This window comes from Marmota marmota, unplaced genomic scaffold (assembly GCF_001458135.2).
Source record: "Marmota marmota marmota unplaced genomic scaffold, marMar, whole genome shotgun sequence".
NCBI classification, from domain to species: domain Eukaryota; kingdom Metazoa; phylum Chordata; class Mammalia; order Rodentia; family Sciuridae; genus Marmota; species Marmota marmota.
The window spans coordinates 15,009,360-15,079,474 of NW_025999880.1; the positions used below are offsets into that span (position 1 = coordinate 15,009,360).

At 47.1% G+C, this 70,115-nt stretch overlaps 2 protein-coding genes across 13 annotated transcripts; one reads left to right on the top strand and one right to left on the bottom strand.

The window, feature by feature from the left end:
• The first annotated feature begins 3,740 nt into the window (after nucleotides 1-3,740).
• Mpp2 (MAGUK p55 scaffold protein 2) lies at nucleotides 3,741-30,604 on the top strand. Of its 5 annotated transcripts, XM_015495620.2 has the most exons (14): nucleotides 3,753-3,851; nucleotides 4,078-4,128; nucleotides 6,564-6,627; nucleotides 11,278-11,396; nucleotides 23,158-23,310; nucleotides 23,462-23,611; nucleotides 23,939-24,166; nucleotides 24,897-25,028; nucleotides 25,141-25,246; nucleotides 25,320-25,388; nucleotides 25,616-25,777; nucleotides 26,343-26,545; nucleotides 26,702-26,830; nucleotides 28,084-30,604. In XM_015495620.2, the coding sequence occupies exons 3-14, from the start codon at nucleotides 6,597-6,599 to the stop codon at nucleotides 28,258-28,260; spliced, it is 1,659 nt and encodes a 552-aa protein (XP_015351106.1). In that variant the 5' UTR covers nucleotides 3,753-3,851; nucleotides 4,078-4,128; nucleotides 6,564-6,596; the 3' UTR covers nucleotides 28,261-30,604. The 5 variants fall into 5 exon arrangements, with proteins under 5 accessions (XP_015351105.1, XP_015351106.1, XP_048646505.1 ...); XM_015495619.2 differs by lacking the exon at nucleotides 4,078-4,128 and having other exon boundaries at nucleotides 3,741-3,851; XM_048790548.1 differs by lacking the exon at nucleotides 3,753-3,851 and having other exon boundaries at nucleotides 4,108-4,189.
• A 13,435-nt stretch (nucleotides 30,605-44,039) lies between these two features.
• Cd300lg (CD300 molecule like family member g) lies at nucleotides 44,040-59,543 on the bottom strand. Of its 8 annotated transcripts, none has more exons than XM_015495621.2 (8): nucleotides 59,404-59,543; nucleotides 57,596-57,931; nucleotides 54,591-54,692; nucleotides 53,659-53,914; nucleotides 52,379-52,491; nucleotides 50,079-50,131; nucleotides 46,309-46,428; nucleotides 44,040-45,803 (listed from the first exon to the last, which is right to left on the bottom strand). In XM_015495621.2, exons 1-8 carry the CDS (start codon nucleotides 59,444-59,446, stop codon nucleotides 45,690-45,692), a joined length of 1,137 nt encoding a protein of 378 aa, XP_015351107.1. In that variant the 5' UTR covers nucleotides 59,447-59,543; the 3' UTR covers nucleotides 44,040-45,689. The 8 variants fall into 8 exon arrangements, 7 of the variants coding, with proteins under 7 accessions (XP_015351107.1, XP_048646534.1, XP_015351109.1 ...); XR_007342993.1 differs by having other exon boundaries at nucleotides 45,668-45,803; nucleotides 46,309-46,414; XM_048790577.1 differs by lacking the exon at nucleotides 52,379-52,491 and having other exon boundaries at nucleotides 46,309-46,414; nucleotides 50,079-50,126.
• Between the last annotated feature and the right edge of the window lie 10,572 nt (nucleotides 59,544-70,115).

Here is a 70,115-nt window from a genome sequence, read left to right on the forward strand (position 1 = left end):
TATGTGTGTGTGTGTGTGTGTGTGTGTGTGTGAAGCCTTTCTCTAGTCACCAGTTCAAGTGGTAACATNTGGCGGGTACACTGCATCTGTCTTTCCCCAAGGTGGAAGCTGTTATCCTCATTGTGCAGATGAGGAAACTGAGGCTCAGCAAAGTTATGTAACTAGTCTAAGATACACACAGTTTGAGCCTGGATTTCAACTTCCTGCCCTGAAAGGGTGGCAGGGAGGGTAAACCTAGGAGGCAGGGTGAAGTGCAGCAAGTCCTGGGCCAGGGGGTAGGGCAGGGCAAGGAGGGCAGGAGGCTGCTGTAGAGTGAAGTTTGGGGTCTTTGCCCTCTGATAGGCAATCTGATGTGAGTGCAGGGTACCAGATGTGGGTGGTGATGGAGGAGGCTTTAGGCTCTGTCTTGCATACTTGGTCTTCCACGGAGGCCTCTGGTTGGTTCTCCTGGAGAGGAGGCAAAACTACCTGCATGGATGCTGTGTGGAGACTAGGATTGGGGAGGGGGACACAGTGTTTCCTTTAGGACAGTCATTTCCAAAGTGGGGTGCACCTGGGAATATGCAAGATAATTCTTCAGGGTATGGGAAGAAAATATTGCAATTTCTACTTACAGTATAAAAGTAATCTTTTAAAGTTTTTGTGTGTCTGGAAATAGTTTCTACATACATAATAGTTCAATAGCTTGGATACAATGATTTTAAGCAAATATTTATATTTATATAGTGTGTATATAGTATCTTATCTATCTTGGCACTGAGGGATTCAAAAAAATTCTTGTAAGTTTTTCTGTAGTTGTATATGGACCGCATGCCTTAATTTATTTATTTATTTTTATGCACTCTGCCACTGAGCTATAGCCCCAACACCTCCCTTCCATTTTTTTTTTAAAAAACTGAGTTGTATAACCAATAGAAAAGGTTTCCAGAACAAGACTCCAGCAAGTTGTAGGGGTAGGTGCAAGGAAACCCTGAGGTGGGTGTAGACAAACTAGGGTAGCCATTGGCGGCCCCTTCTGGTCCTTGATGGAAGTGCAACATCACTCCACGCAAGGCCAGCTTTGTTAGAAATTCACAATCCCCCTTGAATTTTATTTCTCTCTGTGCCTGGATTCCCAAAGCTCTGGGCTGAACACTCACCAGAGGAAAAAATCTTTTTTTTTTTAAAGAGAGAGAGAGAATTTTAATATTTATTTTTTAGTTTTCGGTGGACACAACATCTTTGTTTGTATGTGGTGCTGAGGATGGAACCCGGGCCGCAGGCATGCCAGGCGAGCGCGCTACCGCTTGAGCCACATCCCCAGCCCGGAAAAAATCTTAATTTCAGGGGAATCAGAGACACTGCCTGCACGCTATGACCTCTGAAGTTGGGGAAGAGAAGAAGACAGAGCTAATAGAGGGGAAGGATAAACTCTTCCCTAGGGTGGGAAACCCCTAATACCCTGGGTTATATTGTAGACCCCTCAAACCTGCTTCCCTTCCCAGCTATTCCATTTCTCATCAGTAGCACCCCCACTGCTTAGAACTGAACCTTTGGACACCTCTGTTAGAACATTTAACTATACCTCCAGAGGTTTCTTTTGCATCCAGATGAGACCCTTCTCTCCTACCTCCACCCCGAGGAGGTCAGGCCCCTATCTATCTCAATACCACAGAAACTGGCATCTTGTTTGTGACAAACAGGAACATCCTATTCTGCATCAAGAAATGTTTCTGCCCACTCTGCAACCTCACCAGGCTGTTATGAGAATCAAACAATTGATCAATTTTAAGGTTTGAACAGACAGGAGAGGTTGGTGTTTTGCGGGGCCTTTATTATAATAAGAGATACTTGTGCACGAAGCGGGGAAGGCAACCTGTATAGATAATGAGTAGGGTTCCACCTCCCCAGGTAGACTAGAATCTGGAATCTAGCCCTTCCTGGGGATCCTGAATGGACAGGAGATTTGCAGTGGATTGCTGTGGGGGTAATAGTTGCCTAATTGAGAAGTAATTATTTTGGAGGGATTCAAGATTTTTCCCTCCCAACCAAATGTAAATAGCTAAGTGATTCCCAACTATGGATGGACAGGCAAGAGTGTAATGTTGTATTTGTAATGGGAAAAGACCTCTTTTCCTGAATCCAATCAGGAGGATTTTCTGGCTCAAGAGTAGCAATATTGTCCAGAAAGCCTCTTTGGGCTGACAGAAGCTGGCAATTCCAGTTACTGCCATCTGGGGTTGCTTTCTTCTCCTTCCCCAGTAAATGAGGAAGTGGCTTTCTGTGGTCTTTCCCTGTATACCCACACCTAAACCTTTATCCTGGGGGCTGAAGGGTCATCTGAGTTTCCTGGATCCACATGATCAGTTCCCTGTTTTCAGGATGGATTTTCAAATTTAATCCACCTCTGAGATTTCCAGAATGTAATCCATTTCTGATTTTAGACATCCACTTAGCAAGTGTGGAGGGATAACCCACCACATATTGCAAAGGGCCGTTGGAGGGAGTGAAAAAGAGACAAAGGCTGGAGAAGTACTGCGTCTGGCCCCAAATGCAGGGACACTGAAGAAGGTTGGTCCTAGGACTGGACTTCACCTCTGGTATTCTGAGGCTGTACGTTATCTTTTACTAACAGATCTGAGTAGAGCCAGAGGCTGAGCTATGGTAATGGTGAAGGCCAGCTAATGGGTTTAACTTTTTCTTTTCTGTTTGATGCTGAAAAGTTGAAATCCCCATCTCACCCATGCTAAGCAATGTGTGCTCTATCACAGAGCTACACTCTGTTTTTGATGCTGGGAATCAAACCCAGGGCCTCATGTATACCAGGCAAGCAGTCTATCATTAAGCAACATTCCCAGTGGCTCCACCCTCTTTTTTTTTTTTTTTTTTTTAAATTTTGAGACAAGGTCTCACTAAGTTGGCTAGGCTGAGGTTGTTCTTGAACTTGCAATTCTCCTGCCTCAGCCTTACAGTCGCTGGGACTACAGGAGTGTGCCACTTGCAGTCTCTCTTTAGTCTTTGAGATGGGACTCAGGAAAGACAGCGAGTTACCTCTTCCTTTATTCCGTGGACAGAAGCTTGGACCAACTGGCCCATCCAGGACTAAAATGGGGTCTTGAACCCCTTCACGAAGACATTTCCTATGCTCACCACCGGTACTGGGGATTGAACCCAGTGACACTCTACCACTGAATACTACATCTCAAGCCTATTTATTTATTTATTTATTTATTTTAGACAGGGTCTCGCTAGCCTCAACTTGCGAGCCTCCTGTCTCGGAGCACCTGGAAATGTTTACTGGCGAATGCCACCGCGGCCGGACTCTTAAGGCGTGTGTGTTCTCTCTCTCTCTCTCTCTCTCTCTCTCTCTCTCCCCGAACTTTCTTTAAAGTCTGAGATCCAGTATCCTTAAAAACTGCTCCTGAGCCCGAAGCAGCTTTTAACTTCCTCCCATTCCTTTTCCAAATTGTGAAGCAGGATAACAAGCAAAGGTGAGTCGTACCTGGAACTGGAATGGATCTAAGCGGTCCCACTGGGTTGTTTTCACCATCGCCCCTTTAAGGGGTTCCCGGGAGCCAAGGGACACTAGTGGGTATAGGCACAATGGGAGTGGGTCCAAAGTCGTAGGTCTGAGCGGTAGCTCCTAACCATCACGTCCCCTCCCACCCACCAGCTGCTGGGAGACTACTTTCCTTGGAGTCATCCCGCCGCATCCTAATCTCCCTCCCTTCTCCTTCCCTTTTTTGTCTCCGCCCCCTCGCGCAGAGGAGGACTTGCCGCTTTAAGAGCTCGGCTAGCGATTGACAAGCAATAAACGCTGAGCGCCCGGCTGCGCTGGAGTCGCCCGGAGCTAGGGGCTCCCCGGGGCGCAGGTAGGTGTCCCCAGGCCCCTGGGCCTGCACCCACCCTTGGACCCCTGTCTCCTTTTAGTTCTGGCTCGGCACTTGAGGCCCTATTTTCTGGGTCCAAACTCCCCGGCCCCTTCCCACAGGCCAGTGCCCTCCCTCTGCAGCCCCTGCCCCCAGGCCCTTTCTGGGACGCCGGCAGGGAGAACCAAACCCCGCTGTCCAATGACGCTGGCCCTTGTCCCTACTGTAGGGGCTCCGCAGAGACATCTGGCACAGAGGTGGCGAGCTGCGTGGAGCTCAGGTATCCGCGATTCTTCTCCCGGGGCGGTGCGGATTGGGGGGACTTTGAATCCCCGCATTACGTAAGAACCGCGCTGGAAACGCTTCCGGCAGTGGGGGAGCTAGACTGAGGTTGTGCAGAGTCCCCTTGCTACCCCGCCCCCCAGGAGACCAACATCTCAACCCTCTCTGGGAGGGGGTCCCGGGAAGGGGGCGCACTGCTTTCCCCGCCTCCCAGGCTGTAAAGGGGAGGGAGGTTCGGTGTGTGGGGGGCGGCTAGGGTTAAGGCCTGGGGACTTGCAAGAGAATTAGTGCCAGAAGAGAGGATCCAGGGTCAGAAAGTTAGGTCTATCTAGGGGGGTGGCGGGGAATGAAGACGGGGGTGGGGGGGCAGTCATTCAGTGACCTCATCCCCTGGTCTCCAGCCGGCGCGCAAGCAAAGAGCCTTCTTTGATGGCTCGCAACACGCCCCCCTTTCCCCAGGTCCTAGCGCCCAGCGGGTTAGGACTGGGTTCATGGGGCAGGGGCGCTCTGATTGTAAATGTGGGCACGTCGGCCCGATCTCTCGACCCCATCAACTGGCCCTCAGTTTTGTCCAGCCCTGCCCACGACCTTTCGGTCTCCAAAACGCCTTTGTTAGTCCTTTCTCCTCCACACCTCTTTGTACGCGCATGGATGGAGGGTGAGCGGGGGGTTGAAAGAAACCTCCCCCTTTCACTGCCCGCCTGCCTCGCCTACGGACACTCTGGGGGAATGTGAATCGCTCAGAGGCAGGGGTGAGAGGGCATCCGGGCCCAGGTTTTTGGAAGCCGAGGTGCGGGTTCCCCGATGTCTGGGCCGCGGATCTTGGCACGGACCCAGGCTGTCTTGCCTGGCACTGCCGTTCTCCTGTGGGCACAGCCGGGCCCCGCCCTCTCCGGGGCTTGGGTGGGGGTGGGGCAGAGAGAGCTGACGCCGTGGGAACCGACTCCCCAGGGAGAAAACCCAGGCAGTCTGGGCCAGACTCCTGGGCTAGAGATTCCATACAGGATCCTTCCTGCCTCTTCCCACCTCCTCATTCTCCCCTCTGATCCTGCATGTACCTCTATCAGGGAGAGAAGTACCAACCAGGAGAGACCTCCCCTTGCTCTCTAGGAATAGGGACAGTGGGCATTGGTACCAGAGGCACTGCTGGCACAGTGGATCCTGAGCTTTTCTCCTAGCCTGAGAAACGGTTTCCTTCCTTTCCCTGAAAGCTTCTCCTACGTCCTCAAGAGCAGGTTCAGGAGGAGGGGGAGCCATCCATTCTCTGTACCTGTGCGATTTCTGCCACCTGAGCGCAGGTAACTGTCTCAGGCCTGGGAGAGGAATGGAGCACAGAGGGGTTTTTGAAATCAGGTAGTAGTTCCTCTTAGAAGAATCTTTTTTTTGGGGGGGGGAGGGAGGAGGTAAAGTTGTGGCTCCCCAACCCCCAGGCCCCAGTAGGCACTCAGTCCTAAAGTGGGCACTGCCAGCTGCTTCCCCCCACTCCCCCACCCCTGCTGTGAGCCACTGCCTTCTGTTGTCATGGCAACTGGGGAATTAGGGTTTTATCCAGCAGCACATACCCAGGAAAGCAAAGGGAGGAAGGGGAGCTGACCTAGCTTGGGGAGGCCCTGGGATGGGCACTGGGGCTGCAGAGTCCATGCCTAATTCTGCCCTGAGCCCCTGTTCTCCGTGTCTCAGCTCTGGGCTAAGAAAGCGAGAGGAGAGAGAAAGGAAGCCAAACAGGCCTTGGGGAGTAGGATATTCTTCCTGTCAGCCAGATACAAATGTTTATGGAACATCTACATCATGTTAGGCCTGGGTACTAGAGGCAAATAAAATGGATGTGGTTCTTACTCTCATGGAGCATACAGTCTGGGAACACTTGCTGCCCTGCTTTTGACTCAAATTCTGGACTATACCTACATATCTCCCACTTAAAAAAAAAAAGACAGATGGTAGGCAGAAACACTATTTTTTGCTCTGTGTGTGTGTGTGTGTGTGTGTGTGTGAGTGTGTTATTGAACCCAAGGGTGCTAGCTACATCCCTAGCCTTTAAAAATAATTTTTTTTTGAGAGGGGGTCTAGCCAAGTTATATGGGCTGGTCTTACATTTGGTCCTCCTATCTCAGTCTCCTGAATTGCTGGGATTACACAATGTGCACCACCAGAAACACTATTTTTTAAGAGTCATAAAACCCGGATTTTCATTGTTGCTTTCTATTAGCTTTGTGACCCTGAGCAAATCATTAACTTCTCTGATCCTCCCCAGTCTCCTCTTCCTCATAAATGGGCATGTAATCCACTCTTCTTGCCTCCCAGGATGCTTGGGATATCTGTTGTTAACCAATTCCCAGTCTCTGAGCAGTGTCCTCTCCCTACTTTGGGGCTGTTCCTGAAGGGGGTCCCTTTCCTACTCCCTGTACCTTCTCATCCTCCTCTCTCCCCCTCCAGGAGAAACATTTCAGAGCCCTTGCTGATCTCACCATGCCAGTTGCTGCCACCAACTCTGAGTCTGGTAAGAAGTGGGTGAGGCTGTCAGCTAATTTCAGTGGTTCAGAGGTTGCCAGGCAAAGATTTGGGGGTGGTAACAGCAGTCAGACACTTCCACAGCTACTCCCCCAAACACTCACCCATTCATTCTGGTCATCTCCTCTCTGTGATAGGATAGAAGAAAGGAGGAATAAAACCTTCCCCTGCCCAAGGGAGGGCTGGAGACCGTACAACTCATCTGTGGGGAGGCCAGGAGCGCATGTTCCAGATACAATCTACATATTATTGCTAGAGGGCAATGGCAGGAGGCAAAGCTGGTTAGAGAAGTGCCCCCAAGAAGTGGCCTAGGAACTAAGGCTTAGAAATGGCTTGGGGATAAAGGGACTGTAGTGGCACAGTGGTGCCATGACCTCTAGACCAGCATGTGCTGAAGGTGGAGAAGATAGGGGTATAGGAAACTGTAAATGAAGGGGCAAGAATACCAGGTCAGGATGTCTGGACATGGTTCTGTAGGAGGTTTCAGGGCAAGGGAGTGGGGTGCTCAAACTGGGAGAGGCCAGGAGCCAGCTGCTGAACCTCAAGGAGCCTGATTTTCCTCTTTTGCAAAGAGTTGATGTGAAACAGAGGAGAGCATGTTCCTGTGAGCAACATTCACAATTATGCTGCTGCTGCTGAATTGTTTGTTATGACATTGATCTTGTGCCTTGAGTCAGTCACCTTTCTTTGGGGACCTGTTTTTCCTATGATGAGGTGATAGGACAAGATCTTAACTTTTATTGGTCCTAGATCTCTCAGAATCTGATGACAGCAATGGGCCCTCTCCATAGACATGTTCTTTCATGTCCCAAATTTGCATTTTACTCCAGGGGCTTGTGGATCCCCTTGAGTGCATTCAGGGACCCACCAGATTGTGTTCCCTGTGCTAGAGGCTGTCTAAGGGGCCTAGCAACTGCCTGCAAGCTCTGGTTTTGCTCTGAGTTATCTGAATCTCCCCCTGCTTGGATGCCTCCAGTGTAGCTCCTTCCTTGCCCTGTGTCCTTCTGTTCACTCTGCAAGATGTTTTGGGGTTCCCACTTTGCTTAGAATAACTTCCAGTGTGAAGGTAGTTTTGGTAGCAAGCCAGAACCTACCCTGTGATACCCTTGTCGCCTAGGAAAGGCTTCTTCTCCATGCAGTGGAGGGACTGTAGGAATGTCTCAGTTTCTACAGCCTTGGAGGGCTCAGCGCCTCTATCTCCTGTCCAGCCTGCTGGCTCCCTGAGCTCTCTCCCTGCTTCAGTCTGCCTGAGCCCTACTTGTAAGCAGCTTAGGGGTTAATTAAACTTATCCCTGAGCCTGTGATTAAAGGCCTTTCAATCTGGGGCTGCCCAGTAAACCCATTAATAGTGCCCAGCAGGGAAATAGAGGGAGGAGCAGTCCCAACAACTCAGCTTCCCTGATTCTGGTCACTTGATGGAGGCATGGTGGGGACAAAGTGTAGGACTCAGGGGTATGGGTATGGGACCTGCTTTCTCAAAGGACTCCTGAGGTCTCTGATCTCCTGGATGTGGTGCCATGGGCTGCTTCTGGCTTCTTATATCCAAGGCAAGAAGTACAAACTGCTTCTCTTCCCAGAACCAGCCCTCTGCCACCACTCCAGTCTCTGTTAGCCCCTGACCTCAAAAATCTAATGTTGGATTTTGCACCTTATCATCTGGTGGTCATTATATTTCCCATGGAACTGACAGAGAGACAGCTGTGCCCCACCTCAGAGGTCAAGCTTCCTTCCCCTTCTGCCTTCCTTCCCTGGGACATCCCTGCTTGTGTTCTGCAGAGGGTGAAACTAACAAGGTCCTTCTCCCACCCTTTCCTGCAGCCCCTTATGGTCCTTGGCATTTTGGAGGGAACAGAATGGTGTTGAGTGTATTCTTCTTGCAGAGAGACCCCACCTCTATTTTGAGTTAAGGCGAGGAGCCCTTTTCCTGAGGGTTGGGGTGAGTTGGGAAATGTGTGGGCAATGACACAGGCTGAGAGTTTAGAGATCTTGCCCCTGACCTGCAGCCTTGCTTTCTTTCCCCTTCACCAGACTCCCTCCTTTCTTTGAATCAAGGCAAGGATCCAGGACTGCTTTCAGGTTGAGCTGTCCCTTTAAATCTCTCTCAACCTGGGTTACTGTCCTGTGTGTAATCCTGCCTGCTGCCATGGCAACCAGGGGTGCAAGGCGACCTGGTGCCACTCCTCAGGGAATGGCTGACTGGTGGCTGCAGCACCTCCCTGGTGGTGGTCTCAGGGGTACAGAACCTTAGAGGAATGGGGCAGTGGACTGCAGTAACTTCCAAGTCCCTCCCTCCTGTCCACCCTTATTTCTGCTGCATGAACATGCATTCACCTTTTCCTTCCCTTCCTTCCAAGATGCCTGACTGGCCTCCTGGGCAGCACCCCTCATCCCGAGGCCCAGCTAATGGGAGATGGGGAGGGAGGGAAGCTACATGTGAGGCAGGCTCAGGAGGGCTTGAGGCTTCCTTGCCCTGGCGGTGACCCCTCTCCAGAGCGGACAGCAGGAATGGTCGACTGCAAATGAGGGACTTTTGGGTTGAGGTATCTGCCTCATGTCACTATCTCCAGGAAGAGGACCCGTTCTTCCCGGGGGCTTCCTTTGACTAAAGGGGTCATAGGGTCTGGAGAAACGGCATAGGAAATAGGGCCTGGAGAAGAGACAGAGCAGCGGTCAGAAGGCTCAGGGAGGAGGAGGCACAGGGCGTGTTCGAAGGACTTCCAGAAAAGAAGGATGTAGGAACAGCATGGGGCCAAGACCCCTCTGCCCACAGGCTGTGAGGCGAGGGTCTCTGGGCACTGCACCAGTCCCAATGGGCATCATACTGATCCCGTCGTCCCCCAAACCTTCTCTTAGCTGCCGCCTCCCCACTTCCAGTGGTACTTAATGTTAGGGATCAGGCCAGCCAAAGGGTGACTCTCTCTTGCCATCTCCCTCCTCCCACCAGTCACCGCCCCTTCCCACTCGGCAGCGCCCGGGGTTTTGGCCAATGTGCTAGCCGGTCGGGGCGGCAAAGCCTTGCTATTGGCTGATTCTTCAGCGCTCCTCGAGTCCCGCCTTCACCAGCGCAGCCCGGGTCTGGCCTGGAAGGCTGCTGGGGAGGCAGCGGCGTGAGAGGCTACTCTGGGATCCTGGAGCGGGGTCGCCATGGCTGGCAGCCCAGGCAGCGGGGCCTCTTTGGAGGGGATATCCCTGAGCTCCTCTGAGGAAGCGGAACTCCAAAGGGAAGGTAGGGAGAGATGGAGCAGGGAGACCTGGGGAGAAGCTGGCCCCTTAACTCATCCTCCCCGTCGCGGGTTTTGGGGCATCTAAAGGGGGGTGCCCTAGGAACCTGGGAGCCTGAAAGGTCTGGGGGCTCGGCCCTCAGGAGAACTGGCCTAGGCAAGGGACACCATCTCCCCTGACTCAGTCCCCAGCCTTAGCTGGCATGACTAGTGTTGGTGGATCGCTGGCTTCTGAGCCCGTGGAGAACCTTACTGGTCGCTCATGGATGCCAAGCCCAGGCCTGGACAGGATCTGGAGAGCAGGCTCCCAAGTTGTTTCTGGAGAAGATGGAAAAGAGGAGCAAGAAGGGGATGCTAGCCCAGGAGTCCCTGAGCCATCTTGCTCGGTTCAGCGCACCCTCCTGCCACCCCCAGTACTTCCTGAAGGAGGAGAGGACTGACAAGAGTGTTGAGGGATCTACCCCTCTCCTCCAGGGCTTGGGTGCTGCTATGCAGATGTAGGCGTGGGTGGCAGGGTGGCAGAGTAATGATACCCTGTGCCCATCTCTGCTCCCAGCTGGGCACACTCCAAGTCTTTTTTCCTTCTCCTGGAACTTGCTACAGCCTGTAGCTACTACCTCTAGAAGTGGGTGAAGGCAGCCCTCACTTCAGATATTGGTGGCCATTGCTGTGGTCCAGCTTCAGGTGTTCTCCTGCCCATCCCATGCTGAGTGCTCATTCTTAGGATGACTTGGTCTGACCTCTTCCCTTGGGTATATATTGCCATCCCAGGTCTTGGAGTGCCTGTTTCCCCAGCTCCTGACAATATTCTAGGCCTTTGCTTTGACTTATCCATGTTAATTTCTCTGTGATTACAAATCATTGTCTATCAGACCCAAAGGGAAAGACTGAGGCCAATGAGGGTCAGTGATTTGTGCAATGCCATACTGAATTAGTGGTGCCCCCAGGACTGGATGCCACATTGGCCTGGCCTCCTGAATGGTTGCCTGCTTGATTTTAGGCCTGTACTCAGGGACAGGCTGTCTCTCTTGTTCCTGAGCCTGCCCGTGGCAGGTGACTGAGTCCTGAGGTTTCAACCCATCCAGAGGTTGAATGAGGAGCCTGTGGTTCTCTGTTGCAGGGCAGAATCTGGAACCTTATTCCTTTTCTCTCCCCCACCTCAGAGTCCACTTTCTGCTGCCTGGAACCTTCTGCCTGCCAGGATGGTCTTACCTAGGGTGGAAAGAATAGGCCAAGAGAACTGCCTCCTGCCCCTAGTTCCTCTTTTTTCAGGCATTCAAGGCTTAGGGTGCCAATGCAGCAGGAAGGGAAGGGCTGGCTTCTGTAGGAGTGGAGGTGGGAGGAGGTATCATGGTATGTTGGGATCTTTTGTGCCCAGTCTGTACCTGAGTGTCTCACTGCCTGCCTCCTCCCCACAGCCATGCAGCAAGTCTTGGACAACCTAGGATCTCTCCCCAATGCCACGGGGGCTGCGGAGCTGGACTTGATCTTCCTTCGAGGCATTATGGAAAGTCCCATAGTCAGATCCCTGGCCAAGGTACAGTGCTCCAGGGAGGTGGGCATAAGGGCACTGGGAATGGGACATGTGGCACAAGAGGCCCCAAAGGGGTGTGTGGAAAACATCACACCCCAGTGATGACCCTGAGGCTGCAGGTAAATAAGATGCCCCCACACCTGGCCAGTGAATGTGTAGATAAATGTTGGTAACTGTCATCTTGTGGGGGGCCCGATTTGAGGGGGAGGTGAGCATGCCGGTGGCTTGTAATCTCCACAGTTCTCCTTGCCCATTTCTCTGCCTTTGGGTGTTTGTGTAGGTGTATCAGATGGGAGAGTCATTAGAAGGGAAAGTTATAATACAGTTTGTTAATGGCCATGCTAGAGACAGATGCACAGCATTCTGGGTGGGAGGGAGTATAGAAAATAGGTGCCTAACGGAGTCTGGGAGGCAAGGGCTGCAGACGATTCTTGGAAGAAGGGCCCCCTTGGCCAAGTGTGGAATGAGAGGAGGGGTGGGCATCCTGGGCCCCCCGGGAAGAGCTTAAGCAGAAACACAGGGGTGAGAGGGAGTTGGAAGTGTATGGGGGACTGAGTGCTGGTGTGCTGCTGGAGCCCCAGGCAGAGACAAAGGAAGTGAGCTGTGGAGATGGTGGCAGGTTGTGCAGGGCACTGGAGACCATGCCAGGGACACAGCATCAAGGAGGCTTTGTGTGCTTTAAGCAGGGGGGTGATGGCGGCATAGGGGTGTGTAGGAGCATCCCTTTGACAGCCATGTGGAGGACGGTTGGAGGGTCACATCTGGAGTGGCAGAGACCAGCTAGGGTCCTTGTGGTAGTTCAAGTTGGAGATATTGAGAGACATGTGGAGTTGAGGTGACAGAGCTCCATGGAAACCAGTGGAACTTGGTGTTTGTAGGTGGGGTGGGGTGGCAGAGCACTGGCTGTGCCCCAGGGAGGAGGACCAGCGTGCCTTCAGCTGAGGGAGCAGGCATGGGCAGGAGGAGAGATACTTCCTGTCCCAGGCAGAGGTGAGGTACAGAGGATGCCTGTGGTCAGCTTAGAGGCGAAGGTAGGTGTTGTAGGAAATCAGGCTCCCTACCTAGATTTCTCCATGATTTCTTCCCATAGTGTGGGAAGACTGAGGCAGTCCCCTTCAGTGAATGGTGGCACGGGTGACAGGAAGTCAGTGAAGACAGTGATGAGGGGAGAAGGCAGTATAGCTAGGTGGGCAGAGGTAGGGCTTCTGTCACAGGCTGGCTGTGGCTGGCCTCAGTGTGGGGTGTGGAAGAAGACCACGTCCTGCTGGAGGGAGCGAGCTGTTGCATGGGACGCTGTGTCCCTGGGACACAGCCTGGACATATTATTGTCTGTGAAGGTCCCTGGAGGTTGTTAAGAGCAGGTGAAGAGAAGCCAGAAAACTGGTCTAATTGGAGGAAACAGGAGAAAGACAGGTTGCTTTTCATTCAGTGACCCAGGAATTATATGCACTTCTCAAAAATAAAAGCAAAGAATTACGCACATTTCAAACATTGAGAATGTAAGCTCCACAAGGGCAGGGGTATTTGTTTGGTTCACTGCTGTGTCCTCAGAGCCTGAAACGGTGCTTGGTGCACAGTGGGTGCTCACTGAATGTGTTCAGTGAGCCCTGAAAAGAATATAGCAACCTTCTAGGCACCCATCTCCAAGAGGGTAATGTCAGCCATAGAGGTTTGAGTTCTCTCTCTCTGTTTGTCTCTCTCCCTTTCTCTCTCTTTCTTTCTTCTGGGGATTGAACCCAGAGGCACTCTATCCTGAGCTATATTCCCAGCCCCCCCTCCTTTTTTTGTTTTGTAATAGAGTGTCTCTAAATTGCCAAGGCTGGACTCAAACTTTCGATCCTCTTGCCTCAACCTCGCAGATCACTGGGATTACAGGTGTGTGCCACCACACCTGGCTGCTCTTTTTTTTTTTTTTTAAGAAATAAAAAGTATGATACTGTCAACACCTCCTTTTCTTTTGTTTCCATTGCTTCCCTTTCCTAAGGGTAAACACTAGCTAGAGATTGATGATGTAATTTCTGACTGTTTGCTATTCTTGTCTACATTTGTGTTTAGCCACAAACAATATATACCCTTGTTATTTGCATATTTAAACTTTATATCAATGGGATAACAATATAAACTGCCTGTTTTTGAGATTTCTCATTCATACAGTTGTATAATTATTGCCATAATTATAGATAGATTAATTTTCACTGTCAGGTGTTATTCTAATTTATTAATAGAGCCCAATTTATTTATTGGTTCCCCTTCCAAGAAGTAGCTACATCATTACTGATTTTCCTCTAATAAGGACAGCGCAGCAGTGAACAACCTCCTGTCCATCTGTTTCTGCACCTGTGTGAGTTTCTCTAGGGTGGACCCCTGGCATTTGACTTGCTGAATATGTGGATATTTGAACCTTAACGTCTATAACCCAGGGGACAGACCCAGAAAGTTGAGGGTTCTGAAAGAAAGTCAAGTCTGGCAGGAAGATCATAAATCCAGTGGGTTGGCTGTAGACAGCAGGTGGAATCCCTGGCAGGTGGCTGGCATCTGGGAGGACTGACATGGATCTAGCAGCAGGTTTCCCAATAGCAGGCAAGGCCAAGGTGAGGAATCCAAAGCAGGTGACATTCAGAAATCTAGAAAAAATTATTATCTGTGGAGACTCCTGTCAGTGGAGAGTCATGGGAAGGCAATATATGAACTAATCCACGTGAGATAATGAGGAAAGAGCATGGAGTCTGGAATCCAAAGACTCACTGATTGGCTGTGTAACTTTAGTATGTCTGTCAACCTCTCTGAACCTTGGTTATTTCCTTTGAGAAGCAGAGAGAATTATGCTTAGCTCTCAGAGTCATGGTGGAGCTGGTGGAGGTCATAGATTTGATAGTGCTTTTTAAACCATCAAGAGTTGTTGTCCTGTATCCTGGTGCAGTGGCACATTCTTGTAATCCCAGGACTTGGGAGGCTGTGTTATGCTTGAATTCGGGACCCCCAAAGACCACCAGAGACCCAAGATCGATGCAAGCAGCAAAGAGGTGTTTATTGCGAGCTAGCTCGGTCCTCCGCACGCACACACAGCAACTGGTGACGCTGAGAGGCCCCGAGCCCAGGGTTTGCAGCATTTTTATACATTTTTTGGAGAGGGCAGGGACTTCACATACATCATTGCAAATCATCACACACCGCGGGAAAATCAAATAACAACTCTAAAACATGATTAGCACATTCACTGGTGGGAACAAGTTGGGTAGGGGTGATTGGTCAGTGCAAAAGGGGTATTCGTTTGAACTGATTGGTTTAAGCCAAGAGGGGTGTATGTGCTGAACTACATGGTTTCCCAATATGTTATCAACCACCATAAACTACTGGGAGGGTTATCTGGCATCCCAGGTATTTCTCTGTCTCATGCTGATTGGTGGCTGCTAGGGGGCTGCTATGGATCCCCACCTAGCCTGACTGAGTCAGGGACACCTGGCAGCAGATCTCTCCTGTTATTTGTAGATAAACAACTTAGCAGGGTGGGAATGTGCCTAGGAGTGCTCTGTGGGATTTTCCAAGGACAAAGGTCATGTCCCTTTCTTGGACAGGCTTTGCTCTGAGATAGAGGCTGGTTTTTCAGCTGAGGCAGGAGGATTGCAAATTTGTGGCCAGGCTCAGCTAGGCCCTAAGCAACTTAAAGAGATCCTGTCTCAAAATAAAAAATAAAAAAAGGGCTGAGGATGTAGCTCAGTGGTAAAGTTTCTGGGGTTAATCCCCAGTACCAAAAAAAAAAAAAAAAAAAGTTATGCTATGTTCTTAACCATGGACCTGAATTCCTCATGAGGGCTCCAGGGCTGAGGTCAGGCTGGGGTAGAAGAACTGGCAGAGCAAGCCAAGGCCCTTGGAGAGTGCATCTTGGAAGGTAGAGACTAACAGAGGGATATGACCATGATTTAGTTCTCATGTTTTGGGGGGCTGGTCATGTGGCTTTTCTACTCTGGGTCTGCTCAGCAAGTGCTGGGTGGCCGAGGGTGGCCTCACCCACATGTCCCGTGTCTCAGCAGAGAAGACTGCAGCATCTGGACAGGCCTTGCTCCTTAGGAGGGTAGCCTCTGCTTCTTCATGTGGTGGTCTCCCTAGCAAGGGAAGATAATTCCTGCCTCACAAGCACCTGCCCAACCTCTGCTTGCATCACATTTGCTAAGGTCTCTTGGGTCACCTTTGTTAAACCCAGACGGGAGAGTTCCTTCACTTTCTGGCACACCTTCTGTCTCCTCAGCTTGCATCATATGGAACTTCATTCAGTTTTTGAATCATTTAATTAGGAGCCACTGTTTCAAATAAGAATTCCCTGTCTTCTGCCAAGATCAGAGGGGTTGGAGCAGGAGGGTGGAGGGGAAAGCTTTGCACCTTCCTCCATTGCAGCCTGCTGAGGGCTCTGGATCGGGAGGCAGCAGAGCTGGGTGCAGGTGCTGCCTCTACCCCTAACTACCTGCTCTGCTGCAGGGGATTTTCAGAGAATGAACTGCCGCAGTCTGGCTGGGCACAAAATCACGAGCCACTCACAGCCTTGTAGATTCAAACAGCAATTCTTTATTCCCGAACTCACACCGGCACTCTACACGCACGTTCTGGGGGAAATCCACACTCTCCACCGGGCTCTGAATCCCAAATACTCTCTGAATCCCGCGAGAACTCAACGGGAACTCAAGGCGCTTGAGGCAGCAGGATATGCCCTATTCCCAGCAGGAATCACCTTAAACCTGGAACCGCCCTAAACCCTGATCCACCCTAAACCCGGATCTGCCCTGGTCCTTGAGCAAGGTCACCTTTCATGCAAAGTCACTGCAAATGACCTGGGTCCACAATGGAAAGTCCTTCCTCTAAGCAACATGGGATAGGCTGACAAGGAAATTGCCATGTGTCGTACCTACTTAGCTATGGCTCTCAGCAATGAACCACTTGGTGACCACAGGAATTCAAACCACCCTCCTGTTCTGGTGCTTCTAATAATTGCAGTGTGTGCATAGATCACTTAAGTGAATATTAAGGACATCTTAGCAAAATACTACTGAGTAAAAAAAGTAGTAGGTGAAATAATTGCTCACTTAATAATAAGTGAAAAAAATCAGGCCTTCCAGGATTTTATGTATATAGCACGATTTCCTTTTTTTTAAAGGTTAAAAATAACTAAAAACTGGGCAGGGGTTATGGCTCAGTGGTAGAGCACTTGCCTAGCATGCGTGAGGCACTAGGTTTGATTCCCGGAACCACATAAAAATAAACAAATAAAAGAAAGTTATTGTGTCCATCTACAACTAAAAAATATATTTAAAAAAATAGCTAAAAACTATATTCATTTCAGGAATACATAGAATACATACAGATACAATAAAATTTACACAGGAAGCCTGAGAACAATGAACACAGGGAATGGAGATGGTGGTTTTTGTGAGCTGGGAATGGTGGTGGTGGTTAGGTATAGGATATTGCCAAGAGCCTTGTTTTTGATTTTGGGAAGTGGGTTCTTAGATCCTTGTTATGTTTTTAAAAATAATCTAATTCAATTCCAACTACCTACCAAGGAATCATATACAAGCCAATGATGAGAACATATCATGAACCCAGTATTGTAATTAATCCAATTCTGAGTTTTCAAATTCCCTGAAATTGTGATACCTGCTGGGTGTTTTCAGTTCTGGTCAGCCAGCTGTTTAGATCAGCCTGCTGAAGGGTTTGCTTTGTGTTTGAATGATTCAATGTTTTTGCTTTTTGGCACTGGGGATTGATCCCAGGGATGCTTTACCACTAAGCAACATTCCCAGTCCCTTTCCCCCTTTTTAAATTTTGAGACAGGTCTCATTAAGTTGCTTAGGGCCTCTCTAAATTGCTGAGGCCGGCCTTGAACCTGTGATCCTCCTGCCTCAGCATCCCAAGTCTCTGGGATTACAGGCATGTGCCACGACTCCCACTACTCCCAGTATGATCCAATGTTAAAATTTCCTCTGGGCTGTGAAGGTTGATCTTGGAGAGCTGTATTTTTGTGTCTGTGGGTAAGACGTTCAGGAGTAGCCAAAGGAGGAGTAATGAATGGAGCAGCCTTTGTTGGGCTGGGGGAAGGTCGGGGGGGGGCAGTCATTAAGTCAAAGATTGAGGATATATAATTTAGGAGGCACCTGGCTTCCCTTTTGGTCAAGTGAGTCTTCTCTGGAAACTTGTCCTCCCTCCATCCATGGAACAGAAGGTGCTAAAGCCAAAATAGGCAACCTCTCTAATGTTTACCTCAGGATCCCTGGGCCTGAGCTGTCTTCCGTTAACCCCATAGAGCCCTGCTAGGGTTGCCATGGTGAGATCATTAGTACCCAAGTGCTGTCTTTGTTCATTCTCTAAACTTGGTTCTTGGGGCCTCCTATTTCCAGCACTGGCCTGGGCACAGTGGTGATGAAGAACCCTGGAAGCCTCCATCTTTCACTCAGGGGCTCCTTGGGCCATGCTGTGCTCAATGACTGTAGATTATATAAGGGCTCTGGGGAAGAGCAATGCTTTGATGCTTGTTCTTGTCCCAGGCACTAGTCCTTCGTCCCTTCATTTATTTGTTTCTCCCCAGCAGGAACACTCTGCTCAGCTAGGCAGAAGATGGTTTAGGTTGCTGCTGAGCCACCAAGGCTGTGTTCTCCTGGCTCATTTTGGGGAAGAGAAGGTAGAAAGGATCTAGCCTTTGTTGAGCACCTGTTGTGTGCCGACCACTGTGTCTATCTCACTGAATCCTCCTGGATTACTATGAGGCGTTATTAAACTGTCCCTATCTTGAGATGAGCCTGATGATGCACTCCTGTAGTCCAGCTACTGGGGAAGCTGAGGCAAGAAGATCTCTGGAGCCCAGGAGTTCTAGGCCAGACTGGGCAACATGGCAAGACCCCATCTCCAAAAAACAAAACAAAAAACAACAAACAAACCCCAGAAAACTCTCTATCTCGTGGGCTTAAAAAACATTATGATAAATTTCAAAAATGTATCCTGAACCCCCATCATTCATTACCCCACTTTAGCATTTAACAACTCACAGACAATCTCATTTCATTCAAGCCCTCCCTCTCAAATATACTATGATTTTATCTATAAATATTTTAGTATCTGAATCAAAAATAAGAATTCTTTTTAAAAAGTCACACTACCATTATTACATCTAAAACACTCAACAGTAATTTTCTTCTGGATTTTTAACAAATGGTTTTGGCACATGTGGATAGTCATTTTGAAAGATACCAAAGTGGATCCATACCTCACACCATTCATCAGAATAAACTCCAAGTGGATCAGGGATCTAAATGGGAAAATATGTGTCCTAGAAGAAAATATAATTCTGTATATAAGGAAAACACCCCCCACCTTTAAAAACTATGTGTAGAAATTCAGAAGCTTTAAAGGTTAATAAATTCAACCACGTAAAGCAATTTTTTAAAGAAAAAAATTTTTTTTTTTAGCATGGCAAAAACACCATAAGCAGAGTCAAAAGACAAACGAGAAGCTGGGGGAAATGATGTGCACAAATAAAGGGCTAATCTTCTCAATATAGAGAGAACATTTTAAAATGAGAAGAAGAAAAAACCAAATAGAAAAATTGGCAAAAGACACAAACAGACAGTTCACAGAAAAAGATGTACAGATGGTCCTTAAACATATGAAGAGATGCTCGGCTTCCCTCGTAACAAGCAAAATGCAAATTGAACCCTACTGAGAGATCATTTCTCATCCATGTGACTGGCAGGCATTCAAAGGTTTGATCAGCACTGATGGTGAGCTGCAGGAAAATCTCCCAAACAATGCTGGTTTTGGGGAAAATCAGAGGGGAATTTGTCAGTATCTAAGAAAACTGCACATATATTTACTGCTTGACCCAGGGAGACTTCTAGTAATTTACGTGGAAGATCTTCTCCACAGGTACAGAGCACCATGTCACTGTTACACACCACAGCATGATTTGCAATAGAAAAATATTAGGAGCAGGCTGGGGTTGTGGCTCAGTGGTAGAGCACTTGCCTAGCATGTGTGAGTCCCTGGGTTCAATTCTCAGCACCACATGTCTACTACAACTAAAAATATTTTTTAAAAGATTGGGAGCAACCTAAATACTCATAGAGACTGGTTGAATATATTGTAGGACTCCAGTCATACAACAGAGTCATATGCAGTAATTAATAAAAATAAGCTGGGCGTGGTAGCACACGCCTGTAATCCCAACAACTTGGGAGGTTGAGGCAGGAGCATTGCAAGTTCAAGACTAGCCTCAGCAACTTATAGAGGCCCTAAGCAACTCAGTGAGACTTTGTCTCAAAAAGTAAAAAATGGGACATGGCTCAGTGGCAAGTCCCCAGGATCAAAATAATAGTAATAATAGAGGAATCTGCCCCCACCCCACCCCATGTAGTGCTGTGGCATGATTTCTAGCTCACATTATTAAATAAAAAACCAGACAACAATCTAAATAAATTAAACAACCAACCAACCAAAGCTGCATGATATTAACGAGTGTATACAGTGTTCTACCTTTTATGTAAAAAAAAAGAAAAAAGAAACAGAATAAATAAATAATAAAGAAATGAAAATGATTACCTTGCTGGGCATGGTGACCCACTTCTGTAATCCCAGCAGCTCAGGAGGCTGGAGGAGGATTGAGAGTTCAAAGCCAGCCTCGGCAAAAGTGGGGTGCTAACTCAGTGACACCCTGTCTCTAAATAAAATACAAAATAGGGCTGGGGATGTGGCTCAGTGGTCAAGTGCCCCTGAGTTCAATCCCAGGTACCCACCCCCAAAACAAAACAAAAAAAACCAAAAAGATTACCTCTAGAGTTTGAGGGTGAATGGGGAAAAGGGGCCAAGGATGGAATTGCTACTTCTTTGAGTTTACTTTTAATATGGATTTGAAATTTGAACCCTGTATATGCTATACATGTTTAGAAAATAAAATTATATATTAAAAATGATAAAAGCAAACTCTAAAATTAAGTTCAGATAAGTATACATATCTGTATATTACATTGTGCTAATCAAACAGAAAAAGGAAAAGGAGTCATGTATGTCTAGAAAGAACAAATAAATTTAAAAAAAGAAAAGAAAAAGGAATTAATTTAAGTAACCTTGTCCACAGTGTTCTGACGTACACGATGAGTGGGATGTATTCTAAGGCCGTAGTGGTATTTAATAGAGTAGCCAGTAGCTATGTGTGACTATTCAAATACTTGCTAAGATTTCAATGTTTGTGTCCCCTCCAAAATTCATGTTGAAATTTTATCCTCAATGCAATGGTATCAGGAGGTGAGGTCATTAGGAGGTGGTTGAGTCACAACCACCTAATATCATTCATGAGTGATATTAGCTGCCTTGTAAAAGGGCTGGAGGAAATTAACTAGGTCCTTTTGCCCTTCCACCTTCTGCCATGTGAGTATATGTGAGAATTCCCTCACCAGACACCAAATTCCAGCACTTTGACCTTGACTTGGACTTCCCAGTCTCCAGAACCGTAAGAAATAAATTTCTATCATTCATAAATTACTAAGCCTCAGGCGTTTTTTTTTGTTATAGAAGCAAAAATTAACTAAGATAATACTTAAATAAACTAACATGCCTAAATAAAACTTTTAGTACCTCAGTTATAGCAGCCACATTTCAAATGTTCCCTAGCCACAAGTGGACAGCAGAGATCTAGAACATTTCTCTTAGTGTAACTTAGTGGTATTCTGAGATCAAAGAAAACTGCAGGTAAATCTTGATTTTTACTGAGTAGATTTGTGATAGTCAATTCTGAAACTTTCTTGAATTTTGAAGGACAGAACAATTAAGTAAATGGATGGGTATTATTGAAATACGTTGTCACTGAAGGAGAAAGGAGATGCAAATGGATTGGGGGAAAATGAGAGAAATCCTGTAGAGTTTGATTTTAATCGAAGCTATCAGTATCAGCTAATGTCTGCCAAAGAAACAGTGTCCCAGAAGCAGCGAGTACCTCTTTCTGAATTCCATTTCCTGTCAATCCACCTTGGAGAAACTAATGATTCCAGACCTGGGAAAGGGAACGTATAAAGTGAGCTGTGCCCAGAAGGGAAGAAGGGGCTCAAGGACTGATGGGCACCTGTCCATGGGATGCAGGAATGAATGAGGCTCCCCCTCCTGGACAAATTTGGGATGAATTAAGCCAGTGAAGATGTGGAGGTAATGGGCTAGAACACTGAGAAAAAGAATGTACAATAACTCAGAGGGATGGAGAAAGAGGTGGGGACGGGGAGAAGGAAGAGCACTTTCTTATAGTAGAATACCAATTAATAAATGTGGATGGGTGATGGAGTTACACAATTTTGGATCACAATTTTGCAACTCGTAGTAGGATAATTGAGTCAGGAAAGGATCTTAAATGGAGGCTTAATTCGCTAGTGAGGGATTGTTGGTTTCCAAGTATGGGAGAGACAAGGTCACCTCTATAGAACTCTTACTAAAATGATTACCTTAACGTGAATCATGAGGAAAAAATCAGAAGAACTTCAGTTGTGGAACAGTCTACAAACTACTGGCCCAGACTTTTAAAAAAATGTCCTGAAAATCTAACAGTTATTGGAATTTGTTCTAGATTCAAGGAGAGCTGACTATAGTGGCACATGTCTGTAATACCAGTGACTCGGGAGGCTAAGGCAGGAGGATTGCAAGTTCAAGACCAACTTCAGCAACTTAGTGAGGCCCTAAGGACATAGTGAGACCCTGTCTCAAAATAAAACATAAAAAAAAGAACTGGGGATGTAGCTCAGTGGTTAAGAGAACCTGGGTTCAATCCTTGGTACCACAGTCAATCAATCAATCAATCAATCAATTGATAAATTAAAGAAGAATAAAAAGATATTCAACACATGATCCTTGATTGGATCCTGGATCAGAAAAAATAAAATCATAAGGGGACAACAGTGAACACTGAATATGGACTGTCTATTAGACAATGTTTTGTCAATGTATCAATGATAGAATGTCTTGTGTGTGGAAATGCCATCGTGGTTTATGGAGCAGAATGTTTTGGTTTTGAGAAGTGCATGAGGAAGTGCTTTGAGATGAAGTGACTTCAACTAGTGTTCAAATGAATCAGAATAGAAAAATGGCCTTCATATGTATGTCACAAATGGACCTACTTTGTCCCCAACCCACTCAACACAACTCTCCTCACTGGCTGGTCACTGGGGAAGGCTTCCTATTCTCTTTTCAGAGCACCTTGTCGTGGAGCCCAGAGTCCGTAGAGCGGCAAGCAGGTACAAGGCCCTCACCTGGCACCGTGGACTGATTTCTTGTCTCCTCCCTCATTAGGAACATTGGAAACCCAAGTTCAAGTCCTGGGGATCTTGGGGATATTAATCTACATCCTTATCTTGCTAATCTGGGCTCCAGGGTCTTCAAAATCTCACCCAAGAAGTTATCCTTGAACTCAAACACCTGTAGGGTCTTGGGAGATGGGGACAATTTTATGATTTTTTATGACACTTTGTGTCAAGGGAATGGAATAAAAGTTTGTCCTGCAGATTCTCCGTCCCCTAAATTGAGCCCTCAACATCTGGGGGAGAAAGAAGAAAGCAGGAGATGCACGTGTGCCAAGTGTGCTGTGTGGAGGAGCTGGAGTTGATCTCTCAGGCTAAGCCAGGATTTGGAGCTAGTAGCTGGGAAGGAAGGGACTGGAGCCTGGAACCTAGGGTTGAGGGGTACTGCTTGGCACCCCAAGGCTTCTGGGGAAATGGTCAGTCTCACGTGTTTTTGTCCCCACCCCTAGGCCCATGAGAGGTTGGAGGAGACAAAGCTGGAAGCCGTGAGGGACAACAACCTGGAGCTGGTTCAGGAGATCCTGCGGGACCTGGCGCAGCTGGCAGAGCAGAGCAGCACAGCCGCAGAGCTGGCGCGCATCCTTCAGGAGCCCCACTTCCAGGTTTCTGGCTGCTGGGGCTAGTGGTGGACCAGGAGGGTGTGTCAAATGGGACATGCCCCTGGGAAGGGGACCGGCAGGAAGTTGGAACTGGGATGGGAAGGGACCACAGGGCTTTGCCCCATTGTCCTTCCTCTTCCCATCACATCTCCAGTCCCTCCTGGAGACGCATGACTCAGTAGCCTCAAAGACCTATGAGACACCACCTCCCAGCCCTGGCTTGGACCCTACGTTCAGCAACCAGCCGGTCCCTCCTGATGCCGTGCGTATGGTGGGCATCCGCAAGACTGCAGGAGAGCATCTGGTAAGGGTGACAGGGTGGGCCCCAGGCGGGTCTGGTGGGGCAGGGATTCAGAATAACCAATGGGGGAAAAGAAAGGGCAGGTGAGGGCTGAAGAGGAAGATGGGCTCAGCTTTGCCCAGGAAAGGACCTTGTAGACCCAGGAGCCACAGACCCTGTGCGTAGGCCCTTCGCGGACTGTGTCAGTGCCTTTGATAAGTGAGCAGAAGGATAGGAGAGGACTGTGAAGGCAGGTGGGCCGGTGGAGCCTGCAGTGGAAGGCCCATCAGGAGACCCATTTGAATATTCTGACTCAGGGGAGCCTTATCATACACACCCTCTGTCCCACAGGGCGTGACATTCCGTGTGGAAGGTGGCGAGTTGGTGATCGCTCGCATTCTGCACGGGGGCATGGTGGCCCAACAAGGCCTGCTGCATGTGGGTGACATAATCAAGGAGGTGAATGGGCAGCCGGTGGGCAGTGACCCCCGCGCACTGCAGGAGCTTCTCCGCAGCGCCAGCGGCAGCGTCATCCTCAAGATTCTGCCCAGTTACCAGGAGCCCCATCTACCCCGCCAGGTGGGCCCGTCTGCCTAACACCCCAATCCACAAAACATCCACGGGATGGCTGGGTCTTTTCCAAGCGATCCCCGCCCCCCAGCTTTCAGGGATGCAGTTTCTCCTCTCCAACCTGTTTTGAGGCAAAACAGACAGTGGGACCTGCATGCCAGCCACGTGGAGCCTCTGTGTGTTGTGCATGTGCGTGAGCTCGTGGGTTTACAGACATTATGCTTAGGCACTCCGTGCATGTGTAGCAGACTGTGCATCTACAGTTCGGATACCTGAGTGTACAAGTGAGTGCCTGCGTCTGGTGCACAATATTGTGCAAGGCTCGGGTCCTGGACAACTGCTTCCTGATTGGCAGATTGTGGAGATCTGTCTGCTCTGCCCAGGTCCCCTGTCGGTCCTCTACCTCTGTCAACCAGAGCCCTCTCCTCCAAGGAGGAGGGGGTGGATGCAGGGTTAGGAGCCTGGGTCTTCTGTTCTGGTGATCCTGCCTCCTCAGTCTGAAGGCCTGCCCCAGGCCCGAGCAGTTTCCGCATTCCTCAATCTGAGTCTTAGTTCTAGCTGTGAGGAGAGGTGTGGACCAGGAGAACAGCCAGGCAGGCCTGGAGGCAGGGCTCCTCTGGGGGGCAATGCCAGCCTCTCGGGTTTTTGTGAAGGGAGGGGGTGGACCATGTCCTATACCCATGCCAACAGAGCCTTCCCTGGCTCCTTCCTTTGACCCTTCACCCATTCCCGGGCCCAGGTATTTGTGAAATGCCACTTTGACTATGACCCGGCCCGAGACAGCCTCATCCCCTGTAAGGAGGCAGGCCTTCGTTTCAACGCTGGGGATTTGCTTCAGATCGTAAACCAGGACGACGCCAACTGGTGGCAGGTGAGCCGCGGGCGCTCCTGCAGTGTCTCCAGGTATGGTGTGTGGGGGGGAGGTGAGGGCACAGAGGGGGTCCCTCTGGCTCAGACGGGTCGTTGGCTCACGTCCATTTCAGGCATGCCACGTGGAAGGGGGCAGTGCCGGCCTCATCCCCAGTCAGCTGCTGGAGGAGAAGCGGAAAGCATTTGTCAAGCGGGACCTGGAGCTGACACCCACCTCAGGTAGGAGCTCCCCCGTCCTCCTAGAGCCCCATTATGGTCCTGCCTGCCTTACTCACCCATCTCCCTTGGCCAGGGACCCTGTGCGGCAGCCTTTCAGGAAAGAAAAAGAAGCGAATGATGTATTTGACCACCAAGAATGCAGGTGGGTATTAGTGTCCCCCTCCTTGTCCTCCTCAAACATGAGAAATCCCCCAGGGACTTGTAAATATGTTCTGGCTCAGAGGCTGCCCACCTGTCCCTGGGCCCTGCCTGGTTCACCCTTTCTTCCCTGGTCCGGAGCTCTTTTATCCTCGACCTCCAAGAGCCCTGTCCCTGCCTGCCTGCCCCATGATGCAATCTGTTGAGCAGTGCCCATCTCCTTCTGTCCAGAGTTTGACCGCCATGAGCTGCTCATTTATGAGGAGGTGGCCCGCATGCCCCCGTTCCGCCGGAAAACCCTGGTGCTGATTGGGGCTCAGGGTGTGGGCCGGCGCAGCCTGAAGAACAAGCTCATCATGTGGGATCCAGATCGCTATGGCACCACAGTGCCCTGTGAGTAGGAGCTGGGCCCTGCTGGGTGAGGGTCAGGGAGCAGGAGCTGTGTTGGGGGCCACGTCTGGGACCAAAGTTCATCAGCACCAGGACAGGTGGTACCTCTGGGTGTGAGCTGTAGGGTGTGCGCCCTCTGTGGGTGGATAAGGGGAACTACAATTCAGGAGAGCTGAGAAAGGTGTCCTACCAACTCTTTCCTTGCTAAGAATTGTGGGGAAAAAAGTGAGTGTCCAGCCCCGTGAAACAGGGATCTGAGCTGTGTGTGGCCTGTGGCAGGAGGGTTTCCTAATACATAACCGGTGTGGTGGGGGTTGTTGAAAGCTGCAGGCTTCCAGAGGCAAGGACAGTACTGACTACAGGTCTGTTTGGCCCTTGCAGTGTGTCTTTGTGTTGCACATTGCCCTTTCTGGGCTCCAACTGTGAGCACTAGGTTGGACTAGGTGCTCTCTGAAGGTCCTGTGTGTGTGTTTTTGTGGGAAGTTGTAGTGGGGGCTCTACTGTGTGCACTGTGTGTCTGAGGTGGTGTGGCCTGCCTGTGCCCATTCAGCCCTTCTTCCCCACCCAGACACATCCCGAAGGCCTAAGGACTCAGAGCGGGAAGGCCAGGGCTACAGTTTTGTGTCCCGCGGGGAAATGGAAGCCGACATCCGTGCAGGGCGTTACCTGGAACATGGAGAGTATGAGGGCAACCTGTATGGCACACGAATCGACTCCATCCAGGGGGTGGTCGCCACCGGCAAGGTGTGCGTGCTGGATGTCAACCCCCAGGTACCGCCCAGCCTGCTCCTTCCCAGCCTGCTGACAGAACCCCATGACCTCCTTTCTTGCCCATCCTCAGGTGCCCACCCCTAGTCACCCTGGATACCCTTCCTGTTACCAGGACGCATGTGGGGATATCCTCCCCACCTTCTTCTTCTTCTGCAGGCAGTGAAGGTGCTGAGGACAGCTGAGTTTGTCCCTTACGTAGTATTCATTGAGGCTCCTGACTTTGAGACCCTGCGGGCCATGAACCGGGCCGCGTTGGAGAGTGGAGTGTCCACCAAGCAGCTCACGGTGAGGGGCTCTGAGGTGTGGTGGGAGGGGTCTGAAAGCTTCCTGGGGGGTGGGGATGGGCTCAACTGGTGCAGAGAAGGAGATGGCATTGGGAAAAGAGAGAGATGGCCACCTATGTTGTCAAGGAGGTGGGACTTTTGATGCTTGGTTGGTAGATATGGAGCAGGAGGTCTGAGAGAAAATGAAGTGCCGTCTCAGAGTGGGCCAGGGACACAGCTAGCCTGGGGCAGAGGAGCTTCTGATTCTAGGCCCACTGCTTCGTCCACTTTTCAGGAACAGAGTGGGGCCCAAAGGAAGTTCTAGAGGGCCAGTGGAAGAACTGTGGGGCAGAGGTGAGCTTAGTGAGTCTGGTGGTGCTTAGAGATGGGGAAGGTGAAAGAGAGGGAGGAAGCCAGAGGTGGACAGTGGCTGGAGGGATGAATTAGCAGAAGGAGCAGGAGGGCCTGGAGAAGAGGCTCACCTGCCTGGTGTGGCCGACTCCAGGGCACTCCACCTTCCAGGAGGGGTAGAGTTGCAGAACTCTGAGCTCAGGCGTCCCTCTGCTGGCCACGCTTGGTACTGCAGCTCTCGGGCCTGGAGTCCGCGCTGCTGGTCTCGGGAGAGGTTGCCTCCAGTAGGGCTCCATCCTGCTGATGGTCCCTGGGGGAGCTCTGGGCCTTCTCTTGGCGCTTGCTCTGGGAACCTCTTGCTTGTAACAAATGTGGCCACGTGGAGCTGCTGGGATACAGTTGGCTTCTTCTTAATTTAAGTCAGTTGTTCAGTTCCCTCCCCCATCCCTGCCCGGCTCCCAGAATCTAGGGTTGGGGTTGCCCTGGTACCAGTTGTGCCCAGGTGTACCCTGGTACCATTTCTCCTGCCACACGGGTAAGGGGGCCTGATCAGACTGGGGAGAGCATTGACATGGGAGGCAGGCAGACCCTGCTGGGCCGTGTACCTCAGTTTTCTCCATTTTAAACAGGAGATTATTAATCTTTGCTACCTTGTAGCAAAGATGATGTGGGTGGTAAAGTGCTCAGTGCTGTGCTTGGCACTTACTAAAAATTATTTCCTTCCTTCCTTCCACTTACCCATCTGACCATGGTCTCAGGAGAGCTTCTTGGGGTGTTCAGGGAGGGGCTCCTGCTTCCTTGGCCACGGAATCCATTCCACTGTGATGGGTTTTGGGGAGGGAGCAGGCTGGAGACCCCCTTGATGATGGGGATGAGTTGTGGCAACTGATCAGCTCTCATTTCCCTCCCCCTTCTGCCTGGCAGGAGACAGACTTGAGACGGACGGTGGAGGAGAGCAGCCGCATCCAGAGGGGATATGGCCACTACTTTGACCTCAGCTTGGTCAACAGTAACCTGGAAAGGACCTTCCGGGAGCTCCAGGCTGCCATGGAGAAGCTGCGCACGGAGCCCCAGTGGGTGCCTGTCAGCTGGGTGTACTGAACCTCCACCTGGACCTTGTTCCCCCTGAGCTGTGACCCAGAACCTAAAACCACCCCTTCCCCACCTATGACCCCCAGCCACGATCCTCAGCTCCCGTCCTTGGTCTCTGGCTTTCCCCAGATAACAGCTCCCAGCGGGCCCTAAGCCTGGCTTCAGCACAGAGGCGAGCACTGCCAGGGAGGTGGGTGTTCATGGGGCACCTCTGTGCCCAGGTGCTGCCCACTCCCAATGTCCATTGGCCACCAGATATCCTTCTCTAGGGACCAAGCTGTGCCCAGGAGTGTGTTAGAGCAACCTCCATATTGCTTAGTCTAGAGAATAGAAAAGTCGTTTGGAACCAGTTGGCTGTGGGTACATTGCCCCCTGTCACCCCTGGGCACCTTTGCTCCTCTGGTCTAGTCACACCTCTCCTATTCTTGGGCTTCTCCCACTTCTCACCCCTAGTCCTCGGAGCAGGCCTTGGGCTGTTCCCAAGTGGCCAGGGGAGCCACCGACAGCCAGGCAGGCCTGGGCAGTGGTGCCAGTCGGGGCCATCGTGGAGGCTGGAGGAGCCAAAATGTGAGCCAGTGGCTGCAGCTGGGCCACACAACTCTCAGCTCCCTTAGAAAAGGGCAGGGTCCCAGGAGGGGATGCTGCCCTGTCCCTCCCTCATCCACAGCTTCTCACTGCCGAGGTCTCTCCACAGACTTCTCCAACGTCCTCCTGGCAGGTCAGCCCTGCTCCCCAAAGTGCAAGGCTGGCAGGGGCTGCAGGCTCAGCCCAGATTGCAGGGGAGGGGTTGGTGAAGGACTGAACCCCATGACAAGGAGCCTGCTCTACTCCCCGTGGCCCATGGCAGGGACACATTGTGATCACTGTCCACAACCTCTTCCCATTTTGGTCTCTTTCTGGCTGGGCCCAGATGGCCCACTCGCATCAGGCTTGCCTGGGTTGCGGGGCTGAGGAGGGGCTGTGAGCACAGGCTTGGCCAAGGACGGGTGGCTCTAGCAGCTCCCCAGGAGTGCCATTCCCACTCTGGTCTGTGCAGCCTGTCATTCCACATGCTGCAGTGGGTGCCTGCTCTGTATCTCTGGCCCTGGTGTGTATGAGTGTGAGGCTTGGTTTGGGGGGAGGGGAGGCAAAGGATTCTTTTTTTTTTTTTGGAGGTTACTCTTTGGGGTCTCTTAATGGGGGGTTTCCCCATCAGCTCTCATTTCTTATGAGGCCCTTGTTCTAGACTCCAGAGCCTTGGCCCTTCCCAGATGTCTTCCTCCACTTTCCTATTGTCCCCCTATCCTAAATGCCACCCTCTAGTCCTTAGGGAGGGCAGTTTTGTAAAATAGAATTCCTTTTATGGAAAGACTCCTGTCCTAGATGTCCACAGGCATCTCATCCCTCATTCTTCCCTTCATTCCTCCCTGAGGTGAGCCTGTCCTCACAGGGGACACCCCAGGACCCCCCTGCACCAGCCTCCCGATTCTTCTGAGTGTCTAGTCAGTCTTTGCTGCAGTGTCAGCCAAAGCTGGCCCTGAACCACTGTGTGCCCATTTCCTAGGGAAGGGGAGGGAGAATAAACAGAATATTTATTACAAATGTTAGAAATATATTTATTATATTAGGAATCTCATTTGCATTTGCATAGATACACAAATGAGATGTCAAGGCTCTTGAATCTCATTTGCATAGCTCTGCACACACTATGCAGTCATCTTTGTACTTTTTCCCCCTTTAGTCGTGTCCTTTTCATCCTTGACTCAGCCTCCCTTGCAACACCCTCACCCTCAGCTTAAGGTGACTGGGAGTGGGAGGACAATGGGGTATTTTTCCTGAGGACTTGAGGCCCTGGAGTTATTTGCCAGTTCCCACCTCCCCTGGGGGGTCTGGAGGTGGAGGCAGGGAAGGATGTGCTTGGCAGCTGCCCCCTCACTGAAAGACCATGCCAGAGAGCTGGCCCCTGGCCCCTTCCTGTGTATCTCCTGTGCATGCCCAAGAGGCAGGGCTGGGTCCCTCCTCTGAAGCCTCCTACCTCCCTTGCTGAGCGCCCTGCTCCATGACTCTTCAGGACACCCAGCAGGTGGGAGCAGAGGCTGGGAGCATCCTTGGTTCACCTGGCACAAGGCCAGGGTTGGGTTGGAACAGGTGTACATGTCCACCAATTTAGCTCTGTGACTCTGTCCTGCTTCCTCCCATGTGGACTCTTGTATTTGGGAAACCTGAAGAGAATATAGACCCTGCCCCCCATGGTCCACACATCATCCCAGCCCAGTTACCCTTCCTCTGTCCCCTCCTTCAACCATCCAATTCTCGAATTTTTCTCTCTGTTTTTCTTTCTTTTTTTCTTTGATTAAATGTGAAAGCAAATGCTTCTGGGCTCGTCAGTCTTTGGCTGGGGTTGGGTGGATGGCAGAAGGCGAGGGCTGGGAGCACAGCACAGAGGATTCCTGCCTCTGTCCATTCCCCAGAAGATGCTCCTTCTAAATGCTTGTGCCTGGGAGTCTGTGAGCATTCAGGGGGCCAAATGACTGAGGGACTCCATGGCTGGTCCATGTGGCTCTACTCAGAAGCTGTGTGCCCTTTAGCAGGCCCCTCTACCTCTCTGGTTCATCTTTTGTGAAGGTGCCATGGACTCCCAGCGGTAACACTAGAATTTGTCCCAGGTGCTGAACACAGGGACGATAGGTGACTGAAATGTCAACCAGTGTGGCAGATCCATCAGGGCTGGGGGGGGGGTCAGCATTCTTTCTGGGATGCTTCTCTTCTAATCATCATGGAGGATTCTCCAAGGAGGCTTTGGTTGCTTGTCTGTAATGGCAAAATGTGGATCCAGCCTCTCCTTGGATTTCTCCAAAGTACCACTCACACTGGGACAAGGGTAGGGCCAACTTAGCTGGTGATTTGGGGGTAGCCATGGGGCCTTAGAACACCCACACCCACCTCAGCTCTGGTGAGAATTTAGCATTGTTTATTAAACACCCCAATTCTGAAGTGCCCTGGCCCTTCCCAGCACGAAGGACGTTTTCCTGGCCAAGCTTTCTCTTTGAGTCCCTTGCCTCCTGCGATGTTGCTGGGCCTTCCCCCTTTCTTCTCTGGTTCCTGGGTACCTTGTCTCCTAAGCTGCCCCTGGAAACTCCCTCTCTCTCCCTCCCCCTCTCTCTCTCTCCCTCTTTCTCCACTTTCCCCGCCCCAAACCCTATGGCACTGGGGTTTGAACCCAAGGACACTTTACCACTGACCTACATTCCCAATCCTTTGAAATTTTATTTTGAGACGGTTTTGCTAACTTGCCAAGCTGGCCTCAGACCCGAGAACCTGGATTACAGGTGTGTGCCACTGTGCCCAGCTCAATATTTGCTCAGCAACTCTACTGAGGACAGTTGCATTTCTGTCCCAATCCAGTATTTATCAACTCTGGCTGCACATTAGAATCACCTGGGAGGTGGGCGGAAAAATATAAACCATTACAAGGGACTCACCCCAGAAAAATTACATCAGAAGTTCAGGAATGGTTAACCATTGAAGAACCACATCACATCATGACTCACAGCACCACTCACTGTGCTAACAGTGACCGGGGGACCTAACCTCTTTCCATCTTGTGACACTGTCATCTTTAATGAGTGACTTCATAGTTCACAGGTGTCATAGAAGAGGAAGAGATTACAGAAGGCCACTTATAAATATTATGGGTTATCCCTGTTTGTCCACACTCCATTGGCCAAGGGAGGCTGGGAAATATAGTCTTTCCTTGTGCTCAGGAAATGGAAATAGGATCTTGCCAATCTCTGCAGGGGCTGAGAGTGGAGACTGGGAAATGTTTTAAAAGGTCCGCAAGTGGTTCAAATATGTAACAAGTTTGCTGAGCACTGTTAGTACATTTGTGCCGACCCCTCGGGGTAGGGGGAAATTTGTTTGTATCTTCCAGTTGGCACGAAAGCCAACTGTTTTTTGAAAAATCCTTTCCCCATTTTGGTCCAGTAGCATGTGGTCAGTATGGCAGAATGGATTCTTATCATGTTGTAGTTGGGAATCTATAGAGAGGTGAAGAAGTTTGTCGATTGTCATGTGGAAAGTTCTTAGCAGAGCTGAAGCAGACCCTAGCCCTCCTGACTCTCAGTCAGGAGTGCTGGCCCCTATGCTGCCTCCCAGAGATGGATCCAGATTGACCAGCTTTTGGGGGAGGGATGCTTGGTAAAGAAGGCACTTTGGAGGCAAGAACATGGAGTAAAAGGGGAGTCATAAGGGAGGACATGAGATACTTTGTCATCCCCAAAGTTAGCTCTTCCAAGAGATCCAAGCTCTCTAAGAGGCCGATGGCACCAGTAATCTACAGTTCACCCTGGAGTCCCAGACCCCATTCCACCTTCCTCAGGGTTGGGTCTGGTGGTGACTACAGACCTCTGGAAGAGACAGGTGCAGACTGTGCAAGGCGCACAATCAAGCTTATTCCAATGGTTTATTTATCTTGTTCTAATTGCCAATATCACAGTTTTAATTACTTAGAGGTTTCTATGTGTGTGTGTGTGTGTGTGTGTGTGTGTGTTTTGTACTGGGAATTGAACTCAGGGGCACTCAACTACTGAGCCAAATCCTCATTCTAGTTTGTATTTTATTTGGAGACAGGGTCTCACTGAGTTGCTTAACACCTTGTCATTGCTGAGGCTGCCTTTGAACTTGTGATCCTCCTGCCTCAGCCTCCCAAGCCACTGGGATTACAGGTGTGCACCACCACGCCCAGCAAGATTTCTTTTTCTTTTCTTCTTCTTCTTCTTTTTTTTTTTTTTTGGTGGTGCTGGGTATTGAACCTAAAGCCTTGTGAATGTTAGACAAGCACTCTACCAACTGAGTTATATCCCCAGCCCCATTTCTATGTTTTAAAACTACCTGATTTCAGGGCATATTACAAGTAACCAAGATATTGCAGTCTATTACAGTAACCAAGACAGTGGAGTATTGGCATGAAGAGAGAGAGATAGCAGAGCAGAGGAGAAGAGTCCAGAAATAGATGCACACAAATGTGTCTGATGATTTCAAGGAGATGGAATGGCAATTGAGTAGATGAAGGCTGGGACACCTTTTCAACAAATGGTGCTGGAACAGTTGGATGTGTGCAAACAAAAGGGAAATGGGGTGGTGGGAGGTGCTCACTCATGCTTGGCATGTGTGAGGCCCAGATTTTGACTGCCAGCACCAGAAGGAAGAGGAAGAAGAGGAGGAGGAAGAAGAGGAGGAGAAGAACTTTGCATGTATATGAAAATTAGCTCAAGGTCAATCATAGGCCTAACGTAAACCCCCAAACTATTAAACTTGTAGAAAAAATAGGAGAAAATCATGTGCCTTTGGGTTAGGCCAAAATTTCTTCAGTTCAATATCAGAAACATGATCCATAGATCATGACAAATTGAACACCATCAAAATTTAAAACTTTGGCCCCATGAAAGACATTAGCAAAGGAGTGAAAAGGTAAACTACACACCTGGAGATTTTCATAAATCACATATTTGATAAAGGACTTGCTTCCAGACTATTTAAAGAACTCTCAATAAAAACAGGTAAAAGATTTTAATCTAAATTTCAACAAAGAAGATATGTGGATGGCAGATAAGCACATAGAGACCATTTAGTCATTGGGGAAATACAAATTAAAATCACAGTCTTGGTACCATTTCTATACCTGTTATATGGTGAAAAAGATCAACTATAGCAGATGTTAAGATGTGTAAGAACTGAAATTCTTCTTTTTTTTTTTTTTTGGTACAGGGGATTGAACCCAGGTGGCACTTAAATACTGAGCCACATTCCCAGCCCTTTTTATTTTTGATTTTGAGACACAGTCTTGCTAAGTTGCTGAGGCTGGCTTTGAACTTGCGTTCTTCCGCCTCAGCCTCCAGAGATGCTGGGATTATAGGCATGCACCACCACACCCAATGGAACTGAAATTTTTTCACATAGTTGGTGGAAATGTAAAATGTTACAGCCACCTTGGAAAACATAAGCATATACCTTCCATATGACCTAGATTTTTAAAATGTTTTGCTGGGGATAGAACCCAGGGCCTCATGCATGCTAGACAAGTGCTCTACCACTGAGCTACCTGCAGCTCTAACCTAGACCTACTCCTAGATTTTTACCTAAGTGACAGTACAGAAAAACTGAATAAGAAAGTTCATAGCAGTTCTGTTTTTAGTAGCCCAAACTGGAAACAATCTAACTTTCCATTCACTGGTGAATTCAGGTGGGAGTGGGGGAGGGACAGGGTTAAAAAAGGACAAAAGAAAACTTTTGGGGTGATGGATATATTCATTATTTTGATTATGGCAACTGTTTCACAGATGTATTCATATATATTGGACTTATCAGATAGTATACTCTAAACATGTACAATTTATTACATGACACCTGTACCTATAAAAGCTATTAAAGATAGTAATTAACAATGACATGCAGATTGTTGAAAGAAAGAAAGACGAAAAGATAATATCCTGCAAGATAGGAGGGAGTGATAGGATTTAACAGGTTTTGGGATCCTGTAATATTGGAGGAAAGATTCGAGAATATTAAAATACAAGCAGCTGTGTGTGTCTATAGATTCTGCATCCACTGATCCAACCAACCTCGGATTCAAGCAGCTGCAGCTAGAAAATAATTGAAAAGAATTGGCATCCATACTGAACACATACAAATTTTTTTCCTTGTCCTTATTCCCTAGACAATAGAGTATGATAAATACCCAAGCATTTACATTGTATTAGGTATTGTAAATGATCAAGAGATGATTTAAAACAGACTAGAGGATGCAAGTAGGTTATATGCAAGTAGTAGGCTATTTTATATAAGGGACTTGACCATCTGTGGATTTTGGTATCAATTCCTCAAGGATACTGAGGACAACTGTATTAATTGTAGTCTTTGTTGAGAATGCAGAAAAGTTCAAGATTAGAAAGGGGGGATAAACTGGCATGGAAGTGGGAGACTGAGGCAGGAGGATCCCAAGTTCAAGTCCAGCTTAAGTGATTTAATGAGACCTTGTCTCAAATTAAATAAATAAATAAATAAGGGCTGGGGATATAGTTCTGTGCTAGAGCTCACTTCCCTATACCACAAAATTAAACAAACAAACAAATAAATAAAAATAAATAGTAGATACAGCCTTCATATTGTAGAATCTGAAAGAATGGTGATGAAATTGAACAATAATACAAACAATTTGGGGCTGGGGGTATGGCTCAGTGGTAGAGCACTCTCCTCGCACATGCAAAGTCCTGGGTTCGATCCTCAGCACCACATATAAATAAATAAATAAATAAATAAAAGTTATTGTGTACAACTACAAAAAAAAATTTAAAAAATAGTCGTTGTTTTAAAAAAATAATACAAACAATTTAATTTTTAAAAGACAAGAAGGAAAATGAGAAAAGGGCCACTTGTTTTCAGCCTGCGCAGTTGCAGCCCATGTGATCCATTCCAAATGGGCAGAGATGTTGCCTTTGTACCAGGCTTGGGGGCCCCAGCCTCAGCCTCAGACCCAGTCATGTGGTGCCCCTCCCAGCTGCCAGCAGTAAGGCTGGTCACAACCCCAAAGTGCCATTGGCAGGGATGCGACTTCCTTCCTGCTGGGGACACTTCCCAAAGCTCCTCCCACCCCCTTGCAACATTAGGGCTTCGGGCCTCCCTGCTTCCTTTTCTTCTTCCCCTTCAAGTCTCTGAGCCACCTTTGCGGGGGATTTGCAAAACCTTTTCTTAATGGGCCTCAGTGGATTAGAGTCGTAATATCCAGTTCTCTGTCAGAGTCAGGACAGAGGGGAGGCCTCAAATCTCCCGGTTTTTCTATCAATACTTTCTTTTGTGTTAAGGTGTTTTTTTTTAAAGAAATAAATGGGGGTGGGGTGGGGGGGTGCTGGGACCTGTGCCTGTAATCCCAGCAACTCATGGGGCTGAGGCAGAAGGATCAGTTTTTGCAATTTATCGAGACCCTAATCTCAAAATAAAATTTTAAAAAGGGCTGGCAGATAGAACACATGCTTGCCTAGAGGCTCTGGGTTGGATCCCCAGTAACACACACATACACACATGCTGGCAGCTGGATCCAATTGCAATGGTATTGGACAACCTAAGGCAGGCACCGTCCCTAAGCCACATGCTTGTTGTTTAAACAGAGAGGGGGAGATGTTGAGAGCCACAGCCGAAGGGGCCCCAGCAAACTTCCAGCTGCCAGCAACCAGCTGCCGGCTGATGATTGGCTCACAGCAGCCCCAGCAACATCTAGCTGATTGGCTCCTCGGCCCCAGCAACATCTAGCTGATTGGCTCCTCTGCGGTGATGCTCATTGGGCTGTTTCCCTGCCCTTTCACACCACGGAGCTGCTCATTGGGGGACTTTTTTGGCTCCGCCCACGTGACCCAGCCAATCGGCCTCAAGAGCAGGAGGATTGGGGGAGGGGGAGAGAAGCTTGTGTGGGAGAGAGAGGCTTGTGGAAAGCCGGTGGTGGCAGTTGAGGCTCTGAGGATTTTTCCTGAGAGGCTGTTTTGTTTGGCGTGTGTGGTTCTAAAAATAAAGTTAGTTTCTTTTGACAAGTGGCTTCTGATTGTGCCCAGTCTGCTAAAATTAGGTGGGCCCCGGGGAGGGACTGAGGGTAAGTGAACTGCTCACCCCTGAGGGCAGGGCGAGAGGATGGGTAGCCATTTTAAGATTCTTCTTTTGGTTATTTTGTTTCACTTTGTTTTAAGTTGCCTGTCCCTGGAGATGTGTAAGATGGAAGAAAAACCGCTCACATCTGAGGAACAGATAGGGAGAAAGGACGGATGGACATTTCAGGAGGCTATTATAATGATTTGTGTTGTTCAATTTTGTTTCATCTCAGTTTCAGTTTTGTTAGGCGTTATCTTGTTGGGTTGTATTATAGTAGAAATACTGGGATAGAAATTAGTAAAAAACAAACTGAAAGAGTGTTAAGTAAATTGTTAGAGGAAGGAGGCATCTCAGTAAAATCAAGAACAATCAGGGCATACGTTGATACAATACAAAAATGTAGCCCATGGCTTTTTAAGGAGGAGTTGTTAAATATATCACAATGGAACCATCATGGTGAAGATTTAAAAAGAATAGAAAAGAAAAGCCCAGGGACTCTGCCAGTTGGCACATTGCCATTGTGGACGTTCATATCTTGTTTGCTTAGTCCAAAGCCTTCAGTTCAGACAATGGTAGAGGAAGAAGAAGACATAATGATTCAAGTAAAAGAGAAGGTCTCTCAAGTTAGTCAGACAGAGGAAAAGATTCAAGTAAAAGAGAAGGCCTCTCAAGCTAGTCAGACAGAGAAAGAAAGTGTAAAACAGAAAAAGCCATCAGGGGGAAAGTTACAACAGGAGACTGCTACTAACACCTTTCTATCACCAGAGGACGTAAGTGTCCAACTAACAAGGCCACCTCCATATGCTGGGAGGTCCCCAACCCCCGCAGTTGATAGTTGGGATCCTGAGACAAGATCTCAAATATTAACATGCCCTGTATTTGAGGCAGGAGGGCAGCGATTTTACCAAGTTTTAAATTTCAAAACAGTGAAGCAGCTAAAAGAGGCTGTAACAACCTATGGTCCTCAAGCACCCTTCACTGTAAGCATGGTCGAATCCATTAACAACTTGAACATGACGCCAGCAGATTGGGCTAATATGTGTAAAGCTGTGCTAAATGGAGGACAATACCTGTTATGGAAGGTTGCCAATGAGGAATTTTGCAAGGAGACGGCTAGGCGAAATGCAGCAGCTGGTTATCCTCAGAGAAATCTAGATATGTTGTTAGGAAAGGGACCTTATGAGGATCAGCAGCAACAAATTGCATATGATCCTGGTGTATACGCACAAATTGCTGCAGATGCAATTAAGGCATGGAAGACTTTACAAGGACATGGAGGTTTACAAGGTCAATTATCTAAGGTAATACAAGGAGCTAATGAACCTTATGCTGAATTTGTAGATAGGCTTATTCAAACAGCTACCAGAGTTTTTGGGAATACAGAACAAGCAATGCCATTACTAAAACACCTGGCTTATGAGCAAGCGAATCGTTGGTGCAGAGATATCATTAGACCATGGAAACATGAAGATTTAAACACATATATTAAATTATGTAGAGACATTAATGAACAAGAGCAAGTCGTGGCAGCTGCAGTAAAACAGGCTTTAGATGCCAGAGACATTAATGAACAAGGGCAAATTGTGGCAGCTGCAGTAAAACAGGCTTTAGATGCCAGGCCAAGAACATGCTACAATTGTGAACAAACAGGACATTTTAAAAGGAATTGCCCCATTGGAGGAGGGTTTAACAAAACTAGGTATCAAAGGAGTAGAATACCAGGTATTTGCCCACGATGCCGTAGAGGGAGACATTGGGCTAATGAATGCCGTTCTCAAACCACCATAGAGGGTACTCCATTATCAAAAAACGAACAAGGACCAGGTGTTTATCCACGATATCGTGGAGAAAGGCATCGGGCTCCATTGCCAAAAAATGGACAGGGGGGCCCAATGCTCCGGGGCCCAAAACCACAAATATACGGAGCACTGGAGGAACCCAGCAACCCCATCAGGGTAGTGCCCAGGACACATTGTCCATCAGATCCCTCATCAGACAAACCAGAGGGAGCGCAGGGTTGGACATCTGCGCCTCCGCCAGAGCAGTACTAACTCCAGAGATGGGAGTTCAAATCATTCCCACAGGGGTGAAAGGACCTCTTCCCAAAGGAACAGTAGGCTTATTATTGGGACGCAGCTCTTCTACTCTAAAAGGACTTATGATAAGTCCTGGGGTAATTGATCCCGATTATGAAGGTGAAATAAAAATTATAGCCAGTTCTCCAAAGGGTATATCAGTAATTTCACCAGGAGATAGAATAGCACAGTTACTAATAATACCCAGCCTACATGATAAATTTTCCAGTCGTACTGTAGAAAGAGGTTCCAAGGGATTAGGCTCCACAGGTGTAGATTGGGCTATGCTTTCTTTAAATTTAGATTCTCGCCCCATGCTAAAACTAAATATTCAAGGACATGAATTTAATGGGCTACTGGATACAGGTGCAGACCTTAGCATCATCTCTCGTCAAGAATGGCCAAAACATTGGCCATTACAACAAGCCACTCAAACGCTTCGAGGCCTAGGAGTGGCGACTAATCCCCATAGAAGTGCAATGGTATTAGATTGGAAGGATCCTGAAGGATGTGAAGGAACTATACAGCCATATGTATTGGATCATCTTCCCGTAAATTTATGGGGACGAGATGTCCTAGATCAATTAGGTTTGACATTAACAAATAACATCAACCAAAATGCACCCACTATTATGACTAGACAAGGTTTTAGGAAAGGAAAAAGATTAGAAAAACAAGAACAAGGTATAGCAGCACCAATACAAATAGATCAAGGAACAGACAGACATGGGTTGGATTTTCAGAAAGGGCCACTGAGACAATAAAAATTACTTGGAAATCAGAAAGACCAGTATGGGTTCCTCAGTGGCCCCTGACTAAAGAAAAGATACAAGCAGCCCATGACCTGGTCAAACAACAATTAGCAGAAGGACATATACAACCTTCTGTATCTCCCCATAATACTCCCATTTTTGTCATCAAAAAGAAATCTGGTAAATGGAGATTATTGCAAGATTTAAGAGCCATTAATAATGAGATGGTTATTATGGGACCTGCTCAATCAGGGATTCCTCAATTGTCTGCTTTGCCAAAAACCTGGTATGTTTTAGTTATAGATATTAAAGATTGTTTTTTTTCAATTCCAATTCATCCTGAGGATAGTCCACGTTTTGCATTTACTATCCCTGCACTGAATCATGAAGGTCCTGATCAGAGATATGAATGGAAAGTACTCCCTCAAGGGATGGCTAACAGCCCAACTATGTGTCAAATTTATGTTAACAAAGTAATCCAGCCACTTAGAAATCAAAATCCTGAACTACAAATATTTCACTATATGGATGATGTATTATTAGCACACAAAGATAAAAACACATTGCTAGAATGTTATGCCACACTTACAAACTTATTAAAAAATTATAATCTAGAGATAGCAATAGATAAAGTACAATTAAATTTTCCAATTAATTATTTAGGAGTTCTATTATCCTCAACCATGGTCCGTCCACCAAAAATTCAAATACGAGTAGATCAACTCAAATCACTTAATGACTTTCAAAAGTTATTAGGAGACATAAATTGGATAAGGCCTTATTTAGGTATACCAACAGGAGAGTTGGGACCTTTATTTGATATCCTAAAAGGTCCATCAGATCCAAATTCACCCCGAATGTTAACGCCTGAAGCAAGAAAGGCATTAAAAATCATTGAAACATATATGGAAAATATGCATTTGGATAGAATTGATATAAGTTTGCCTTTATTATTTATTGTACTACCAACAAAAAATATTCCTACAGGAGTATTTTGGCAAGAAGGTCCATTATTATGGATACATTTATCTTATTCTCCTAACACTATTCTTACTAGGTATCCTGAGGCTGTAGGACAATTAATACTCAAAGGAATAAAAGCAGCAAAGGGAGTGTTTGGAATTTCTCCCAATAAAATTATTACTCCATATACTATGAATCAAATTGATGAGTTAGCTAATGAGTTAAATACTTGGGCAATAATCATGTGCAAATCTAATGTTTCATTTGATAACCACTTACCATCTAATCCTTTATTGTCTTTTTGGTCATTGCATCCTGTAATTTTTCCAAAAATGACAAGAAAAACACCTATCATGAATGCTCCAAATATATTCACTGATGGGTCAAATAATGGTACAGCAGCAGTAGTTACCCCTGATCAAACTTTTACATTTTTAGTACCCAAACAATCAGCTCAAAAGGTAGAGCTTAATGCAGTTTTACAAGCTTTTGTGATGTTTAAAGATTCTGTATTTAATTTATTTTCTGATAGTCAGTATGTAGTTAATGCTATAGTATCTCTTGAAGATGCTGGTAGGATTTCCCCTTCTTCTACTGTTTTCTCTTTGCTTTCCACTATACAAAGTCTAATCTGGGACAGAAAAGATCCATTCTTTATAGGACATATCAGGGCACATACAGGATTGCCTGGAGCCCTTAGTTTGGGCAATGATTTAGCAGATAAAACTACACATGACATACATATTTTCTCTACACTAGAAGAAGCTATAAATTTTCATAAAAAGTTCCATGTCAATGCTAATACTTTACAAAAGCGTTTTAAAATAACTAAGGAACAAGCTAGACAAATAATAAAACAATGTCAAAATTGTGTGACCTTTTTACCACAAGTTAATCTTGGAGTCAATCCTAGAGGATTGATACCTAACCATATTTGGCAGATGGACGTCACACACTTGCCAGAATTTGGAAAATTAAAATATTTGCATGTTACAGTTGATACTTCTTCTGGATTTTTGATGGGCTCCCTTCATGCCGGAGAAAAAACTAAAGATGTTATAGCTCATTGCTTACAAAATTTTGCCACTGTGGGTGTTCCAAAACAGTTAAAAACAGATAATGCCCCTGGTTATACTTCTACCTCTTTTAAACAATTTTGCTCAACATTTGGCATTACTCATATAACAGGAATCCCATACAATCCACAGGGACAAGGCATAGTTGAAAGAGCTCATCAAACTATTAAAATGTACTTATTAAAGCAAAAAGAAGGAATTGGGAAGGGGTATATATTCCCCAAAGATAAACTTAAAATAACCCTTTTTACTCTAAACTTTTTAAATTTGGATTCATCAGGACTTAGTGCTGCGGAAAGGCATATGTGTCCAAAAAATGTACATAAGCCCAAGGTACTTTGGAAGGATATTCTAACAGGACAATGGAAAGGTCCTGACCCAGTAATTGTCTGGAGTCGGGGGTCTGTTTGTGTGTTTCCACAGGGAGAACAGCAGCCGATTTGGATTCCAGAGAGATTAACCAAGGTCCTGACCCAGTGATTGTCTGGAGTCGGGGGTCTGTTTATGTGTTTCCACAGGGAGAACAGCAGCCGATTTGGATTCCAGAAAGATTAACTAAAGCGATTTCTACAGACCAAAAAGAAGATGATTTGGCTCAAATCCATAACAACTGATATCCAAAACTCCAGTTTGGCTATTCTTACATCTGCAACAGAACCAGGATGCTTTTTTCAATATCTATTTTATTATTGCCCTTTGCCATATCATGAAGTTCTATTTTGTTTTTTGAGCTCATACAGACCTAGGTTAATGTTTTGCTGATCAGTTCTATTTTTTGACTATAGAGTTTTTAAACATTGCAATGGAGATTTCACCTGTAAAAAGTTATAAGGCCTTTACTATAATGTTATGTGTTGTATGTATTATATTATGTGTGCACACTTGTGTTTTGTGTTATATGTTTGAATGTATGTATGTCCATATATCATATATGATGAGCGCTCATGATAAAATGGATCCAAATATTTTTTTTTAATTCACGTGATTTAAATGGTTTAATTTAATTGGGTAAACAGCTGTTAAAGATTGTTTTAATATGTGAACACAAAAGAAGGTTAACAGATCTGTTTGTTTACTTTCACCTTTCCTTTTCATTATATTTAATAATTCTCTTAAAGATAATGTAAATTGTTAAGAAAATTGTTTTCTTTTAGTGCCTTCTGTAATGTTACATAATTTTTTCTTTAGCCATTATTGCCAGAATTCCTATCTTCATCCCAGTGCTGGTGAAGTCAAAGATAAAACCAATCTACAGCTTCTACAATAGCCATCACTGAACTGCTTGCAGAACTTGCCTGGACACATTGTGAGCTCACCTGTATGCATTGTGAACTATCTGTTGGTGCAGCGACTTGTGGTAGTGTTGGGGTATTTTTGCTGATGATGTCATCGGTGGTACAATTTTTCCAAAAGGAGCCGTCAATTGGCTTGGTGTATCTTCCTCCCTTCTGCTTGTCATGATCGTCCAGCTAAAATTTGGGGGCCAACAGAGGTGAGGCAAAGAACCTCACCCCCCCGCTGGTACAAAGACCTCTCCACAGGTGTGGCTGTATACTGGACCGGTAGTCAGTGACGGGTAAGATCCAATTGCAATGGTACCAACCTAAGGACCATATGTACTATTGGACAACCTAAGGCAGGCACGGTCCCTAAGCCACATGCTTGTTGTTTAAACAGAGAGGGGGAGATGTTGAGAGCCACAGCCGAAGGGGCCCCAGCAAACTTCCAGCTGCCAGCAAACTTCCAGCTGCCGGCTGATGATTGGCTCACAGCAGCCCCAGCAACATCTAGCTGATTGGCTCCTCGGCCCCAGCAACATCTAGCTGATTGGCTCCTCTGCGGTGATGCTCATTGGGCTGTTTCCCTGCCCTTTCACACCACGGAGCTGCTCATTGGGGGACTTTTTTGGCTCCGCCCACGTGACCCAGCCAATCGGCCTCAAGAGCAGGAGGATTGTGGGAGGTGGAAAGAAGCTTGTGGGGGAGAGAGAGGCTTGTGGAAAGCCGGTGGTGGCAGTTGAGGCTCTGAGGATTTTTCCTGAGAGGCTGTTTTGTTTGGCGTGTGTGGTTCTAAAAATAAAGTTAGTTTCTTTTGACAAGTGGCTTCTGATTGTGCCCAGCCAGACTGCGGCACACACACACACACACACTCACACACACACACACACACACACTCACTCACACACACACTAAAATGAAGAAAAATACATTAAAAATAAAAATAAAATAGAGAGACATTCTCTCCCTCTGACCTGGCACTTCCATATATACAAATCCATCTTAAAGAGATCTCCAAGTGGAGACAAAGCCCTGGGCAAAGAATCATTATGCTTTTATTGGTTATGGTAAGAACAGAAGCAAATTAAATAGCTAGTGATAATCAGTTAAATAAATCGAGGCACACCAATACAATGAAATATTATGCAGCTGAAAAACATTTTATAAAAGGTTTATACAAACTTGGAGAAATGCTCATGGTATAATAATTAAGTGGGAAAAGCAGGATGCAAAGTTGTACGTGCAGCATAAATACTCTGCTAAAAAAAAAAAAAACAGCAGCAAATTATATAGAAGAAAAGAGAGGAGAGGGGAATTCAACATCCTCAAGGGGAAATCAGGATCATCTTCAGGTAGTGGTGAGATTATGGGTGTCTTTTTTCTTTCTTGTTTGGCCAACCCCCCCCACACACACTTTTTTTCTTAGCATTCTCATCTCATTTTGTTTGTTTGTTTGTTTGGTACCAGGGATTGAACTCAGGGGCACTCATACTGAGCCACATCCCAGCCCTATTTTGCATTTTATTCAGAGACAGGGTCTCACTGAGTTGCTTAGCACCTCGTTATTGCTGAGGCTGGCTTTGAACTGCTGAGTCTCCTGTCTCAGGCTCTGGAGCAGCAGGGATTACAGGCGTCTCATTTTTACATCTCATTTTTTAAAAAGAAAAATGTTTTGCTACTGCAGCTGCCTCCCGCTTCTTCAGGGTGCTGGACTCAGGGTCATCCTCAAGCTCCTATCCTGTTCCCTTCCTCCTCCCTTTTATCTAAAAGATGCCCACTTGCATTCTGGTTTTCTGCTCCTCTCTTGGCTACCACCCATGGAATATTAAACCTTTCTAGAAAAGAAAGGAGTCAAGTTTTTCTCTAGCATCTTCCAAAGGCAGGAATACAAGGCTAGGTAGGGAGAATGGAAAGGTGGCCCCTCCCTGACAGTTCTGGGTTGAATGTTTCCAATGTGCACTTGACCCAGGAAGGGAATTTGGGACTTGGGAAAGAAGCAAGAACCCCTCCCCCCTACCCCCCCACCTTGGGTCATGGTGTCAGTAGCTCCTGTAGGGAACATGTAGGAGACCCCAGGCACTAAATACAGACTCTCAAGGGTCTGAGGATATCAGGCCCACTGGGCCTTCGCACTCAAGTGTAAGAATTGTCAGGGCACTTGTTAGCCCGGCCTTGGGGATGGTTTCCGGTGGGTCTCCTAGGGGCCCAGGAATCACATTTGAATTAGCTTACTGAAGGGCTGAGCTACAGGGGATTCACAGCATGCTTTGAGAAACTGAAATCAGGGCTCAAACCTAGAATGTTCCCTCCTCTCAGCAGCTGATGGAGGAGAATTTGAGGGAGGAGAAGGCAGTGTGGGGGATGGGGGTGGTGGTTGGGATTTGCTGGAGTGGATACAAACTCAGCCCAGATCTGCTGAGCCCTGCTTGACCCAGATGAGGGTCCACAGCTGTGTGTCCTGCCCAGCGATGCGAACATGCTGGGGAGGTCCCAGCCTTGTCCACGGCTGACAAACACTTCTAAGTCATGCTGGGACACGTAGGAAGGGAGCCTGGGGAGGGTGGGCTGAGTCCTGGAGTGTGGGCAGATGGACTCCGAGGTTATGGCAGAAAGCTCATGAGAGTTAGTGCAAATCCAGCCATTCAGTTTCACCATCGGCCTGGCCAGGAGAGCCTTCTACAGTTACACTGAGATGAACTTGGAGAAACCCAGCTCCTCCTCAGACATCAGGGGCAGAGGCTCTGGGATTGTGCTTTCCGTGGGGTCCAGGGAAGGGGCTTCAGGTTCCTCTGTAGTCTGAAAAGACAAGAGTAGGGTTGAAAAGCAGAGCCTGGGAGTGGGGTGAGGGGTCTCCAGGCAGCTGCTGTGTTCAGCCCAGCCTTTTCTACACGATCAGGGTCTCTGTGCATCTGCAGGAGCAGGAGGACCCACAGATTCTCTCCAGAAACTCCAGGCTTTGATTCCTGCCTCCTCTGCACCCCCTGCCATCCTCCTCCAGAGAGCATCCTCATGGCCTCAGGCCAGGTCCAGGCCACAGGAGTGAGAATCCTGCCAACCTAGAGCTCTTAAGGATGACTCCCAACAAGGTATGAAAGAATTTTCTGGACAGGGAAAATGAGGACATGAGGGCAAGTGCCCTGACTTCCCAGAAGAAATGGCCTTAGATAGGGTGGGTGGGTGAATGGGAGAGTGTGGTCTTCGAGGAGAGGAGGCTGAGGAAAAAGCTCTCCCTGTCCCTCCCCTGACAGAGAGAGTGGTGTCAGACAATGTGGCTCTAGACTCGGAGCCCTTCAGTACACACCTGGTTTAGGCACAGGGTCTCCTTGTAGGGGCTGGCAGAGGATTCGGGGCTGGTGAGAGGCTCAGTGGGTCCTGACAGGTTGATCACAGCTTCTTCAGGGACCCAGCTGGTCCCCAGGGGCTGTGAGAGAGACTTGGTCAGAACAGCCTATTCTTGGCAGAGGGATGGTCCAGGAGCCAGGAGGAGGGGAACTAGCACAGGATGGGGTGGGGGTGGCAGGGAGGGGTAGGGAAGAACACTTAGCTCCACAGAGGCTCTGCCAATTCCTACACCTCAGGGTGCCCTGGGACAAGCTAGCTAACTCTCCAAAGCTCAGTTTTCCTCGACTGTAAAACAGGAGTAAGAATTTTTTCCTTTATTGGGCACACTGGTTCACACATGCAATCCCAGCTACTCAGGAGGCTGAGAGAGGAGGATCGAAAGTTGGAGCCCAGCTTGGGCAAATTAGTGAGATCCTGTCTCAAAATTAAAAATAATGGCCAGGCACCATGGTGAACATCTGTAATCTCAGTATCTCTTGAGGTCGAGGAAGGAGGATTTGCAAGTTCAAAGCCAGCCTTAGCAACTTAGCAAGACCCTAAGCAACTTAATGAGACCCTGTCTCAAAATAAAAAAATAAAAAGTGCTGGGGATGTGGATCAGTGGTTAAGTGCCCCTGGGTTCAATCCCCAGTACCATTAAATAAATAAATAAATAGACAGATAAACAGATATAGGGATGGTAAAGCATCCCTGAGTTCAAACCCCAGTGTGGGAAAAAACAAATAACAACAAAAACTTTTTCCCTGCAGAGATAAAATAACTATTCACATAGTATCTTATCACCCAACAAATGAGAATTTTTGGAATTCTTGGTGTGTTTTATTATGTTATTCCTATCCTTTAAAGCAGAAAGAATAAGCCGGCTACATGTTCTTTGTAATGCCTAGAGAGAGCAAAGCTAGACACCTTCAAGTTTCATTGGGTAACAAATGGCACAGGAGACATTTTGTCTGTAGCCATCCCACACTGAGGGACCAAGGGTGGGTCTTTCTCAGCAGTCTGGGAGACCAGTCTTGGGCCATGGACTTGGCTCCTTTCTTCCAACCCCTTGTACTTCAACATGGAGGGTGCAAGAAGTGCAGAGCTTTGCAGCCAGCCCAGAGTCCTCAGGTAGTTTTCCTGTTCTGTCTCTTTCAGGCTGGACAGCTGCAGGCAAGTCCTTACCCTCTCTGAACCTCCTTTTCTTTGCTGGTAAAGTGAGGGAAATAATGACAGCCACCTTATGTAGGAATGATGAGGATTCAAGGATGTAAAGCCGGTGACACAGTTCAATAAAAGATTAAATGAATGAAAGGAGGGATGACAATCTCTAGCAACATCTCCTTGGGGAGGGAAAACGCTAGTGTGACCCTAACGCTTCCCTCTGATTTTTCAAGCCCCTTGGGCTCTCTTGCAGGAAAAGTAAAATGTCTCCTTCCCTCTTTGACCTGAATGTGGGCAAGGAAAACCCCTCAATGTTTTCAAAATCCCAGAGAATCCAAAAGGTAGAGAAAGCCCTCCCCTGGCCTCTGTTTCCATCCTCCTCCCAACAAGGAGCCACCTACTTAGATATAGAAAATGACAAACCCCCCAAATACTGAGACCTGGGGAAAGGGGAGGAAGAAGGAAAGCCATACACTGAGAGCACTGATCCTTTCCCAGCACATTCTTTCCTGGTGATAAAACCAACCCTGGGGAGAGATGTCCATCAGACCTAGAAAGGAAGACCCTGGGAACAGGCCAAAGCATAGTCCCTGCCTAAACAATTCCTTTCCAGATACCAACCACTGACCCCTGGCCCTCCATCCGGCCCAGTAAGATAAATCCCAGAGACTGACCTCCGACCACAGACTCCCTCCCATTTTGCCCAGTAAAACAGACCCCAAATTCCTGAGTGCCACAGCTGACACGCTCATTAATTAAGTCACCTCTCTTATAACCTATGTAAGCCCAATCCCCTCCTTTGTTCAGTGGCTCATTTTCCACCCAGACAGTGGGTCCAGAGGTGTCACCCCATTACTGCTCCCCTCCCCACCCCCATCCTGCATGAAACTTTGTTCCTGAATAAAGAGCTGATCTGTGAAGTTTGTGTCTGGCCAGTCTTTTTTGGGCTAATGCCATCCCTCAGAGCTCCTCTGCCTACCGGTCCTGGGCTCTGTCCTGGGGCCACATCATCTGGGCCAGACAGATGCCTCAGACAAGAAGACAGACGTGCAAGTTGGCTCAAAGGCAGGGAAAGTGTGGTGCTGGGTACACATGTCAGTCCGCACACCCTGGTGCCTGATGGAGAGCTGAGGCCTGGGTGCTGAGGGCAGGCCAGAGGCGGGTCTGTGAAGGGAGGCTGTTCTTACGCCTTCAAGACTCTCCCCTCACTCCCCTCTTCACCTTTGGCCTTGTCCAACTTCCTGAGACAACAGCAGCTGCTTCCTAAGCCATTCCTGCCCAGCCCTTTCCTGGGGGGGTCGGGCCTGAGTCTTTTGTCCTCATTGGCGCCAGGAAAGAAGGGATTAGGAGCCCCCTTTCCTGCCCTGAGTCTGAGGGAATCCAAATTGGAGGTGCCTCAGTAAACAACTGGAGGGGGGTTGGTGACCCAGCGTGAGGCAGGTGGGGTTCCGGTTTCCTGGACCGATTCTGTACCCCCCCCCAATAATAACATTGTCCTCTTAGGGCACTGTCCCACCCCACAGAAGTTGGTGAAGGGTCCTGGAGCAGTACCCTCAGGGCAGGTTCCCCTCTCCAGGAAGATGGGACCCCCATTCCATCTGCCTCCTGGTCCCCAGAGCATCACCCTCAGCCTGGGTCCCAGGACAGTTATGCTACCTTGGTGTCAGAGCCAAGGAAGGTTCGGAGAAGACATCAGGTAACTCTGGAAAGAGGAGGGATGGGAATTGAGAGATCTGGGTCCTGTTCTCCACTGTGTTGTGGTCTTCTGTGTGACCTTGGGCAACATCTTCGCCCTCTCAGGGCCTCAGTTTCTTTTTTTTTTGCAAAAGCACACTAGAGTCTGTAATTGCCACACTCTGGTGTGCTGGACCCAGCCCTAGAGGGATTAGCACAGGCCTGGACAGTGCATTTCTAAGAGCTCTCTCACCCCTAGGTACTAATGGGTAAAATGGGATTTGCGTTGGATTTAGAGAAAAACTGGATTAGTCAGGCTCAGTGGTGCATGCCTGTAATCCCAGTGACTCAGGAGGCTGAGGCAGGAGGATTACAAATTTGAGGCCAGCCTCAGCAACCTAGGGAGGTCCTAAACAACATGGTGAGACCCTGTCTCAAAAAAAAGAAAAGGACTGGGGGTGTAGCTCAGTGGTAAAACACCCTTGGGTATGTCAAAATATACTCTAGTTTCATATATACCTAAAAACAAAAACAAAGAAAAAGAAAAAGAAAGAAAGAAAACACCCCTGGGTTCAATCCCCAGTGCAAAAAGGGAAGGATGGGGAGGAAGCCTGGGACCCAGTTCTGATGTCCTCTGATTCTGAAAAGGTGATGAGAACAGGGTATAGGGCCTGGGGGAGACACATTCTAGTGGATCCTTGTACCCCTCTGCCTGGCACCTGGTAGGAAATCAGGGGTGATAATGGGCCCTCTGTCCAGATCATATCCTGAAGGGTTGATCTCGGGGCTCACAAGGATTAGAGAGCAAGCCCTGCCTCTGGGGTCAGGAGGAAGACAGAGGTGGGCAGAGCCCAGCAGATCTCCAGCCCCAAAGGAATCCCAGCTGGTACTTTTGTCTGCCTCTGTCCTTACCAGGGTTGGGAGATGGACCTTCTCATTCTTTTGGGTCTCCAGGGCCAGCTGAGCTGAAAGAGATGTGAAAGGCATTATCTTGAAGCCAGGACCAGTCAGGAAGAGCCTGCAGCTGCTATCAGAAAAAGCACTAGCCCCTCACACTTGGGAGCAGGGACTTTCTGTAAGAATCTGTCAGGTGGGTGGGGAACAGGAAGTCCCGTGCAGCTCAGTCCCTTGAGAATGAGTCTCCTTTTGGAGTTAGTAAATGGAGATCTCTTTGTGTGGGCCAGGAAGTAACTGGGGAAATTAATCTATGAGCCAAGGTCATTGCTTCTCAAAACTTCCATGTGCATAAGGCTGCTATAGCTTGGGTCTTTAGTGTCCCTCAAAAGATCATGTATTGAAGGACTGGTCCCCAGCTTGGTGCTATGGGGAAACCTTTAAGAGATAGAGCCTAAATCAGGTGCAGTGGCACATCCTGTAGTCCTGGCTAATGGGAGGCTGAGGCGGGAGGATCCCAAGTTCAGGGCCAGTATAGCTCACTTAGTGAGACTCTGCCTGCCTCAAAAGAAAAAAAAAAATGTAAAATAAAAAGGGCTTGGGATGCAGCTCAGTGGTAGTGTGTGAATCTAGCACGTGTGAGCTCCTGGGTTTAATCCCCTTTACTGAAAGAAAAAAAAATGGGTTGGGGCCTAGTAGGAATATTTATGTCATTGGAGGTGTGCCCTCATTGTCTTTCACTTCTTGTCTACAAGGTAATTAGTAACAAGGTGACCCTTGTTCCTGCCATGATGTGCTGCCTTGTCACTGGACCAAAGGAAGAGGGTCAACTGATCATGGACTAAAGCCTCTAAAACTGTGAGCCAAAATAAACCTTTTCTCTTCATAAGTTGATTATCTCAGGTTTCTGTTATAGTGACAGAAGGCTGACTAACACAAGAACCCCCCCCCAGAAATTTTCTTAAATGCAGATTCTAATTCAGTAGGGTGGGGCTGGGCCCGAGACTCTGTTCTAGCAGGTACCAGAGAATGCCAGGGCTGCTAGCTGGGGACTTGGAGAGGTAAGGTGCTAAGTGGCTCTGAGGTTGTGACCAGGAATAGTCTGATCCTGTATGTTCCCTCCCAGACATCTCTGAAGGATCTGGGAATATTGACAAAATTGCCATTTCATCCTGAAGGTCATGCAGGAGATAACAAGCAGGCCCAGGACACTCCCAGGGCCTCTCTTTCTTTGGGATGCCATTGCAGATATCTTCCTGGCTCCATCACTTTCTAGCTCTCAAACAATAGGGCAAGCTGCTTAATCATCCTGTGCCTCAGTTTTCCTCCCTGTAAAATGGGGGTACTCCACAGTACTGAGATGATTACAGCATTATAAACTGCGGGATAGCATCTGTAGCTCTTATTAGTTTTATTTCACTTAATCCTCTTGATCTGTATCATCCCGCATGGGAAGCAGGAGCCATAAGCCACACATGGCCAATGAGCACCAGACCATGACTACTTCAAATCATACCAGGTTTTAAGAAAAAAATATGACAAAATGAATGTCTTGCTATGTTGTCCAGGTTGGTCTCAAACTTGAGATCCTCCTGCCTCAGCCTCCCAAGTACCTGGGACTATAGGTGTGAGCCATCAAACCTTTCATTAGTATTTTTATATTGATTTCTTGTTGAACTGACTGTTACATAAACTATATTATTAAAATTAACTTCACTAGTTTCTTTACTTTTTTCCATGTAATTTTAAATTATATAGGTGGCTTATATTCTGTTTCTATTTGACATATATCTGTCATTTGAGGAAACTGAGGCTCAGGGCATTTAGTTTCTTGCCTAAGGTCATGGAGCTAATAAGTGGCTGAACTAGGATTTAAACTTAAGCCTATGAAAGGAACTGAGCACCTCTAGAGGTGCAGTGGCAGTCCATCTCAGGACGCAATGTCTGTCCTGTTCAGGTTCAAGTGCTCAGTCTTGCACCCCACCCGCAATGTCTGTCCTGTTCAGGTTCAAGTGCTCAGTCTTGCACCCCACCCCGGTCAGTTCCCATATGGGGAGCTGGACATGGATTTGCTGGATCAACAGGGAGAGAAGTGATTGATGAGCTTGGCCAGAACCCCCTTCTCCTCCCACTCCCCATTTAAATTGCTTCTTTCTGTTGCTGACTGCCTTACAGTTTCCAGAAAGTAACATCTGGGCTCTGGATCCCATATCCCAGACAGACACACTAATCCACAAGTCTTCCCAGGGTGGGTGAGGGACTGCAGGTCTCAGTGAGGTCCCTGGCTGTGAGCCTCCCACCCACCTGCCCTTGCTCACCTTTCTTTCTCCACCGGAGTAAGAGGCTCCCAGAGGCAATCAGACCTGCAGCCAGCAGAAGGGACAAGAGCACCAGAACCGGGGCCAATATTCGGACCATTGGGATGGACACCCTGGGGGCGAGATGCATGGAGCCTGGTGGCTGTCACCAGAGGAGGTATCTGTATCCTTGGGGCCCATGTGGAGGCTGGGAAAATCAACTCCTAGTGTGAAATCTAATTCAATGTGACAAAGACTGGCAGAGCATTTGATGCCATTGGCTCTCTACGGACATTATTTAATTAGCTCAGATCCTGAAGCTGGGCTGCCTGGGTTCAAACCCTGGCTCTGCCAATTTCTAGAAGGGTGACCTTGAGCAAGTGACTTAACCTCCCAGAGTATCAATTTCCTCCTTTGTCAAATGGCTCTCATGAAGATCAGTTGGGATGTGTATACACACACACACACACACACACACACACACGCACGCACACACACCATGCACCATGTCAGCTGTTAAATTCATCCCATGTCATTTGGTAGGAACAGCCTAATTTCACATTGAAGAAAAATTACTTGCTAGTTAAGTGACTCGCTAAATCACACAGGGCATGTGGGAAAGTTCTCATGGTCCACATCCGGCACCAACATACTAGGCAACAGGGAATTCTGATTCTGACTCTAGGTCCCTTGTCTCCAAGAGGTTAGAGTGTGCCAGGGATCACAGCATCTAGTTACCCCATCATCTATGCCCTGTCTGGGCTGGAAAGGACCCTTAGTCCCTGCTGTCAACCCCATAAGACACTTGCATGTGAGTCTGAACCTGCTAGCAGTGACCTACAAGTCAGGAACCGAATGCATAAGCACTTGGGTATAAGCCCAGAACCCTTTCTTCAGGCTGGGACTCCATCTGGGTAAAGAAAAAAATTAGGGTGGAGGGTTCCATACTGTCATGCACTGCATAGGGCTCAGGCAAAAACTACTCATCTGGGGTGACCCACTCTGAGGCTGGGGTAGGTGGAGAGGTGGGGACTGGGGCTAGGGCAAACTCGTCACCTCAGGTGGGCCGGTGCGTTCAGGGCAGCAGGGCTGTGGGATCCTGCATTGCAAGACAGGCACTGCTCAGGCTAAAAGCCCCCATGCGGGGCAGATAGGGGCTGAAGTCTGTCTTGTGCCACAGGATATGGCCATGACAACAGGAGACATTGGTTTGGAAGAAAGAGTGTTAGGGGCTTATTGGCTCAAAGGTGTCTTATGATTTAGTGATGGCCTGAAGGGTGACCTTGGCCACCTGGACTCACCTGGACCTGGAGCTGTGGCTGATGGGGACAGGACTGGTGTCCTCTGCCAGGGTGGAGTCCAGCGGCATGGGTGGGCGGGAGCTCCCTGCATGAGGAGAGGTCGCTGTGTGAGCAGAGGTTCCTGCATGCGGAGAGGTTCCTGTGTGTGTGGACGTTCCTGCATGCTGCCACGGGACTGTCCCTGTGACGGGAGAGGCCTCAGTCCCTGTCTTCCCCTGCTTGGCTGTGGTGACTGCCAGGTGGAGATCAGGAGGAGCTACAAGTTCAAAAGCAATGCCTCAGCACCTTCCCTGACCCTTGAATCCCAATCTCCCTGACTGACCCTTGACCCCTGAACCCTAACCTCCCTGGGACCAATTTCTCAGAGCATTTCCTCAGCAAGAAGAAGTCTAGATGAGGCGATTTTGAGTAAGCAGACCATATATCAGGCACCCCTGTCCCCACTGCCATGACCTAGTCCAGCATCACTCCATTGGTACCTTCCTGCTCCTGTCCCCTAGCAGTCATGGCTGACTGTCACCTCCTCCCTCACTGGACTGGCAAGTTCTCCTATCACCATCACATGCTCCTGCCACCTGTAAGGTCCTGACCTCCTTCAACAGCCGGAGGCCAGCAGGGCCATGTGGCAGGGATGAGTTCAGTGGTAAGGGCCAAAGGCCTGGCCTTTCTGGCTCACCCTCCACTCCACAGATGAAGCAGACAGAGAATGACCTTTGGGGTCAGGATGTGGCCACTTCCTGGCTCTGTTAACTCCCATGCCACCTTAAGCAAGTGATCTAACCCCCTGAGCCTCTAGTTCCTCAGCTGGACAATCTGGCTCCCAGGCTTGTTGGGGGCACCTGGATGGTGATAAAACACAGCTTCTGGCACCAGGTGGACACTCACTGGAGAGTTCCTGAGATAGAGGTGGAGGAGGGAAGCTGCTCACTCACTCAGTGCTGGGGGCTGGGTTTGCCGGGCTTTTGCCTGGGGCTGCAGGCTTGCTGTAGACAGAGGCTGCAAGAAGAGAGTTGGGGAAGGGGGGCAGCAGGGTCCTAGAGGAGAGGGAGAGGCTGTTCTCAGAGAAGGGTCCAACCAACCCTTTCACCTTTCCTGGGAGCATCTGGCAACATCTCGGCAGGCGCAGAGCCACACCCTCTTCTCATCTCAGCCAATTGGAGCCGGGTCCTGGTGTCTTTCCCTCCTGCAGTCCCTGCTGCCCCAGTTTAGCTTAGACTTCATCTCTCTTGCCTCTCAGCTGCCCATTAGCCTGCTGCTTTAGCATGACTTTTTCTTTCTTTCTTTCTTTCTTTTTTTTTTTTTTTGGTACTGGGGATTGCTTAACCACTGAGCCACATCCCCGTCCCCTTGTTTTATACTTTATATTGAGACAGGGTCTCACTAAGTTGCTTAGGACTTTGCTAAGTTGCTGAGACTGGCTTTAAACTCACGATCCTCCTGACTCAGCTTCCTGAGTCACTGAGATTACAGGTGTGTACCCCTGTGCCCAGCATTGTAGCATGTCTTTTAAGGCCTTTTAAACTCAAGTCTTTAAATCACCAGTGCCCCAGCCACACAGAGCTGCCCTCTATTCCTGAATGCATAAGCCTCCTGCTTGCTGCTGTGCCTTCCACACGCCGTTCCTCTGTGTGTGTGATGACTTTCCTTTCCATCCCTGCCTAACACACTTCTTTATGTCCTCCAGCACCAGATCAAAGGTCAGCTCCTGCTCAATATGGAGGGGCAAATCCCCTTTTCCTTTGGGTACTGGCAGTACCCTCCAGGGGAGGCACCTTCAGGGAAGCTAATAATTACCCTGCAATTATTCCAAATGGGTCTCCCTACTAGGCTGGGACCCGTGAGGGCAAAATCCTATCCTCAGTGCCCAGCACCCCAGGAGCTGCTAAGCTCCCCTATGTCCATCAGTGGCTCACCGGTCCTTTCTGACTATGACCAGCTGGGAATCTCCCTCTTTCTCTGCCTGTCTTTATTCTAATACTAGGTTACTTTATTCTCGGATTTTTCTAAGTAGATAACAAAATCTTCTGTAAATAAAGAGTATTTATCTTTTGCTTTTCATATTTATAATTCTCTCTCTTGTCACATTCCATTGCCTAGAGCCTCCAGGCAATGATGAATGAAAGAAATGACAGCGAGTGCACTTGTCTTATTTGGATCTTTCTAGAAATTCTGCTAAATATTCCATCATATTCAATAAGAAGATGTCTCTCATTGGCTTTGGAAACTGATTGTTAACTTTTGGAGAATTTTGTAAGCTGGCTGCTAAACATGGTAGACAGAAACTGGCCAGAGCAGGACCATTTATACCACAGAAATTGGCAAACACTATAAGTCAGAGTGTCCCCAGCCTGCTGTTAAACATCTACCAGCACACACTGTTATAGGCCCTCTTTGTTTTCAGTATCCCAACTGTCACCAGAGGGAGGCCAACAAGGTCTGACACAGGAAGATAATACAATAATGCATACATTATACACAGAGAAGTAACTATGAGTGAGGAAAAGTAGCAAACACACGAGAGCCTCAAAAATAGGTGAACTTAATCACAACTAGGTAAAAATGAGGTCTGAGGGGGTTGTGGCTCAGTGGTAGAGTGCCTGCCTAGCATTGGTGAGACACTGGGTTTGATCCTCAGTATCACATAAAAACAATAAATAAATAAAGTTATAAAAAATGAGGTCTGAATACTGACAAGAATTCAAAGAGATCAGAGATTCTTGTAAATAACAGAAAACAGATTGTGTGTGTGTGTGTTTGTGTGTGTGTGTTTTCTGCAGTGCTGGGGATTGAACCCAGGGCCTTATGCATGCTAGGTGAGTACACCCCCAATCCTTATTAATGTAGTTTCAAAGCTGCTGCTATTATTCAGTGAGCTGATTTTCCTAAATTAAAGCAGAGACCCATGGGCAACAGAGATCTGGGCCCAGATATGGGCCCATGAGAGGAAATGAACAGAACAAAAGCCCACCATGAACTGCATTTGAACCATAGCTATACTACTTCCTGCCATGAGGCTTTGGTCTCTTAGAGAGATCAAATCATTGAGTCTCTTGGCGCCTCGGTCTCCCATCCATGAAGTGGGGGTTCAAAGACCTACCTTGCCCCCTCTGACCAGCAGCACACCGGGGCTGCCCGTGGCCCTGAGCCCTCTCTGGCTTCTTTTCTCTTTGACCAGCAGCTCCAGGTGAGATTCTTGGCTCTGAGAGAGGTGCTCCATATCTATGGCTCCAGCCACGGCTCCCTAATGTCCTCAAGCTCAGAGAGTCCCTCTTTCAGGCATCTGACCCAGGGCTGGTTCCCAGGCACACCTAGCATCTGTCTCTGGAATTGAAGATCTGGGAAAGAGGAGGCCAAGCTGGGAGCTGAGCCCTCAAACTGGGAGGAACCAGCATGGCCACAGCTTAGGTGATGCCATGGGTTGGGTCTGGGAGGCAGCGATGGCTGGCTCAGCCTCAGGAGGCTGCAAGAATATCTCTGACACCAGGGGAAGGTTGGGGAGGGGAAGGTCTTGTTATTCTTTGAGATGACCATCTTGTCCCCAGTCCATAGCCATCTCCTTTCAGGCAGAGAAGAAAGGCAATGAGCAGAAAGCTGAGTCCCCACTGCAACTCAGAACTTGATCAAAATGATGTCCCTGAGTCCTTCAGGTGACTGATGAGGCTGATTCCAGGATGGACCGCACCCCACTTTTGTAATGGGGAAAGTGGATCCATTGCTAATGACCTACTGGGCTCTCTCTCTTTAATATTTTTAGTTGTAGTTGGACACAATACCTTTATTTTATTTATTTATTTTTATGTGGTGCTGAGGATCAAACCCAGTGCCTCACCCGTGCAAGGCAAGCCCTGTACCACTGAGCCACAGCCCAGCCCCTGGGCTTCTCTTTCCCCTCTGCATTTCTGGTTCCCCAGGCTGGGCAAAGAGAGGAGTTTGTTACCTGGAAAGACAGTCAGAGAGACCAGGAAAGTCTCATCAAAGCCCAGTTTATCGGCCCCACACCAGTACTTCCCGGCATCCTGCAGGGTGAGATCCCTCAGGGTCACAGTGAATGCCAGCTCTTGGGGGTTGTCGCAGATGGACACTCTGCCCTGCGTTATCTCTTGGCCGTCTTCTCCTGAGTAGATGGTGCTGGAGCAACGGGAGACCAGAAACCCGATCTGCTTGCACCAGTACTTCTTGCGCTCCCTCTCTTCTTTCCCGTACGTGCACTTCAGGGACACAGTGTCACCTTCAAATCCGCTGATGTCCTTTGGACCTTTCAGGGCTTCATAACCTGAAACCATAACAGTGGTTCACTTCATGCTTGCTGCTCCGTTTATTTTATTATGTTTTCCCTTCCTCTCCTTCCTCTCCCCCTCCCTAACCACTGCGGGAGGGGGGGGAAGCAAGATTCACCTTCCTGTCCCAGGGAGAGGGATCTGGTCTGTGGCTCACTGACCACAGGAATGAGGGAATCCAGACTTGGAGCTGGCACCTGCAGATCTAAGAAAGGCTACAGATGAATAATGACTCCTGAAAGGGCTCACTTGGAGCCTTTATAGTCCCCTGTGTGTGCTCCTTTGTTAGCAAAGCAATAAAAAATTTTTCCCTTTTCTCAAAACCTTGTCCTCATTATTGGATTGCCACAAGGACAAGGACCAAGCTTTTAGTTTCAAAACCACGACAGAGGTAGAGGTGGGACTACCCTGGGCTCGGGGACCAGGATCAATACCAGAAGTTTCTGTTTTGCTTCGAGACAGGAAGACTTTTCTCAGCCAGTCCTTCTGGAATAGTCCTGTAAGACCCAGCTCGCTCCTGGCCTTAGGAGACCTTGGTGCAAGGCTGTTGCTCTTTCCCTAAACCTGGAATACTGGGGGAGGGGGTCACCAACTCTAGATTCACCCAGCCAGGTGTTTGAATCCTAGCACTGCCGGCTAGTAGATATGTGACATTGGGGAACTTGCTTCACCTCTCTGAATTTCCTCATTAATAGATGATGATAATGCCCTGCTTCATTGCATGTAAGAGGCAATGTAAGACACACCACAATTTTATGCACCACTAAGAAAAAACAGTGCTAATTAATTCTCACTGCAGTGGCATATGCCTGTAATCCCAGAGACCTGGAGAGGCTGAGGCAGGAGGATTGCAAGTTTGAGGCCAACTCCAGCAACTTAGTGAGACCCTCACCCATTTAGTGAGACCCTGTCTCAAAATAAAAATAAAAAAGGCTGGGATGTAACTCCCCAGAGTGCGCTTCAGTTCAATCCCCAGTACTGGAGTGGAGCGGGAAGACTTTGCCAATTGAACACTGATACCCATTATAAGATGCTTCCTGGTTTTTGTGTTAAAAGACAAAGAACAAAAGCAGACCAGTGAATCGATGCAGCATGATAATCCTTCAACTTCCAGGGCTTTGACTAAGATTTTCTGATTTTAACAGGGCTACCAGACACAGGTGTCTTGTCTGCTTCCAGGCTTTGCATAGAATAGGAAAATAAGATGAGAGAGGTAAAGGTCCTCTTTCAGGTGCACAGCTGCACAGGGGCTGGAACCCATACGCCAGGGAGCACCCCGTCTTGAATTTCAGAAACAGCAAGTGCGGGCCTCTTCTGAGGGCTAATGGGGCAGAGGATGCATGGGCTGGGGTGAAGTCTGGAAGCATGAGGTGCACATGAGCATGTGGGGCTGAGGCGGGGATGTTGATTCAGAGGGGAGCTCAGGCATGGGCCCCACATCCCTCCCACTTCCCCCACCCCATCTCACCTGGGAGCATGAGGCAGCTCCACAGCAGGACCACAGGTCGCATGGTAAGTGCTGGACACCTCCTGTGCAGACAACAGCAACTGTGAGCTCCTTTCCAGACCACACGGGGGCTTTAGCTTCCTGCAGAAGCGCCACATCAGGATAAGGAAGGGAGGGGAGGGGCATGCGGGTCACCCCTGGGCACACCCAGTCTAGGAGGCAGGCAACTCTGAACTTCTTGTTTTTATTTTTTATTTACTTTTTTTTTTTTAGTTGCAGTTGGACACAACACCCTTATTCTATTTGTTTGTTTTTATGTGGTGCTGAGGATAGAACCCAGGGCCTTGCACGTGCTAGGCATGCTAGGCGAGTGCTCTACTGCTGAGCCACAACCCCAGTCCCCATGAACTTCTTTTTACTTCGCACCCTGCCCCCAACCAACCCTGAGGTTCTGTCCCCAGCCACGCAAGCAAGCACTTCTCTAACTCGAGCCCCCTCCACCAGGCCCTAACTTGTTATTCATGCACCTCAAAGGATCCGTAAGAAGAATTCAAGGAGTCCATGTGTGTGGATAGGAAAAAATTACATATTGACCTTCATGAACCTCTAAGTGACGTTTAGCTTTTCCTCCTATTAGGAGTGTAGTGTTAGCAGTATCTGTAAATGTAACCAGTAAAAATGGCAGACCCCAGACCATCAAGTTGTTGCAGTGTAAGATGGCCTTAGCCTAAGCAACTCCATTTTAAAACTCCATCGTAAAATAAACCTGCAATCTCACCGGGCAAGCCCACAGAGCCCTCCCATATGTCACTGGGCATAGTCTGATAGAACAAGTCACTTTCTACAACCCTGATAAAAGTCAGGGTGAAGTCACATGTCATTTGCGAGAAGGGTAATATCAGGGCAGAAACAAGCAGACCATATGTCCTCTCTAAATGTAAGATGTCACTGAGAAACCTTGTATCGCCTGATAGAGACCAAAACTATGTGCAGAAACCCCCCAAATTTAGTATAAATAATGGAACAAATGAACAGATATTCAGCCAGCCGATACTGATGCACACATGCCGGAGAGCCTGATGAGGACTTGGACTGATATCCCAACTCTTCTCATCATCTGCCTGATCCTCTGCATGGTCCTCCCCGCTCTCAAACTCCACAGCAGCCTCCTGACCCTGGTGAGAAAGGCGACTTCTCCTTACCACCATCTCCTTAGCCAGCATCAACTCTACCTGAGGAGAAGCCTCCATAAGTTCCTGACCTGATCGCTGTGGTCTGAATGAGTGTGCTGCACTTAAGATCTAAGACTTACGATTTTAAATCTAGCACTTAAGCTTAGCATGCAGCGGGAATGTCTGTCATAGGTCTGTCATGATTAAGAGCATTTGCGGTGCTTAGAATTAACTTAGCATTTGTTTGCTTTGAATTAGTTGTGTTTATTGCTTTCATCAGTCTGAATTATTGTGTTTGTAGTGCCCAGCATTAAGGATTGTCATTCCTTGATTAAGGACCTATAGAGTGAAATTGTATTGAATAATTTTGAGTGAATAAAGCATTGAAAAGGGCATTAGCTCGTGGAAATTCTTTATTTCTCCCCTCGACTGCAGATGTCGCACCTTTGCCCTTCGTGACATGCAGATATCGATATCTCAAAATACTGTGTATACTTCTTACAGCTTGGGGGAATAAAGTTAATAGACATGCCACTAGAGCTGGCTATTAAAGTGCCTAATAAAGAAGCATGTTTATTACAATTATATTTTCATAAACATTTCACTGTTTTTAGTTTCATTTTGAGTATATATATATATATAGAGAGAGAGAGAGAGAGAGATACATATGCCATTATTCTAAGATTGGGGCTCTGTAAACTTCTCCACACTGCCAAGTGATCAATGGTACATAACTCAGGTTCTCTGCAGCAGGACTCACTCACTGCCCCTCCTCTGCGTCTCCCCTGCCTGAGATGCAGTACCGCCCTTGACCACAGGGTGGCGTCGCAGGCGGAGCTGAGCCGAGCAGTCTGCCCCAACCACCCTGCTGGGTTGGTCCCCTCCAAGTGGGCTTGGGTTGTTCGGCACTTGAAAAAGCGGATTAGTGTTTTCCCCACCGCAGATTTGAATCCTCCTCGAAAGGATCAAACAAACACGCACACTAGAGGGAGCCCTGACGCATTGTTTTCCAAGAGAGCTCTGTTGGTTTTCTTCTGATTGCAAAGCTCATACAGGTTACAAGCAAAATTTTTACACAATGCAGAGATGTGAGGAAAAAAAAAAAAAAGAATGGAAATGTTTCTTGTAATTTCCCTTCTTCCTTAGAAAACCATTGTTAATATTTTGGCATATTTCCTTCCGTCTACACAGTTGGAATTTTACCCACAGGGCAAGTTAATATTTGAAGCATTTACTCTGGTTCTGGGAGTGTGCACGTGATTCTGGTAATGTGGGGGGAAGTGTTTTGATTTCACAATGATTGACAGCCCTGCTGCCATTTAATGAGCAGGGACATCATGTCGTGAAAACCCTGTTAGAAGATCTCAGCTCAGAACTTGATTCCCTTTTACGTGTACAGATTTCAAATAGTAATCAGGTTTTGAAGTTTAAAAAAATAACACGAATTAAAATAATATTTATTCTAGCATCTCATAGTATATTTCTGCTCTTTATTTTGTCCTTATATAGAATAATTTCTAATCTACTTTTATTAAAGCCTAATTTATTCCTCACAAGCAGGGGCAAGCATCTGACACTTCATTATGTTTCCTAGTGTCATGGGGCCTGAACATTAACATTTTGAAATATGTGTTATTTGGTAATAAATAGTTTTCCTTTTATTTTTTTTCTCCCTAGTACGATTTGGGCATATATTATGACTTTAAAAAAAATTGTGGGAGAGGCATTTATTTGTGATTGTCATTTCAAGAGGGGACAGGAAGTGTTACTAAATACTTACTTATATAAAGAGGGAGTTGGGTCTGACCTGAGTTATCCTTGAACCTTCCCAGTATATTCGAACATCTTTCCCCTCCAATCTACCAGTCCCACACCTAGCCCAGGAGCTGGCTGGGGGGTTCCATTTAAAAGAGCTCCTCCTGGTGGGGGGGTGGTGGTGGTGAAGTGAGCATTGGGAGAGGCTGTAAGTGGGGTGCTGTTGTAGGCACTGCATCTGGATCACACCCTGGGCTGATGGTGGCCAGAGGATCGACCCATGGTGGGTTTTGGGATCTGAGAGGAGAGGATGCTTATGTCCTGTGTCTCACCCTTGAGTGCTGGGAGGTGCTCTGCCATCACTGCTCACAGCAGCCTCTCTGTGTCCTCACTGAGGGCTCTATGTACCCAAGAATGGCTCAGCTGTGGCTGCAGGTGCAATGGCTGAGACCGAGGAGACCAAACTCCTAGGTCTTCAATAGTCACCCAGGTTCAACTCCTCTAGGGTTTGGACTTGCTAGGACTGAGTTGGTCTAAGATGGTATTTTGGTGCCCTTAGATTCATGTTTTCAGATCTCAGCACTAGTGACACTTTGGACAGATAATTCTTTGTGGTGGTGCAGTCCTATGCATTGTGGGATGTTGGACAGCCTCTTTGGCCTCTATTTACTAGATGTTAGTAGTCCCTCTTTCCCAATTTATTAAAATGCCCCCCCCCAAAAAATGTCTCCAGACACTGTTGAAAGTCCCCATGTGAGGGGATTGCTCTGGATTGAGAATCAGTGCCCTGGGTGATGAACAAATCTACAGAACAAATAAGTATGCTGTGAGGGGCTGGGATGTGGCTCAGGGATAGAGTACTTGCCTGGCATGCGTGAGGCCCTGGGTTCAATTTCTTATACTGAAAATTATTCAAAACACCATCAAACAAGTGTGCTTTTGTGTAAGTCGTGTGTGTAGTCCCAAGGTCTTGGGGTAAGACAGTGGGCTTCTAATTCTGAACCCCAGAGTTACGTGGACTCTACCCAGTCACAGGTGGTGATGAGAACCTCGCCCTGGACCCCACTAACACTCAAGGGGAGCCTCGACCGGGCCATGCAGACACGCTGTAGGAGGCTGGCTCCCAGGGGACAGAGAAGGGAAGGGGCTTGGGAACACCTGCCTTGTTTTTCCTTCCCAGTTCATCAATCAAATCAGTGAAGGATCACTGGAGAGAGACCAAGAGCATGACACTAGTAGGGCTCTGTCCTCGTGGAAGGGAACATCAGGGTGGTCACTTCATGGATCCTCAGCCTCCAGCACTCGTTGGAATATTGTTTACCTTTTGCATTTTGTTGAGGTACCATGGAGTTAGTCCAAGATGGTCGCATCTGTACTGGACACGTTCAGAATTTTTCTTATCATTATTCCCTAAATAATGTAGCACAACAACTATTTCATAGCACCTACCTAGTGTCAGGTATTACAAGTAATCTAGATATGATTTAAAGTATGCAGGAGAAAAAAATAAAGTGTGCAGGAGGATGTAGGTTATACACAAATACTATGCCATTTTGTGTAAGGAACTTGAACAGCCACAGATTTGGGTATTCAAGGGGGATCCTAGAACCAATTCCCTGTGGATATTGGGAAATGACTGTGTATATTTAAAACTCTGAGAAACACTGGAGGCTAGGTGCTATGTGGCACTTTGGATTGGATCCCAGAAAGGAGAAAGAATATTAGTGGAAAGACTACAGAAATACTAACAATGTCTGGTTAATAGTAATGCATCAATGTTAACTTCTTAGTTTCCATAAATGTACATGGTTATGTAAGATGCTCACATTAGGGGAAGCCAAGTGAAGGTTATCTGGAAACTCTCTGTACTATCTTTGCAAACTTTCTGTAGATCTAAGATTATTATAAAATACAAAGTTCAAATAAATAAATAAAGTTTATTTTTTAAGAAAATAAAGCTGAAGGGAGCATGAGGGATTAGTAGACCGAGCTCTGCAAGAAGACAGAAACCCAGAAAGATGAGCTCAGCATGTCAGGCGCTTTTAGCCTCAGGAGCATTTACTGATTCAGATGATGCAGCAAAAGGGATGGGCTAGGAGTCTAGAGTCTTCCAAGGATAAGGGGGAATCTGCTGTATTTTTATCACATTAAGCTAGGACCCCAAAGAGCTGTATTCTAGGAAAAGGGTGAATTGCAAATAAATAGGCCACTGTGGACTCTTATTCAACTTCCTGTCATAGAGGTGTCTTGGGAAAACTTTAAGCTTTGAACTTGAATTACAAGTGGTCCTAGTCTGGTAGCATCCTCCCCTCCTTAATTTCAGGTACCTGAAAGATACCAGTGGAAAATATTTTCAGAAGGAAATTAGCATCAGCTTAAGCCTCAAGTTCTGTTTGTAAATCATTTTTAAAAATACTATCGTGTATATAACCACAGATAACCAAATATATGAGGAGACCAAGTGCTAGAGCAAGAATATGATAGTGGGCAACGATTCAGACCTGTGGGGACTCTAGATATTTAAAATAGCAGGAAGATGGGGTGGGGCTGTAGCTCAATGGTAGAATTCTTGTCCAGCATGTGCAAGGCCCTGAGTTCAATCCCCAGCCCCGGGGTGGGAGGGGAATCGGGATGAACCACAGCATGGCTGTTCTTACTGGGTTCAAGGAAGCAAAAACCCAGCTTGAAAGCCTTGACAGGGGATTGGAAAGGCTAAAAGTGACAGCAGAACTGAAAAATAACTGGAAAAAAACCCAATAATTAATAATCCAGGGCTGGGGATGTGGCTCAAGCGGTAGCACGCTCGCCTGGCATGCGTGCGGCCCGGGTTCGATCCTCAGCACCACATACAAACAAAGATGTTGTGTCTGCCGAGAACTTAAATAAATAAATAAATATTTAAAAAAAAAAAAATAATCCAGTGGATGGGTTTCAAACAGATTAGACACACCTGACAAGATAATGGGGCATAAAATGAGAATGTCCATCATACATTTTATTGGAGACGCAGAATAAAAGATGACAGAGGATGTGACACAAGCAATATGAAATAGTCATTTTGAGAGTGTTCCAAATCTGAAGAAACCCACCTTGCACTCTTCTTCTTCTTCTTCTTCTTCTTCTTCTTCTTCTTCTTCTTCTTCTTCTTCTTCTTCTTCTTCTTCTCTCTCTCTTTCTTTCTTTCTTTTACTGGAGATGGATCTCAGGGGCACTTAACCACAGAGCCACATCTCCATCCCTTTTTGCATTTCATTTTGAGACAGGGTCTTGCTGAGTTGCTTAGGGCCTCACTAAGCTGTTGAGGCTGACTTGTGTCAGCCTCCTAGGCTGCTGGGATTATAAGCATGCAACACCTGTTCAGTACACCTTGCACTCAATGAATTTATGTGTGTGTTTATAATATTCAAGGTGCTAAAACCTGTGCTCCAGTCCCTCTTGCCCTGGTCTAAGGGAGGTGGTAAGGATTAGGCATCTGATACATGACAACCATGGTACAGCAGAGTAGTGGGAGAAGGACTATATATAAGTCATGTTAGGACACTTAGTTATTCATATAGGAAACATATGAGACTGGAGCCTTAGCTGGATTATTGAACTAAATGTAGAAGGCAAAATGATAAAAATTCTGCAATATGGTATAGAATATCTCCATCTTCATGGCCTTAGGGTAGGGAAAGAGGTTTTTGTGTGTGTGTGTGTGTGTGTGTGTGGTACTGGGGATTGAGCCCAGCTGTACACTACCACTGAGCTCCGTTCCCAATCCCTTTTATTTTTTATTTTGAGACAGGGTCTTGGTAAGTTGTTGAGGATTTCATGAATTTGCTGAGGCTGGCCTTGAACTTGTGATCCTCTTGACTTGCTGGGATTCCAGGCACTCACCACCATGCTCCAGCTCTTGATGCAGGTGCGGGACTGATCCCATCTCTTGTCTTGAAATGATTTTTGTGTTCCCTTTGGTGTCTGGACTAAATGCCAAACCAAGCCATGCACATCCATGACAGATTCTCTCTGTCACTTCTTCAAGGACTATTGGCATTTTATCTTTTGCAATGTATGCTTCCTAAACTCTTTTCCCTGTAAAGACTGACCTGGAGTCATCCATTCCTCTGGCATAGAGCTCAACTTCCTGTCGGCTCTGGTGCCATTTTAGATGGAGCACTCTGTCCAAGCCCTGGCTGGGTGAAGTGACTCATGTCCTGGGCTCCCAGTCACCTAGGCCAACTCTGCTCTTCTCTCACTTGCCCAGCTGTGGAATTCTGTTCTCTCCCCTTTGCTACTGCTCCAAACTCTCATTCACCCAAATTTCTCTTTTTCTCTGCTTGTCCAAATGTCCCCTGAGCTAAAGAACAGGTATACATAAAATTTTAGCAAATCTTGCTGAATTTTCATCCAGAAAATTTGCACCACTAGCATTTCTTCCAATTTGTATAAATATATCTATTTTCTCACAACCTCCACAGCATTGAATGCCTACAAAATTTAAATGCTTTTGTCTTAATAGGTGACAAAGGAACATTACTTTTTATTTTGGTTTAGAATTTTTATTTTATTTTTCAGTATTGGGGATTGAACCCAGAGCTTTGCGTATGCTGGGCAAGTGCTCTACCACCGAGTTACGTCCCCAACCCTTTTTATTTTTTTTTGAGACAGGGTCCTGCCATGTTTCTCAGGCTGGCCTCTAACTTGAGATCCTTCAATCTCAGTCTCCCAAGTAGGTGGGATTGCAGACTTGTGCCTCTGCTTCTAGGTCAGAATTATTTGATTATGAGTGAGATTGTGCATTTTTAAGGGGTGTATTTACTTGGCTGTATATTTTTATAGTAGACCATCAATTTTCTTTGACCATTTTTCTATTTTTTTTTTCATCTTATTGACTTGTATGAACTCTTTTAAATTAAGGAATTTATCATGTTGAATACAATATTATGTTGCCAAAATAAAAGCTTACATTTTATAATTTATATTGTAGTCACATACATTCTTTCTCTTTATTTGGGTTTGCTTAGAAAGGCTTCCCTCAAGAGCAGGGTTTGAGGATGGCGCAGTGGGAACAATGCCCGGTGGTAAAGGTGGCCAGAAGCCCCTGAAATGGTCCAACATGTAGGAAGGAGATGGATGAGGAAGAGAAGGCTCTCCAGCAGAGACCAAAAGAAGAGCAGAAGAAACTCTAGGAAATAAAAGCTAAGGCCATGGGAAATGGCTCCTTGGCTTCAGGTGGCCAAAAATAAGCTGTGTGCCTGAGAAGAGGTGACCCTTGATTCCATTCCTGCTAAAATTTCTGGATTCCCTGCTATAACATCTTTTGCCACCTATAGCCAGAATGAGAGTCTGTTGTAAATTTAGCATGAACTTTTGTTGGGGTGGGGGGGAGAAACAAAAGAAAACAAAAAACAGCAGCTCACTGTCTCTTTGGTTTTCATGCTGCCGTTCCTACCTCAGCTGTGAATTTAAAATAAACCCAGCCTAGCGGGGTATGGGGGTACACACCTGTAATGTTGGTGACTTGGGAGGCTGGGGCAGGAGGATCACACATTCAAGGTCAGCCTTAGCAGTTTAGTGAAGCACTAAACAATTTAGATTCAAAATAAAAAATAAAAAGGGCTGGGGATGTGGCTCAGTGGTTAAGTGACCCTGGGTTCAATCCCCAGTATCAAATCAAATCAAATAAACCCAGCCTAAATTCCACCAGAATCTGCTCTTTGGTCTTGGCCTTCCTCTGAGTTCTGTATTACATGGAATTAACCTAGCTCATTTATAAGAAAGAAAGAAGAAAAAGGAAGGCTTCCTTCACCCAAAGATCATAAAATAAATCCATCAGGAAGTATTTTAGTGTGAGGATAAAAGTGGGGATGTAGCTAGTTTGTTTCCTTTTTTTCTTTTGTCTTTCTTCCCGCTTTTATCCATAAAGAGTCACTAGTAGTATACTTTCTCCATTTTTTTTTTGGTACCCAGGATTGAACCCCAGGATACTTAACCACTGAGCCACATCCCCAGTCCTTTTTTATATTTTATTTAGAGACAGGTCTCGCTGAGTTGTTTAGAGTCTCACTAAATTGCTGAGGCTGGCTTTGAACTCGCCATCCTCCTGTCTCAGCCTCCCAAGCTGTTGGGAATACAGGCATGTGCCACCATGCCTGGTCTCAAACTTTCTTTCCTTCTTTCTTTTTTTTTTTTAACTTTTAGTAATTCCTTTCTTCCCATTAATTATGTTACCTTTCTGAAAAATTAAAAGAGCAGAGGGTGCTGCCTGTAATCCCATCTACTCAGGAGGCTAAGGCAGGAGGATCACAAATTTGAGTCAATCTTGGCAACTTAGATACTATCTCAAAATTAAAAAAAAAAAAGGCGGGGGGGGGGAATAGTTAAAGAGGCAGAGGGCCCCTGGGTTCAATCCCTAGTACCACAAAATAAGTAAATAAAAATAAAATACTATGTATATGAGTATTTCTGTACATTCACTTCTTTGTCTACTTGTTGATTGACTCTTCAGTATGAAATATTTTGTTTTCATATCTGAAATGATTCATATTTGATAGGGCTAGTGCTACCTTAATCTCACCTCCCCACAACTCTTGCCTTTCAGATTTTTTTTCTGCTATTTACCAATGTTTGTTTTTCCTGATGAGTTTTGGCATTTAATACATTCCCTCTGAAAATTATTTGTCTATTTTATTTGTAATTGCATTGGGCTTGGAGATTATTTTAGAATGAATTAACACATTTACAGTGTTGAACTGTCCTTTTCCCTATCTGTTTGAGATAGGTGTTGTCTTTCATGTTTTTTGCTGGCATTTTAAGGATTTTTTTTTCCTCCCATGTACCTCGTGCGTGCTAGGCAAGCACTCTACCACTGAGTCACAACCCCATCCCTGGTTTTTAATCTTTTGCTTTCTATTTTAGTTTGGATTTTCTTTCTTTCATCATAGTTTATTTACTTTTGTGCTGTCTCCTTCATTCTAGTATCTGTGTCAATTATTTCTTTTTCTCATCTACTCTTATTGGCTAACACATCCAGTATGCTATTAATTGGCTTTGGTGTTGGTAGATATCCTGATGTTTGAAGATTCATATACATTTAGTGTTTCCAGGGTAAATCTTTTTTTTCCATTCACTTTTTTTTTCAGCATATCTGTGTCTTTAATTGTTAAAGTGAGGTTCTTCTAGAAAGCATATATATATATATATATATATATATATATATACACATATATCTTGCTTTTGTATTTGACAATCTCTGACTTTTAATTGGAGGGTTTTAACTATTTATTTATTTATTTAAGTATTAGGAATTGAACCCAGGGCCACATGCACAGAGCTACATCCCAAGCCTTTTTATTTTTATCTTTTTATTGAAACAGGGTCTCCATAAATCACCCAGGCTGGCCTCCAGCTTTGGCTCCTCCTGCCTAGGCCTCTGCAGTAGCTAGGATTACAAATGTGCCCCAATGAACCAGGCTAGACCATTTATTTACTTATTTATTTTTAGAGGTGTTTTTTTTTTTTTTGCTGAGAATTAAACCCAGGGGCACCTAGCCATTAACCATTTCCCAGCCCTTTTTATTTTTTATTTTTGAGACAGGGTCTTGCTAAATTACTGCGGTTGGCCTTGAACTTGCAATCCTTTTGCCTCAGCCTCCTGAGTTGCTGGGATTACAGGCATGTGCCACAGTGCCCGGCTAGACCTTTTATTTTTATATTTATTTATTTATTTGGTACCAAGGATTGAATCCAGGAACACTTAACCACTGAGCCTCATCTCCAGCCCTTTCTATATTTTATTTCAGACAGAGTCTCGCTGAGCTGCAT

Coding starts and splice junctions, on each gene's coding strand:
- Mpp2 (XM_048790529.1), top strand. CDS start 9,783: ATGGCTGGCAGCCCAGGCAGCGGGGCCTCTTTGGAGGGGATATCCCTG. Junction 23,311..23,461: donor TTCAGGAGCCCCACTTCCAG/GTTTCTGGCTGC, acceptor TCACATCTCCAG/TCCCTCCTGGAGACGCATGA. Junction 26,546..26,701: donor TGCTGGATGTCAACCCCCAG/GTACCGCCCAGC, acceptor CTTCTTCTGCAG/GCAGTGAAGGTGCTGAGGAC.
- Cd300lg (XM_048790555.1), bottom strand. CDS start 59,446: ATGCGACCTGTGGTCCTGCTGTGGAGCTGCCTCATGCTCCCAG. Junction 57,932..59,403: donor GAGCTGCCTCATGCTCCCAG/GTGAGATGGGGT, acceptor TTATGGTTTCAG/GTTATGAAGCCCTGAAAGGT. Junction 53,915..54,590: donor AACCCAGCCCCCAGCACTGA/GTGAGTGAGCAG, acceptor TTGAACTTGTAG/CTCCTCCTGATCTCCACCTG.